Raw genomic sequence first — 72,089 nt, 5'->3', positions numbered from 1 at the left:
CCGAATGCCTACATATGCACACATAAATATCCAACAATTTTCATGACATCCGAGATATATATATACATACTCACTAATCACAAAGATTCGAAAAATTATATACTCATCAACATCTTGAAACAATGTTCATACATTCATCCATTTCATATAAAATCATATCTATATTTATACCAAATGCTTAGAATCACTTAATTCATCATATTCGGATCACCGGCACTTAGCCTGCTAGGCTTATAGCCTGATTCAGATCTCCGGCACTTAGCCTGCTAGGTTTATAACCTGATTCATATCACCGGCACTTAGCCTGCTAGGCTTATAGCCTGATTCAGATCACCGGCACTTAGCTTGCTAGGTTTATAACCTGATTCAATTCACGAATTCCAAACTTGAAAATTCAATGATTCAACCGAATACATTTATATATATATATATTTTTGAGTCTATCATATACATATATAATTACGTACTCATAATCAAAGCATGAATTTATATTTGTATACTCATACATATTCGAATCTAATAGATATACATCCATAATTTCATTCCCAAATCCATATAAGGTATCGTACATGTATATGCAAGCTTGTTCAATCCACATATATATATATTGCACACATATATATTCGCACATTATATAAACACAACCATAACATTTGAACTTTTAATTGAATCCAAAAATTTATACTTTTATATACATACCTATTCGAACATCACATGTATATGTATGAAATTCACACATCAACTAACATAAATTTTATACTTGTAATTATAACTCATTAGTTATAAAATAAATATACTTATATATATTGATTTGATAACATGAATTTTTGCTAACAGACTTACCTCGGACAGTGAAAAATTGAAATCGGATAATTAGTCGACGATTTTGGTTTTTCCCCGATCTAGCTCCGATTTCTTTGGTTCTTGATCTAAACATATTCAAAATGAGCTAGTTTAAATATTATAAACTTCAATTTAATCCAAAAACACATAAATGGAAAATTACAAATTTGCCCCTAACATTTTACATTTTTCACAATTTAGTCCGAATTACACAAAACACAAAACATTCAAATTTTGACTATACTATGGTTAGGCCGAAACTTCATTATACTCATACAAGTCCATGCATTTCATTTATTTCGTATTTTAGTCCCTCAAAAATTTATTTTCACAATTTAGCCCTAAATACTCAAATTCATCAAAATCCCAAGACAAAACATGTTAATCTAACACATATATTTCATATTTCATCAACTAACATCATAAAACTCAAACATCCATCAATGGCAAATTTCAAAATCATCATCAATTCACAAAATTTAAGCATGGGTTTTGAAGAACACAAAACAACGATATCAAAAACGTAAAAATTATCAAAAACCGAACAAAGAACTAACCTTAATTAAAATTTAAAATGGCCGAATGTAGCTAGGTTCTTCTTTCTTTTTCTTTTGTTTAGTTTCGGTCATAAAGATGAAGAAGAAATAGAATAAAATGATGATGGCTTATAATATTTTTATTATAACATAATAATATAATATACATAATTATAACCTTTATAATTAATATTAATAATATAAAAACTATATGCTATCACTTAATGCCGTCCACTAGCATTTAAATGAATTAATTGCCACATAAGACCTCCATATTAAAAGAACATCCACTATTCAGCCCTTTTAAAAATGACCACAAAATTTTTATTTTACGCGATTTAATCCTTTTTTTTAATCGGACACTCAAACGACGAAATTAAATCATGAAATTTTCACACAAGTAAATTCACACATAAAAATTATAGAAAATAATATTAAAATATTTTTAGGACTCAGATTTGTGGTCCCGAAACCACTATTCCGATTAGGGTCAAAACTGAGTTGTTACAGAAATGGCTGAAAAAGAGAAGGTAAACGTCGAACTGTTAAAACAATGGGAGGATAGGTGTAAATGGTTGGAGGAAAAATTCAAAGCCCTGGAAAGCGCCGATAGTCATCGATGCTAAAGATCTGAGCTTGGTTCCAGACATAGTACTCCCTTACAAGTTCAAGATGCCTGAATTTGAGAAATATAGTGGGACCAGTTGCCCTGAAGCCCATATCACCATGTTCTGTAGGAGAATGACTGGGTATATTAACAATGATCAGCTATTAATACATTGTTTTCAGGATAGCCTCATTGGAGCAGCGTCGAAATGGTACAATCAGTTGAGTCGTACTGAGATTGGTTCATGGAGGGACCTAGCACAGGCATTTATGAAACAATACGGTCATGTAACGGATATGACCCCCGATAGAATCACCTTGCAAAATTTGGAAAAGAAATCGAATTAAAGCTTTAGACAGTATACACAGAGGTGGAGAGAGGTTGCAGTCCATGTCCAACTGCCACTCCTAGAGAAAGAAATGACAATGCTCTTTATCAACACGTTGAAAACTTCGTTCATCACGCACATGTTGGGAAGTGCTTCAAAGAGTTTCCCAGATATAATCATGAATGGTGAAATGATTGAAAACGCAATCAGAAATGGAAGAATAGAGGGTGGAGAGAGTAACAAAAAATCGGTCTCAAGGAGAAAAGAAGATGAGATGAATAACATAGTTTACTCAAGGTCAGTAAGTCATCCAGGTAAAGGGGTCGCTAGTCAACAAAGTTCATTGAGACAAGAATCTGGAGTGAAACCAAGTACTGAGAAGCTCCAGTTCACACCAATTCTGATGTCGTATAAGGAGCTATATCAACACTTATTCGATGCGTACATTATTGCCCCTTTCTACTCAAAACCCCTGCAGCCTTCGTACCCCAAATGGTATGATGCGAATGCACAGTGTGATTATCATGCGGGAATTGGGGGACATTTGATAGAAAATTGCATCGTCTTTAAAAAGCTTGTTGAAAGGCTCATTAACATGGGTGTTGTCAAGTTTAATGACTCCAGTGCAGAAAATCTGTTACCCAATCATAATTGATAATGGGGTGAATGCAATATATGAAGAAGAGTGGGAAATGTTCACATCGACGAAAAGCAATTGAAGAAGGGACCTTGTTAGATATCCGCCATTATAACCTTGGGAGTGTTCTAAGTAATTAGACTGCGGAAGAAATCCCTATAGTTTTTAGAGCTTATTTAGAGTAATGTTCAGAACATTTTGTTGTTTTTAGCCTAAAAATGATAGAAATTCCTTTGTGAAATAGGCCCATGTCTGAACGTTATTATTTTAATGAAATACATCTTTGCAATTATTGTTGAGCTAATATTTTCATTCTTCCAGATTCTTTCATTTTCTTCCAAATTATTACTCATTCATTCATAATCATATGGTACAAATAATTATTCATGAATTTATACATTCTTTTGTATATTCTTCGGTACTAATTAAGGGTCCCCAGATATCAATTACGTGAATGACTCTGCTATAGACCCAAATTTTCCGTTTGAGCAAGGCATGTGTTTAGAAGGATCTCATGACTTTGAAAATGACATGAATTGTAACCTATCTTCTGACTTGTTGAGGATGGTAGAGAGTAAATTTTACCCTACAGGGAGATAATAGAGATGATGACCTCAAAGAAACGTGCATAGTCGGAGAAACAAAGTAGGACCCTGTTGAGTTCCTCTAGATTTCAAAGATGTCTTTGTATGATCATACCAGGATATGCCTGGGTTAAACGCTAATAAAGAAATCTGCACAATAGCACGATGTCAAAATTTGTAGTATGAACGATGCAATTCTTTGCCGGGGCAATGCCTCTCTCGTTGACTCAGCATAGCTTTGCCCATTTGAAGTCGAGTTTCCATCCCTTCAAGATGTTGTTGGATTTTACTTTGATTAAAGAGGAAGATCCAAAGTTTTCTGTCGTAGTTACCCCCCAAAAGGCTCTATGAAAGAAATCTTATACCAAAGAAGGTTTTTCACATACAAGATGAAAGTGGAAGATCTTATTTCGGAGACTTTATCAAGAAAGATATTGGTTCTGGTCAAAAGGGATAACAAGGACTTGCCTAATCCTATGAGTTTAGATCCAATTCAGAAAAAAAAATCAAAATCAAAATCAAAAACAAAAAGAAGAAAAGAAAAGAAAAATCAAAATCAAAGTCAAAATGAAAATGAAAATGAAAATGAAAAAAGAGAGAAGAAAAAGGAAAAAGTAAAAATGGAGAGGCTAAGGGGAAAACCTGCAAAGGGCACCTTAGGCCAAAGGGGATTTGAGTTGAAAACTCGAAAAGGGCGGCTCAAATATTGATCAGAATAGGGCATAAAGAGATTAGAGCAACTCGAATCTTCGGGCATATGGTAATCTTGTTATACCTGAATCAACAGGAAAGGGTAGGCGACATCTTGGGGCATCGACAAAGCACTGTAGATCTCCTAAATACATGTCAAACTCAAAATGGTCTTCTGAAAGTTTGTACAAAGAAGTTCAAGCTGAGATATCTAGGGCACCCAATTCTCATACTATTTATTTTGAATTTTTTTCTTGGAATACTTCATTCTTTTCCAGAACACACATTCCCAATCAATTTCATTGTTATTCTTCTTTACTATTTTTGATAATTTGTTTCTTCGAGCTATGCTCAGAACCAACTTTATTCTTATCCATTGTTATGACCCTTTTTGCAATCATGTTACATTAGAATAATGATTAATGGACTAATAAAACTTGCACAAATGAAGTTTTGCATATTACTATGAAAAGTTTCTAAATAATACAAGAACCTGAAACAGGACTATTGTTTAGAACACACCAAATTTAAAGGTTGGAAATTTGAGAAGGAAGAGTCTAAATTTAGATTTTCTCTTTGGATTTTGTTGTCAAATGCACTGATTGACAAGATGCCATAAACAAGCAAGCAATGATCACCAAGCAATAGGAAGAGGTTGCCTCGGAGAAGAGAGCCTCCATTTACGCATGAGTCTTTGGTACGACACCCTAGAAATGGTGTAAGGGGACAAGAAAGATTAATATCCTATATTCTTGAATTGTGATAAAAAAGCATTGAGGAAAAGTCATATTTCTACCATTCGATTATAGTGGAGAATGATAGTACAAATTTTGTGCCCCAGTGGATATAACTTTGAGGTTTACAGTGGGGGGCAACCTGGCTAAATGTTTCTTCTGAAAACGCCAGTCGAGAAGGAAGGTGTTATGGCACTTTAGTGACAAAGACTTAATAAACTTCGAGTAATGACAACCTAAGCGAGATCATTCTCGAAAAAATAAAACTCTGCATTCATGCAAACATTATTCACATGTCTAGTTAGGAGCATTGGATTCATTTTGATCATGCCATCTTAATCATTCGGCATAATTAGGTTCATTATACAGGTCATGTTCCCCAGAGAACAGATCAGTGAAGATAGCGGATCTTGTCTTCCTGCATCGACAACGAAGCAGATCGAAAATACAAATTTTACTTCCCAGGCAGTGTAGTGGAACAGATTAAAGCCACATTGGTGAATCTTGCTTCCTCGACATTGCAGTTAAAAAGATTAAAGCTACCACAGCGAATCTTACTTCTCAAGCGGTGCAGTGGAACAGATTAATGCCACAATGGCGAACCTTGCTTCCTCGACATTGCAGTTAAAAAGATTAAAGCTACAACAGTGAATCTTACTTCTCAAGTGGTGCAGTGGAACAGATTAACGCCACAACAGTGAATCTTGCTTTCCCGACATTGCAGTTAAAAAGATTAAAGCTACAACAGCGAATCTTACTCCCCAGGCGATGCAGTGGAACAGATTAAAGCCACATCGGTGAATTCTTCTTCCCCGACATTGCAGTTAAAAAGATTAAAGCTACAACAGTGAATCTTACTCCCTAGGCGGTGCAGTGGAACAGATTAAAGCCACATCGGTGAATCTTGCTTCCCCGATATTGCAGTTAAAAATATTAAAGCTACAACAGCGAATCTTACTCCCCAGGCGATGCATTGGACTAGATTAAAGCCACATCGGTGAATCTTGCTTCCTCGATATTGCAGTCAAAAAGATTAAAGCTACAACAGCGAATCTTACTTCCCTGGCGGTGCAATGGAATAGATTAAAGCCACATTGGTGAATCTTGCTTCCCCGACATTAAAGCTACAACAGCGAATCTTACTTCTCAAGCGATGCAGTGTAACAGATTAACGCCACAACTGCGAACCTTGCTTCCCCGACATTGCAATTAAAAAGATTAAAGCTACCACAGCGAATTTTACTTTTCAAGCGGTGCAATGGAACAGATTAACGCCACAACGGCGAACCTTGCTTCGCCGACATTGCAGTTAAAAAGATTAAAGCTACCACAGCGAATCTTACTTCTCAAGCAGTGTAGTGGAACAGATTAACGCCACAACGACGAACCTTGCTTCCCCGACATTGCAGTCAAAAAGATTAAAGCTACAACAGCGAATCTTACTTCTCAAGCGGTGTAGTGGAACAGATTAATGCCACAACGGCGAATCTTGCTTCCCCGAAATTGCAGTTATAAAGATTAAAGCTACAACAGCGAATCTTACTTCCCAGGCGGTGTAGTGGAACAAATTGAAGCTACAACAGCAAATCTTGCTTCCTCGACATCATAGTTAAACAGATTAAAGTTACGAGTAACAAATCCTATCTCCCCGACGTCGCGGTGGAGCGGATCGAGGCACCAATTCCTATACCTCTGAAGATGCAGTAGGATGGAATGAGGCTACTTGAAGAAGAAGTGCACCGAGGTCCAACACGACCGGGCAAAATTAGCCATTACTAAAGTCTTTGCTTCATTCCCGTTACACGACAATGAGCAAAGAGGGGCAGCTGTAATAACCCAAATTTGCCCGGCCCAAATCAGAAATAAATAAACAAAAATATAAAAAAATAAAATAAACCAAACCAAAGTTTAAAAGTCTACAGTCCAAATACATGGGCCCAACGTGGCCCAAATCATTTTAACCTAAATTACCCAAACACTAGCCTAGCCTAAAACCTAAACCAAACCCATTAAACCCAGCCCCAAATTTTGAGCCCGATAACCCAAAACAAAAAAAATTAGCAGCAGGGAACCCTAGAACCTCCAGCGCCGCAGCCACTAGGGCTTTCCCTCGGCCTCACGCGAGCCTCACATACACCACCATCACGCGCCTCCGTACACTCTAGCTGGCCTCCGTACCTGCAATAAACAGAGGCAGACAAAACAACAACAGAGAATAACAAGAAAATATAGGAAATAATAGGGGATTTTCTATTTTATTTTTTTTCGTACATGGAGATATAAAAAGAAACAAACAACCAATGTAAAGTTTACGCAGAGATATTGAATACAAAAAAAGATATTTAGAGAAATCAAAAAGTTTGGAAAGGTGATCGGAGCTTTTCTTTTGACTGTTTTTTTTTCATTTTTTTACGTTTTGGTTACTATTTTAAAAAAGGGGAAAACCATTTGGAAAAAAGAAGGAATAAAAATATCGCAGTGAGTTTTTAAGGTTTTTTTTTCTTCTTTCGATTTCACTGTTTCCTTTTTATTACTTTATCGTTTATTGGTTAAAAAAGGGGATTAGAAAACAGAAATTACCTGAGGGGTTGAATCTGTGTCTGCTCCGTAACGATCGAAGCCTGGGCGAGGTTCGAGAAGCCTCAAAACGGCATGAGTTCCAAAGCGACGGAGAGAAAAAAGGCCTAGGGCTTTATTTTTTATTTCTTAGTTATTTTCTGAAAGGTGGCGAAATTTTTTATTAGGGTTTATTTTGGGGGATTTTATAAGGTAATAAAAACGACGCCGTTTAGGGCCTGCTTCAGCGGCCCCAAAACGACGTCGTATAATACCACATATGTCTCTTGACCCGTGCGGTGACCCGACCCGAGGGAAGGATCCACGTGTTTCACTTCTATGGCCTATTTGCGCAATTGGTCCCTCTGACCTTACAGGTTTTTTAAATCGATCTTTTTTTAATTTTTGCCCTTGCATTTTGATATTGTCTCATTTCGGTCCGCGTCACTGCGCTGTGTTTTGGGGAGGGATTAATTTCCCTTATGGCCCCTCATGGTTATCCGCGTGTTCAATGGGGTCCGCACCCTTGTATTATTTTCGAATTGGTTCTCAAATTTCAGTCTTGATTGCAAATTAGTCCTTCTGAATGTTTTATTATTATTATTATTATTACCGCTTTGTATTATTAATATTATTATATTTGATTATATTTCTATTTTCCTATTTACATATATATTACTTTATTATTCACTATTATCTTTAAACTAGTTTTATTATACATATATGTATGTACGTAATGTACATATATTATTTAATTTTAAACATTATATATGTTTTTATGTACCTATTGCTATATAGATGCTTTACTTCCTTCAAATATCCACATATATTTAGTTTGTTTCACTTTTTTGCACATTAATATATATTATTACTTACATGAAGTTTTTCACTCCCTACATATTACTTATTTTAAATTAATATATGTATATTATTTTATGTAATTGATTTTCTTCTTATATGATATTTATTTTAAAATTTATTTTGATACTATTATTTTATGTAGTATTTATTTTTAACCATATTTTTAATTTATTTCAAATTTTCATATATATATTATTTATTTTAAATTCATTAATTATACTTTCCCATCTTCCATATTTCTTAAAGTTATTTTAAAAATTTGTACAAATTCATATGTGTTAATTTGTTTGGTGCTTTGATTGACCTTTAATTCATTAGCCTTTGAATGCAAGCATGATATATGATGTGAGATTATTGCTCTTATGTGCATTGTATCAATTATTTATATTGATTGATTATTTGTGTCCATTAATGTATATTTCGACTTACAAATTATCACTTCACATTGTGCATTGTTATCCCATCGCGCTTTATACGCATTAAAGATTACGTTCAATATCGTTCACGTATCGAGAGCATTCTTATTCAAAAGGTTTTTCAAGATAACGCAATACTCGAAATTTGGAATCCTCGAGAGAATCGAGCCCTAACGTATTCGGTTCCAATTTTCCTCGTTGAATCTAAATAATCGAAAATTTTCTTTAATCAAAACACATAAATAAAAAGCTCACTCTCGGGAATTCGATACGTTATGTCCTAACGCATTGAATATGACATGTTGTTTTCTCGAGACGAGGATTTTTCTAAATAATGAATAAAAATAAAGGCAATATTCGATATTTAGGAATTTTGTGAAATTCAACCCTAACTTACTGGGTTTTGATTTTCTCATTTAACCCAAATAATCGGAAATCCTTCTTAAAATGCATAGGTTTTAAAAGCCAAGAGATAAATTTAATTTTGAGAATTTAAAACGTTGTACTCTAACTTACTTAGTGTGACGATTTATTTCTTTGAAATAAGTGAGTCTCATCGTCCAATTCATTTTACACAAATTTTCTTTTCAAAGGATCGTATCTTAAAATCTTTACAAAATTTCGACATTAAGACATTAAACAATCGATTCGGTACCAATTTTGGGCGTTACGAGGGTGCTAACCCTTCCTCATGCGTAACCGACTCCCGAACTTATTTTCTTAAATCTCGTAGGCCAAAATTGTTTTAATGTGTACCGATCACACCTCAATAAAGGATCGGTGGCGACTCCAATTTTTGTTTTATAAGTCGACAACTAAATTTTTGTTTTTTTCAAAAAGTGGTTTCGACAGTTATAATTTTTTTTTTTAAATCAAGTGATATAACTCTTTATATTTAAGAGACTTAACTTATTATTATGAATAGTCATAACTCTTGATTAATAACCAAAAGTTATAACTTTTGATTAATTACACCCTTTCATTTATAGTTATTAGAACACCATAAATATTTGAAAATGTTCCAACAATCTCCTCCGTGTTCAAAATGCTTTCATTTTCTTCTTTATACATATTTGATTAATTACGTCATTTCATTTTCTTCTCTATACAATGCTTTCAAAACTTATTTTTGACAAACAGAAACTCCAATTGGTTAAAAAAATTCTAATTTTTTAAAATTTCAATGTTTGAAAAACTCATCAATACTATAAAATTTTTAATTTTTTAATTAAATTTCTTTAATTTATATTACTTTTATAAACACTTTAATTTAAAAAATAATTAATTTTATAATTCAAATTTTCTAGCTCTGTCCCTATTTTCGATGGACATGATGATTTTGTTTAAGCAAGTTGGAAGCGGGTGATATCATACAGAGGATTAAAAATTATCATATTTCAAAGGGAAAGAGACAATAAAATGGTCTTACAATAAAATATGTAGAGACAGAAGATATGATTAAGATCGTTACCATATTTGGTTGTTTATAAGTTATAAGTGAAACGCACCAAAACAGAATTTATAGCCTTTAAATTAAATATAAATTTTTCGAAAACAAAATGAATATATTTTCACATATTACGGCCACAAGCCGCCTTTGGCCGCATGGCTGCTAACGTTGCTAAAATCTTTCTGTATGTTTCATATTTTTGTTCAATTTTATTGAAATTGTAGTGTAAAGATATATATATATATATATATATATATAAGCATGAACTCTAAAGCAAAAGAAAAAAATTTATTTTTTTAAAAATTTAAAAATTTAAAAATAACAAAGTTATTTAGTTAAATGTGTCAATAATAGGAACTACATGAAAACTGATTTTTCTCATAACTTGAATAAATATTTTATATTTTAATTTAGCTTTTAGTCAAAGATTAGGAAGAAATTAGATTGGGATAGGATTTTAGTTTTTTAAGAGTTTTACTTGAAACAATATTAGTAAGTCACTCGTATCTCTTAATTATATGAATGGGTGAAATTGTTGGAACATTTTTAATATATATAGTGTTTTAATAGTTGCAAATGAAAAGTTATAAGTAATCAAAAAAATTTATGTCACTTACTTATTAACTAAGAGTTGTCACTATTTATAGTGATAAGTTATGTTTATTGTTACCAAAAGTCGTGTCACTTAATCAATAATAAATAGTTATACTTATTTAAGTAGATATCTATTAAATAATTATCTTTATTACTAAAGAGGTTGTAATAGCCCAATTTTACCCGGGCCCATTGTCAAAACCAAAACAAAACCAAAAATAAAAATTGAGTCCAAAATATAAAGAGTCCATTTACAATAAATAAGCCCAAATTATTTAAAAACCACTACCCAAACTTTACAAGCCCAAACAACCCATAACAAAAACCCTAGCCCCTTCGCGCCGCCGCACACCAGCCACTGCCTCGCATGTGTCTGACACCTCTGCCACCGCTACCTGCAAGGAAAGATGAACATGCACAAAAAATGCGCCAAGCAAAAGAAACAACATAGAAACAAACAAAAAAATAGAAGCTAACAGTTTGTAATCCAGTTATAAAAGCCTCAAACAGTTTCTTTGTATTTTTTCGGACACAAAAATATCAATCAAAAAATAGAATAACAATTTATAAAGGTAATTTTTTTCTCTTTCTTTTTATTTTCGAAAATAAGAATAATAAAATAAAAATACTACATGCTTCTTGGTATCGCGTCACCATCGGAGGTTTCCTCCGTTTGCCAAAGCCACGGAAGCCCTTTAGGGTTTCACTCGGGCTTCAAAAACGGGTGGCCGGATTCTTTTTTCTTTTTTTTCTCTTTTCTTTTTAGGCTTTTGCCTTTAGATCTAGGTTTAGGTTTAAAAAATAGTAAAAAGGGGATCTTTTGGCATTTTTCAGCCACCGAGAACGGCGACGCCATCGCCGGTGACCGGTGGCCGCCATGGTGGCCGATGGCCGGAGCCATGGCTGGAGAGGGAGAGAGTTGAGAGAGTTTTTTTAGGTTTTTTTTTTGAAAGAGATAATAGAATGAAATATGAAAAAAAAACTTAGTGTTTATAGGCTATGTAAACAACGTTGTTTAGGGCTAATTTCAGTAGCCTCAAAACGGCGCCGTTTTGGCCTCCGACCCAAAACCCGACCCACTCCAACCTCAGGATCCGCGTGTTTTTCTGGAAGGGTCTAATTTCCCTTTTAGCTCTTCCGCTTTTTAATTAGTTTGCAATCTAGTATTTTTTATTTTTTTATTTTACCCCGTAATTTTAATTTTATTTCATTTTAGTCCTTTGATTAAACGCTGTGCATAAGGACCAGGGATATTTTTCTCTTTTAGTCCGCATTGTTTTTAGCGCATTATTTTTTAGTCCTGAAATCATTTTTTAAATTATTTTAATTTAATATAATTTATGCCTTCAATTCTTTTTAAATTTCAATTCAGTCCTTTAATTAATTTTGTTACTTATGCTCATTTTTCATATTTTTTTATTATTTATTATTCTTTTAAATACATGGGTTTAATATTGTTTATATTTTTTTCTTTAGAAAAATAAAATTGTTTATAATCTTTTATTATATGTAAAATTTTATTATTATAATTATTATTTTATTTTTTTCTTGTTACTTATTTATTTCTTTTTTTGATATTTTCATGTTTGTCTTTTATCATGCGTATTCTACCTTTTTTGCTTCACATTATTATTTAGTTAATATTAGATTTAATTGATTATGGTCATTGCTTATTTGTTGTTTTATTACTATAGATATATCGTCATTTCGATTATTTTCGCGTAATCATTCTATTATTATTTCAATCACGTCATGAGCCATGTCCAAACATTCTTTCTTTGCACTATAATCCAAATAAAATAAATATGAATAGTTTTAAACATTATGTGTGTATTTATTCAAAAAAAACTTTTGGAAATAAAGGCAATATTCCGTGTTTAGAACTTCGAGAAATTGTACCCTAACTCACAGGGTTTCGATTCTCTCGTTGAACTCAAATAACCAAATATCTTTTTAAAAATCAAAATAATAAGATTTAAAATAAAAAATAAAGGCAAGTTCATTCTCAAAGGTTAAAAGTGTTGTGTCCTAACTTACAGGATGAAACATTTTGTTACCATAAGATGAGAGAGTCTTTAACATTTGTTCCGATTTATTCAAGTAAATTTTTTAAAACTAAAATAACATTAATAAAAAGGGATCGTATTTTTAGTTCTTTTCAAATTTTTAATTTTGGACATTAAGGTATTAATTAATCACTTAGGTATCAATTTTGGGCATTACGAGGGTGTTAATCCTTCCTCGTGTAATATCCCGAAAATTGCTACTGCAATACCCCGTAAATTACTACAGTAAGAAAGTAGGTATCATTGATAGTAAAATAAGGAAATAAAATGACAAAAAGGGAAATTTTGAGTTATGGCAACATTGGAAATTATATTATGACATATTAATTCAAGAAAGGATTAAATCGCAAAAGTGAGAAAAGTTTTATTGCCCAAGAGTAAATACTCAAAATTTGAAGGACCAGTAGTGTAAATATTTTAAGAGTGGAATAATCTAGAAACTAAATAAAATGGATGAATTAGAACCAAATTGAAAAGGGTGAAGAAGTTTGAGGGACTAAATTGTAATTTTACCAAATTAAGTGATGACTCAAGGATGGAATTTCAAAAGATTATAAAGGGAAAAATGGTCAAATAAAGAGAGAGAGAGAATTCTAGAAGGTAATGATGATGTTTGTGATATTTTTAATTAATTAATTAGATAATTGTTATTTAATTAATATTTTATTAAGATTTTTAGTATTATTTTATTATTAAATGATTAGTATAAAAGGGAGGAAAGATGATGAAAAAAATCATCATCTTTCCATGCACCCAACGTTAGAAGAGAAGAGAAGAAAGAAAGTTTTGCTTTCTTTACAATTTGGTCCTTTCACCAAAAATTCACTATTTTTACCTAGAAATCAAAAGAATTTCCATAGCTTCCACGAGAGAAAAATAATAAGGAGACAATGGGGAGCTAGAATGTCAAGTTAGATTCAAGAAATAGAAGCTGGAGGAGAGAGAAAATCAAGTTAAAGATTGAAATCAATAGCACAAGGTAATAACATCAAGATTTCAATATATTTTTAAGTTTGTTATTATTGAAAAAGCATGAAAATGATGTTATAGTAGAGTTTTCTTAAATAAAGTCTTATGTTCTTGATATATTAGTGAAGGGAAATAAGTGAAAATGATGAGAAATATTATAGAGAAAGGGAATTAGGGAGTTATAAACTTAGTAATCAACATCTTGCACTAAAACAGTTTTGGACAGCAGCAGTAGGTTAAATTTGAAACATCACCATAAATTTTGAAAATTGAATTAGAGGATGAAAAAAATATGGAATTAAATCTTATTAAGTCTAGTTTCTAGTAGAAGAAACGGTGTAAGTAATGGAATTCTAAATCATGAGATATAATAAATTTTATGAGACAAGGTTAGAATGGATTTGGGTTCCCCTGTTCTGACATTAGAAAATCATAAAAAAATTAATAAAAATAATTAGAGGCTTAAATTTATATGTTTAAAATCCTGAATGAGTCTATTTTTAAGAGAAACAAACGATAACATCATCCGAATCCTGTACGAAGAGATAATTAATTTTTAGTGAAGAAGGGTCGGAACTGTTAGACAGTAGAACAGGGATGACTTTAAAGAATAAACTGTACTTATTGGCTAAACCAAAAATTCTAAAAATCTTATGGTAAAAATATATGTGAGTATATTTTCATAAGAATTTAGCGGATCTTAATTTGGACTTATGTAACTCAAGATATAAATAATTTAGTGACTATTGCTCAAGTGGACAGCTTTGAATGAACAAATAAATAAATAGTAAAATTATAGATAATGTTACATATAAGCATGTTATATACATTAAGGATGTGGAATGGAGAGGGGGAGGAGGAAAATAAATGATTATTCAACTAGCATGAATGCTTATTAAAAATGGTCAATTTGCATGTTTTAGGTTTAAGGACTAAATTGAATAAAAGTAATATTTTAAGGGTAAATTGGTAAAGATGTCAAAAAGTGACCAAATTGCATGAAATTAATTTTTTTATTATTTAAATTAATAAATTGAATGAAATATTAATTTATATCAAGATTGGGTGGAAATTCAAGAAAAATAAAAAATTACCAAAATGTCCCTGAATTTTGGTATTTCTGCAATTTAGCCTGGTAAGTTTGTGTAACTTGAATTATATTCTTAGATGCTTGAAATATATATATTGGATTGAGAAATTGATTTGAATTGTGAACATGAGAAATTGTGAATTGAATGAAATGGAAATGGAGCTTTGAATTACATGAGTAAATATTGGGTCTCGTATGCCCTATTTGTTATGAATATAATATTTCGAGGATATGTTGTAAAGAATTATAAAAGTACGTTAATAATTTGAAAGTTTTAATTCAGATGAAATTTTGTAACTTGGTTTAATACGTATGCAAATGTATGTCTTCTAGTAATGTCCCGTACCCTATTCTGGCGTCGAATACAGGTAAGGGGTGTTACAATGTCACATCGCCAGATTAGGTCATAACGTTTAGACTAGGTTTGAGGTGTTACACCTCGTACGTAACTGACTCTCGAACCTGTTTTTTTGAATTTCATAGACCAAAATTGTTGTTTTAATAAATTAAACCGTTACAAGTTGACCCAATCACACCTCATAAAAATGATCAGTGGCGACTCCCTTTTCCATTTTTAAGTAAAAAGTCGACCCCATTTTCAAAAAAATGGTTTCAACAGCTTGAAGACTCTGTTGGGGACCCAAAATAAGAGAGTCAAGCATGAGTTGATTACTTTTTGTCTTTTTGTCAAAAATTGAAAACTTAGTTTAAATGTACGATCCTTTCGTTGACTTTCATCCATCTTTATTATGATCTTCATCATTGTGGCTTAATTGCTATGTTGGTTTAAGTTTTGGTATCTTTCTACACATTGCATCGCATGAACGGTCGATCTTACCCTTTTAAGAGGGAATGAGAAACTATTCCTTCGTGAGGTCTTCACCTTCGTACCTATGTCTTCGTGAGATTTTCATCTCCGTGCAGCCATAGGGAAATGTATTCCCTTGAACTAAACTCGGTCCATATGAGCCTATAATGGGTGAGGATCGAGGAATCTGTCGGTTTGGGTACCTTTACTTTAGAATCGAACCCCATATAGCGAGCTTTAAGAGCCCACCCTAGGTAGAACCACTCCAAACCCCTAGTGGTCATCCAAATAGGTGTTTTTTTGTTATTTATGTTTTTGTACTGACGTGCTTTCCTTTGTTTTGGTTATGATTGCATTGCATTTTCATCATAGAAAAGAGGTGTTGATTCACGTTCAGTTGATAAATAGAGAGCTTGTCATGGAAAATGAATTTCTTGATAAAGTGGAAGACAATGCAGTTGTCCGAATATGGTCTGAGAAAACGTAACAAGGGAAGGGTGACAGTCTGATGAATGAGTACATGACCTTGCTCTGTTGCCTGAAGATTCAAGCCGACAAAACTTATTCGAAAGCCGTCAACGTCCCAACTTTCTTAAAAAAGCTAACGAGTGTCACGAGGATAAGTGAGCAATGGGTCGCAACCTGGATCGAGCAAAAAGAAGCTAGTAGAGGCATCCATTGGAAAGTTCGAGAGATTTGATCTTAACATCCAGATATGAAGAAAGGGATCGATGTCTTCGCCTGGAGTATGAGGGCAAGGCCATATAAATATCCGTTTTATGTAAAAAGATTTCTTTTTTAGAAAAGTTGTTCTAATAAAATTGAATTAGAATCAATGCCTCTTTTTTTTGCATTCATTGCATTCATTACATTCATGCATTAGCATTGTATTGCATCATATGCATTAAATCTCACAAAATGACCCTAAAATCTTGGCAGTTATCCTGGAATATCGATACACGAGGAAAAACTAAAGAAATAGACCAAAGTTTGGAGAGATTATAGCAAATGCAAGTACATATGTAAGAGTAATAGGCCAAAATTCAATAAGATATGAGGGATCAGATGCTAGAATTCCAAAGAAATGTGATGAGCCAGTTAACCCAGTTGCTGGCTAGAGGGTTAGAAAAAGGAAAGAGCCCTATGCTTAATTCCAGAAATGATAACGAGGACCCTACTTATCCTCCAGGATTTACCCCAACAAACACCCAGGCATACCCAAACGCGTATCCACAAGGGGTGTCTGTTAACATCAGACCCCAATACCAAACCGATACCTCGACACCGGCAAACTTCTTGATAGATTCAGGTTCTAACCAGGAGGATAATCTAACTACTCCTGTTGTCCTTGATTTGGATGATCTAGCGAAAAGAAAATAGGCGTGAGTAGAGCTCCCAAAACAATTTGAAGATCGATACAAATGTAAAAGGTGAGAGTGGAGCTCCCAAATCAAAACTTTAAAGGCCCCGAGGAAGAGAGAAAATGAGGTGAATAATGCGAGTATGTATAACAAGGGCTATTCAAAGTCGATTACCGTAAGCTAGCCATGGATGACAACTACTAGCCATCAGATCCCTCCATGGCAAGAACCCAATCCAAGATCGAACTCAGAAAAACTCCAGTTCACGCTCATCCCAATCATGTATAGGAAGTTGTACCAAAGTTTGTTTGATGCACATATAGTGCCCCCTTTCTACTTAAACCTATACAGCCCCATACTCCAAATGGTACGACACGAACGCCCAATGTGAGTACCACGCGAGAATCATAGGACACTCTATCAAGAACTGTACCGCTTTCAAAAAGATAATCAAAATACTCATCAAAATGGGTATTGTGAAACTTGATGATCCATCTAGTGTAGAAAATCTGTTACCCAACCATTCTGACAAAGGGGTAAACGCGATAATCGATAGTGCAAGGAGGAGAATCAAGACAGATGTAGCAGAAGTGAAAACCCCGTTGAGGGAGATTTGGAAGAAAATGGTAGAAGAAGGATTAATCACACAGGATTTAGGGGAGAAACCCAGAGAAGCAAGGAAGTACTGTGAGTTCTATGATGAAGAGGGTCACGAGATTCAAAAGCGTAATGAATTTAGAGCCTTGGTACAAGGCCTGATGGATAATAAGGAACTAGAATTCTTTAAATATACTGATGGACCGAAAGGAATGTTCAGAAATTGGAGCATCAATGCTATATCCGAAGAAGGAATTGGAAGAGAAAATTTATCAGGCTTTTGCCCTTATGAGCCTAGAAGTGTTCTGAACAATTGGATTGCGGAAGAGATTCTTGTAGTTTTTAGAGTTGATTCATAGTAATGTTTAAAACATGCTTGTTGCTTTAAGCCTAGAAGCAATAAGAATTCTTTTGTGAAATAGGCTCATGTCCAATATCTTTATTTCAGTAAAAAATGCATTTTTGTGTTTCATTTTAAGCAAATATTCTTTTATTCCTTCATTTCATTCATATTCATACCATATAAATAATTGTTCTTAGATTCATTTATTCTTTGGCTATTCCTTCATGCTTACAACAGGTCTCTAGATATCAATGATATGAGTGACACTGCTATTGACTGAAAACCTCCTTTTGAGTAAGATATGTGTCCAGAGGAACCTCTAGACTTTGAAGATGACCAATACTGTAACTTATCTCCTGATTTGTTAATGATGATAGAACACGATAAGAAACAGATCCTACCTTACAAAGAATCAATGGAATCCATGGCTTTTCTCTATATGGGGCATGGATGTCATTGGGCCAATCTCGCCAAAAGTCTAACGAACATCGATTCATCTTTGTGGTAATCGATTACTTCACCAAGTGGGTAGAGGCTGTTTCATATGCCAATGTCACCAAGTCAGCAATCAGCAAGTTCTTAAAGAAGGAGATCATATGCCGGTATGGAATGCTAAAAAAGGATCATATCGGATAATGCACTAAATTTGAACAACAGCATGGTATCAGAAGTTTGCAGTCTGTTCAAGATTAACACCATATCGCCTCAAAGTGAACGGTGCAGTGAATAAAAAACCTCTACCGGGGCAACTCCTTTCTCATTGGTCAATGAAATGGAGACGGTTTTACCCATCAAAGTTGAGATTCCTTCCCTTCTAGTCTTGTCAGAGCTGAAGTTGGATGAAGTAGAATGGATCCATGCTCGATATGATCAGTTAAATTTAATTGAAGACAAAAGGTTGAAAGTTATCCGTCATGGTCAAATGTACCAAAAACGAATGATACGAGCTTACAACAAAAAGATTCACCCTAGAGAATTCTATGAGGGGGACTTGGTATTGAAGAAGATCCTTCCCATACAAAAATATTTTATACAAAAATGGATGCCAAACTGGGAAGGACCTTATGTGGTAAAGAAGGCCTTTTCTAGAGGAGCGTTGATATTAACTGAGATAGACGGCAAGAGCCTGCCTAATCTAGTAAATTCAGATTCAGTCAAGAAAGACTTCACTTGAAAAAAAAGAAAAAGAAAAAAGAAAACCCGCAAAGGGCGCTTTGAGACCAAAGGGGTTTTGAATTGAAAACCTAGAAAAGGGTAATTCAAAATTTGATCGAAGGTGGGGCATGCGGTAGTCTTACTATGTCTGAGTTAACAATGAGGGGGGATGCTACGTCTTAGGGCATCAACAAAGTACTCTAGATCTCCTAAACACATGTTGAGCTCAAATTGGTCCTCAAGAAGTTCATACAGAGAAGCTCAGGCTGCGATATCTGAGGCATATATTTTTCCTCTCACCTATTTTATATTCCAGCAGTGTTTGCTTTCTTTGATTAATCCATTCTTTTCAGATTTTGTTCCTGATAAATTTCAGTTTTTTCCATCATTATAATATTTTTCAAGCATTTTGCATTGAAATAACGATTAATGAACTAATAATACTTTCATAAAATGAGTTTTGCATATTACTCTAGAAGCTTCTAAATAGTACAATAACCTAAAACATAACTATTATTTTAAACTAACAAGACTTAAGGGTTGGAAACATTGGGGAAATAATAGCCCAAATTGTGATTATTTCTTCAAATTTTCTGTAAAAAAATACCAGCTGAACAAGAAGGTAGGGTAATGTGTCAGTGATAGAACCTCGATGAACAACGAGTAATGTTAACCTAAGCATTAAAAGAGGATCATTCTCAAAAAATGACAATCTACATTCATGCAAATATCATTCATACACATCTAGTTAAGAGCATTTGATTCATTCTGATCATGACATCCTAATCACTAAGCATAAATAGGTTCATGAAATGAATTCTACAGGTCATGCTCCCCAAAGAACAGATCAGTGAAACTACAAATCTTATATCATTGAAGTTGCAGTAGGATGGATTAAAGTCATCCTGGCGAATCTTATTTCCCTGGCGTTGCAATGAAACAGATTAAAGCTACAAATTATGGCAGATCTTATCTTCCTGAAGTTGCAGTGGAGCAGATTGAAGCCACCAGCCTTATCTCCCTGAAGTTACAGCGGAGCAAACTGAAGACAACGAATCTTATTTCCCTAGCATTGCAGTGGAACAGATTAAAGCTAAAAATTATGGCGGATCTTATCTTCCTGAAGTTACAATGGAGTAGAATGAAGCCACCAGCCTTATCTCCCTAAAGTTGCAGCGGAGCAAACTGAAGATAGCGAATCTTATTTCCCTGGCGTTGCAGTGGAACAGATTAAAGCTACAAATTATGGTGGATCTTATCTTTCTGAAGTTACAGTGGAGAAGATTGAAGCCACTAGCCTTATCTCCCTGAAGTTGCAGCAGAGTAGAGTGAAGACAGCAAATCTTATTTCCCTAGCGTTGCAGTGGAACAGATTAAAACTACAAATTATGGCAGATTGCAGTGGAGCATATTGAAGCCACCAATCCTATCTCCCTAAAGTTGCAGTGGAGCGAATTAAAACGAAAAATCCTATACCTTTGAAGTTGTAGTAGGTCGAATCAGATTTACCAAAGCTAAGTCTTATCTCCCTGAAGTTGCAGTGGAGCAAATTGATGTCAAGTCTTATCTCCCTGAAGTTGCAGTGGAGTGGATTGAAATTACAATTCCTATACCACTGAAGATGCAGTAGGATGGAATAAGACTCCTTCAAGAGAAGAAGCACCAAAAAGACAAGACTCAGTAAGACTGGACAAAATTGGCCCTTTTAAAGTCTTTGCTCCATTCTCATTACAAGACAATGAGCAAAGAAGGGCAGCTATAATAGCCCAATTTTACCTGGGCCCAGTTCCATAACCAAAACAAAACCAAAAATAAAAATTGAGTCTAAAATATAAAGAGTCCATTTACAATAAATAAGCCCAAATTACTTAAAAACCACTACCCAAACTTTACAAGCCCAAACAGCCCATAACCGAAACTAGAAACAGAAACCCTAGCCCCCACACTAGCCCCTTCACGCCACCGCACGCCAGCCACTGCCTTGCACGCGTCTAACGCCTCTGCCACCACTACCTGCAAGGAAAGATGAACACGCAACAGTAAAATGAGCCAAGCAGAAGAAACAACATAGAAACAGACAAAAAAATAGAAGCTAACAGTTTGTAATCTGGCTATAAAGGCCACAAACAGTTTCTTTTTATATTTTCAGACACAAAAATATCAATAAAAAACAGAAAAGCAATTTATAAAGGTGATTTTTTTCTCTTTTTTTTTATTTTTGAAAATAAGAATAATAAAATAAAATTATTACCTGCTTCTTGGTATCGTGTCACCATCGGAGGTTTCCTCCGTTCGCCAAAGCCACGGAAGCCCTTTAGGGTTTCATTCGGGCTTCAAAACAGGGTAGCCGGATTCTTTTTTCTTTTTTTTCTTTTTCTTCCTCTTTTCTTTTTAGGCTTTCGCCTTTAGATCTAGGTTTAACATAAAAATTGTAAAATGGGGATTTCTCGGTATTTTTTGGGCACCGAGAACGGCGGCGCCGTCGTCGGTGACCGGCGACGACCACTATGGCCGAAGGCCGGAGCCATGGCTGGAGAGGGAGAGAGTTGAGAGAGTTTTTTTAGGTTTTTCTTGAAAGAGAGAATAGAATGAAATATGAAAAAAAAACTTAGTATTTATAGGCTATGTAAACGACATCGTTTAGGGCGAATTTCAGTAGCCTCAAAACGGCGCCATTTTGGCCTCCGACCCGAAACCTGACCCGCTCCAACCTCAGGATCCGCGTGTTTTTGTGGAGGGGTCTAATTTCCCTTTTAGACCTTCCGCTTTTTAACTAGTTTGCGGTCCAGTATTTTTCATTTTTTTATTTTACTCCGTAATTTTATTTTTGTCTCATTTTAGTCCTCTGATGAAACGCTGCGCATAGGGACTAGGGATATTTTCTCTTTTAGTCCCAATTGTTTTTAACGCATTATTTTTTAATCCCGGAATCCTTTTTTAAATTATTTTAATTTATTATAATTTACGCCTTCAATTCTATTTAAATTTCAATTCAATCATTTAATTAATTTTATTATTTATGTTCATTTTGCATATTTGTTTATTATTTACTATTCTTTTAAATACCTTGGGTTTAATATTGTTTATATTTTTTGCTTTAAAAAATACAATTGTTTATAATCTTTTATTTACGTAAAATTTTATTATTATCATAATTATTTTATTTTTTTTCTTATTACTTATTTATTTCTTTTTTTGATATTTTCATGTTTGTCTTTTATCATGCGTATTCTACCTTTTTTGCTTCACATTATTATTTAGTTAATATTAGATTTAATTGATTATGGCCATTGCTTATTTGTTGTTTTATTATTATAGATATATCGTCATTTCGCTTATTTTCGCGTAATCATTCTATTATTATTTCAATCATGTCGCGAGCCGTGTCCAAATATTCTTTCTTTGCACTATAATCCAAATAAAATAAATATGCATAGTTTTAAACATTACGTGAGTATTTATTCAAAAAAAACTTTTGAAAATCAAGGCAATATTCCGTGTTTAGAGCTTCGAGAAATTGTACCCTTTCCGTGTTTAGAGCTTCGAGAAATTGTACCCTAACTCACGGGGTTTCGATTCTCTTTCTTGAACTCAAATAACCAAATATCCTTTTAAAAATCAAAATAATAAGATTCAAAATAAAAAATAAAGGTAAGTTCATTCTCAAAGGTTAAAGGTGTTGTGTCCTAACTTACGGGATCCAAATTTTTGTTACCGCAAGATGATAGAGTCTTTAACATTTGTTTCGATTTATTCAAGCAAATCTTTTTAAAATAAAATAACATTAATAAATAGGGATCGTATTTTAAATTCTTTTCGAATTTTCAATTTTGGACATTAAGACATTAATTAATCACTTAGGTACCAATTTTGGGTGTTACGAGGGTGCTAATCCTTCGTCGTAATTAACCGACTCCTGAACTCGTTTTCCTGAATTTCGTAGACAAAAATTGTTATTTTAATAAATTAAATCGTTATGAGGTGACCCGATCACACCTCATAAAAATAATGGGTGGCGACTCCCTTTTTCATTTTTAAATAAAAAGTCGACCTTGTTTTCAAAAAAAAAAGATTTCGATAGAGGTTACTATCCATTTGGGTAATTATGTCCCTATGAAGAGACACGAGTGAGATTTCATTTGTATGAAACACCCAAAAACATAAAAACAAAGTTTCTTTCTATTTGTTTCACAATCTTTTATATTCCTAAATTATTCTATAATAAATTACTGCAGAAATTATTTATAGAAATTAATATCTTTGTTATGCTCCGCTCAGTATACTATTTCCATCAGTACAAAATGTAAACAATCATTTGGCTTCATTGTATCATTGAGGTTCATTTGTCAGTAACTCTTTTGCACTCCATTATATACGTGGGGGCTAATAAAACCTTAAAGAAAATAATATTGATACACACCATAAAACCTTAATTAATTTCTCATAAATTTATTTCATTCCCACACACCAACACAAACACATAGTTTTATTTATTTTAGAATTTCCTACATCTTTTACCTAAAAGTACATAATTTGGTCAACCTTTGTAATTCAGATTTTTGCTTAATTAACAAATTTTTTTTTTTTGAATAATTTGACTAGATTTTTTTAATCAAAAACAAATAGCAAAATGAAAACAGATTCTTGGAAACACTAGACTGAAACCTAAGAAAAGGGAACGAATAAAATGCAAATGCAGGCCCAAAAAAGAAATAAAACGGCCTAAAAGTAACGAAAGTAAGAAACAAAATTAAAAAATGAGAAACCTAATCCAATCACTGTCAATAGCTGGTCTCCATTAGAGGTGCTCATGGGCCGGGCGGCCTGGCCTAGCCCGACGGCCCACCCGAAATATGGGAGGGTTTGAGTAAAAATATAAGCCCGAAATATGGGCTTGAGCAAAAAAATGAGGCCCATTTAGAAAACGGGCCCGGCCCGAATATAATAAATATATATATTTTTATTTTTTAAATTTTAAAATATTTTTATTTTTTAAATTTTAAAATATTTTTAAAATACTTTTTTAAAATTTTTTTATTTTTAAATTAAATTTTTAGTGTTTTATTTAAAAAATGGGCCGGCTCGGGCTTAGGAATATTTTCCTGGGCCAGGCCTAGACAAAATCTCAGGCCCATATTTTGGGCCGGGCCAGGCCCGAGCCTAGGATACGGGCTGAAATTTTTTTGTGGGCCCGGCCCAAGCCCGACCCATGAGCACCTCTAGTCTCCATCAATTGTTGTCTTTTCAGATCTCTATACTAGCCCTTTAATCGATAGCTAGTTTCAAAAAAATCTTCCATTTATACTATCTTTTTTTTGTTGTAGACCTTTTATGGAAATCTCTTCAATCTAGGTGTCTCGGCCATCTTTCCTCTTGTTCTCATTGATTGTGGACAATAGCTGCTCCCTCCAAGTACTGTTCTTCTCTTTTTCTTAATGCTTCTTTCCCTAGTTCGTGGGCATGACCAATTCCTGATCTTTGAACAAACTGGAAATTGATTTCTTGAAAATGTTTTTTTTTCTACTTTGAATGTCTCGAATAATCTCCCCAATAATTGATTTGTCTAACATTGTTGATTTACATTTCTTAATGACTATTCTTGAATCCCCTATAATGTCTACTGAGTTAAAACCCATTGAGATCCCTAATTTCACGGCTTGTAAACCTGCATGTGCCTCTGTCATGAACGGATACGAGATTATAGAATGTAGGACTGTCTTTGAGGCTAAAATCTTGCCCATCACTCCCCAAACCACCAGACCCGAAGTCGATCTGGAAGATCTTCCATCGAAAGTTGCGTCGAATAAATAGCTATTCTCATGTTCCTTTTGTGTTGTGTATGTCTTCTACCACCATTTGAGGTAAGCGGTCTTTCTTCCAGCCCATCTATCTCTGCCATGTAACTTTGAATTCGTTTCGATAAATCCCTTCCTCACGTGGTTTAAAATCTGCCATACCTCTATTGTTGTAGGGCATTGCCGAAAAAATGATTGTTATCCTCTTCAGCATTTCGACACCGAAGACAAGAAACATTTGTAGCCACTCTATTGGATCTGAGATTTGTTAGAGTAGGGATAAAGTTCCAGGAAATACACCATATGGTGATTGTAATTTTTGAAGGAAGAAGTAAATTCCATAGCTTTCTGTAAAAGTTTTTAATTTCGACCTGTACTAAATTAGCACTAGGATCCAAGTTAGCCTCTTGTAATAGTTTGTAAGCGCTTCTGACTAAAAATTCGCCGGACTGTTCTCCTCATCAGACTTGAAAATCATCGTGTTCAGCTTCCGCCGAAGGGATCTACAAAACCTTCTGTGCAATGTCCGCTTGAAAGGTATTGACTATTAAATATGTCTTCAATTTCTAATTGAAGCATCAATTAAGTCCGAAACTAACTTGATTTCTGCATTGTTGGATCTAATATTGATTCTATCTGTATCAACTCTTGGTACCCACAGATCATTCCAAACAGAGATTTGATCCCCCTACCGACTCTCCAGCATAGACCGTTTTTTAGTAACCCTTTTGCTGCCCAAACGCTCCTCCAGGTAAGCGAAGGTAAATTCCCTATCTGTGCATTAATAAAGTCTGAATTCGGGTAGTATTTAGCTTTTAAAACCCTTGCTAACAAAGAATTCAGAAAATTAATGAGTCGCCAACCTTGCTTGGCTAATAAAGCAATATTAAATTGCCCAAGATTTTGAAATCCCAAACCACCATTTTCTTTTACGGTACAAATATCCCTCCAAGCACACCAATGAATGTCCATTTTGCCACAATCCTTTTGCCACCAAAATCTCACAATAATGCTATCTAGATCCGCACACAAGGATTTAGCTAGTAAAAAATAGGCCATTGTATACGTCGGTATTGCTTGAAGAATAGCCTTAATGAAAACTTCTTTCCCAGCTTGAGAGAGATACCGAATACTCCAGTTGTCAATCTGCTGTTTAAGCCTGTCCTTTAAGTTTTGAAATGACTCTTTTTTCCTTCTGCCCACCATATTAGGCAATTCAAGATAACGTTTTAGGTCATTTGAACTACGAACACCGAGTATGCGAGTAACCAATTGTCTTTCTTCCTCCTGTGTGTTATTTCTAAAGAAAACGATTGAGTTGTCGAAATTGACACACTGACCCGAAAAGGTTCCATGCTCGCATAAAATTGCTTTCAGTAAAAGAGCTCCTCTTTCAGTTGACTCTCCAAACAAAATACAATCATCTTTAAATAACAAATGCGATACTTGTGGGCCCCTTCTGCTAGCCTTAACCCCTTACAATTGTCCTTCTCTTAGTGTCAGTCTCATAAGGCAAGATAAGCCCTCTCCACATATCAAAAATAAAAATAGGCTCAAGGGATCACCTTGTCTTAGTCCTCTCGTTGGTCGAAAGTTCTCTCCAATGTGACCATTAAAGACGACTGAATAAGATGTTGTGGATACACATGTCATAATAGATTCAATCCAGCTAGGGTCAAAACCCATTCGCACCATCATTTCCTGTACAAAATTCCATTCAACTCTATCCTACGTCTTACTCATTTCAAGTTTTATCGCTATAAACCCCTTTTTTCCTAATTTCTTCTGTTTTAGAGTGTGTAAAATTTCATATGCCAACAAAACATTATCTGAAATTAACCTTCCTGGCTCAAAAGCACCCTGTGCACCATCAATGTACTTTTCCAAAACTTCCTTAAATTGATTAGCAATAACCTTTGCCATTAGTTTATAAAGAACATTGCATAAACTAATGGGTTGAAAATGAGTAACATTGGTAGATTAGCTCTTTTAGGAAGAAGCACAATATGAGTAGTGTTAATTGAACTAACCTCTACACCTCCGTTCAAATGTTGTAAACAAAAGCATGTGACCTCTTTCCTAATGATATGCAAACACTTTTAATAAAATAAAACTGGAAATTCGTCTCCACCAAGTGCTTTTGTGAGCCCCATTCCAGTAAGCGCCTCCCAAATCTCTTCCTTTGTATATTGCACCGTGAGTCTTTAATTATCCTCCTCGCAAACACAACGGTCAATATCAATGTCCCTTTTCCCCAGTCAAAAATAAATTTTAAAAATAAGATCTAGCAATTTCTTCCATGTCTTGTGTATTTTACGTTTCCCTTCTAGCCGTATTCTGCAATTTCCGAATACAAGTTTTTCGTCGTCGTTGTGTTGCTTGATAATGAAAAATGGTTGTATTCCTATCCCCAAATTTCAGCCAATTAACTCGAGCTCTTTGCACCCAGTAACGTTCATACTTCTCAATCTCAAAATTCAATTGAAGCTTCGCATCAATCAGCTCTGCTAAATTATTATCATTCCTTTAAGCTTCCATCAACTGTGACAGTTTGGAGGATAAAAACTCCTTTTGTTTTCTAGATTGACATATGCGTGCAACCCATCTCTCCAAACCCTTTGTTAAACTTTCCAATTTCTGCAATAAATCTCCTATTTCCATTTCCCATCCGAATTTAATTTCACCATCTAATGACTCCTCCAAAACCCACCAAGCCTCAAATTTAAATATTTTCCTACTCCTCCAGTTGTCGTCTCTTTTTGTGGTAACTAAAAGAGGACAATAGTTAGAGAAAGAATGCACTAGATGATGAATTGTAGCTTCAGAAAACATAGACATCCAATTCTCGTTAGCCACACCTCTATCCAAATGCTCTTGGATATTTGTTTCTGACAAATTTCCTCTCTCCCAAGTGAAGCAATTACCAGAATAACCCACATCCATCATGTGACAATCTTCCAGAACATTTCGAAATTCCATTATTCTTTCATCCCTAGGCAACCCATTTTCTTTTCAAAACCATACATGGTTTCATTGAAATCTCTGCAAACTAACCAAGGGAGTTCCTCATTGCTACAAAGACTTTTCAAAAGATTCCATGATTCATCCTTATCCTGTGCATAAGGAGAGCCATAAAAGCCTTTATATCTCTATTTTTTCCCGTCATCAGGATCTTCAATTATCACGTCTATGTGCCTTTTTGAAAAATTCTGAAGCATGATAGTAGTATCACCTCTCCAAGCCAAACACAAACCTCCTCTAGATCTATTAGGGTCTACATCAATGCCATTAGCAAAACCACAACTTCTTTGCACTCTTTCCATCTGAATCTTCTTTATCTTTGTCTCCATAAAGAAGACCATCTGGGGATTATATTTCTTCAGCGTATGTCGAAGTCTCCAAACTGTCTGTGGATTCCCCAAACCACGAACATTCCAACTTAAAATTTTCATTGCGTTCAGTCCCTTTGCCTTTCGGCAGCCGCCAATGATAAAAAAATTATTGTCCTACATTCTCCTATTCCTTACCATTACAATATTGACCACTTCTCTCGTTATCGAATCTTCGATCTCCCCCTAGGTCTCTTTTTTCCTTCCTCTCCAATTAACACCCCTTCTTCCAAATTGTGCTCTATTGCAGAGTGGACCTGTTTGGCCAATAAATGTTTCCACCTTGTGAGGAAGAGGACAAATTCCCTTCCAAGTTGATCTCCAGGACAAGATCGATGGCAGTTCCATATCCCAAATTATTTCTCGTTCCCCATGGTCTGCATTTTGAAATGCGGTTACCATTAATACTTCCATCTGGATCACCTTCTCCATCTTCGCATAACCAAACACTGTTCATTGCCAAACTCTTTTGGACTGCGCTCACAAAGACAAATCCCAACCCATTACAACCACTTCTACCCCTAACGCCATTTTTACCTCACAAAATGAGTCATTGTGACCCAACCAACCATAATAGAAACAAAAAAGAGTCAATCTTTCATAATTAAACTTGACGTATGAACAATTCCCGAAGAACATAACCTGTTTTTTCCTCTTTAATGGGTGACGAACATCCAATTGAACTCTGATTCGCATGAAATTCCTATTTCCTTTCCCCAGATCTGAGCCATCATACTCCAGGAATTTTCCTAAGAAATCACCTAATTACCTTGCCAAATTTTCAGAAAAGAATCCCGTTGGAATATCATAAATTTGCACCCAGAAAGGTGTAAAAATTAAAGGGATTTTCAATGTGTAGAACCAGTAAGTGATTATTAAAAGTCCATGGTGAGCCCTTCAAAACTCTTTCTATGTCCATGACATGAAAAAATTGAAACAAAAATCGTTTTTCTCCTAAATCTCATATCTGAACGCCCGTAACAGGATGCCATAAATTCACCATGGTGTTTCTCATTGCTGGAAAGAGAATAACGCTGACTGTTAGAAAACATCCCACCAGTCGAAAAACTCTTTCTACCGTTTTCGTACTCAGCTTAATTTCTGCTTGTAAGACTGCATCTTCTTCTTCATTAAGCGTTAATTCAGCAAATTCATTTTCCATAATTGCAGGCCAGAGATTAAACCCCGTTGGACATACTATTCTGAAGGATTAAAGAAGTTTTGATAAGCGGCAGCCGCCTATACGAGTTGTGAACAAAAGAACCAGAAAACTTAAAAACATGCCAGAGAGACAGACAATTGCGTGCTAGGTGCTAGGGTAGCAGACTTTTACGTGTTATTATTGTGAATCGTAATTTTGAAATTTTAATAAATTAAATAAAATAAAGCTCTAAGAAAACGGAGACCATTAGATGGCCCTCGCTTAATTAACAAAGTTAAATGTGATGTTTTTAATTATTAAGGTTCAGAGATTTATTCTTATTTTAAGAACTATTTACTTATTAATTTATTTGAAAGTACTTTTCATCTAATTTTTAAGAAATGAGTTTTTTTAGAGAGTTAATAGAGAATCATCCGATGATTGTGATTGCTAACTATTTTATTCATCAAAAGGTTGAAGTAAAAATTAGTATTTTTTTATTGTGTTTGATAACCTTAAATTTAAAAAATTAAGTATTAAACTGAATTTATATTATAAAACTATTTGACACATTAATAAAAGTTAGTTGCACAAAAATAATTATTTTATTTGATAATAGTAAATGTTGATTTTATATTTATTATTTTATAAATTTAACCTTATTAATATGGTATTATTTATTTTATTGTGAATAATTTTGGATAAATTTTGTTGATACAATAGTTTTGAAATTTTTGAATGCATCCTTACTTAATTCCACAAGTTGGAATCAGATTCCAATCCCTTGAAACCGAATAATGTTTTCTTTGTTTCTTTTAATTTCGAATCGTAATTTTATACTTTATATTCATTTTCTTAAATTGAGCTTTTCAGATTTGGTTTGCAATTCCAATACGTAATCCATTCTTTTGGAAATAGAATTGTGTTTTACTCTAAGAATTGAGTCTTGAGTCTTGGTTTCTGCATCATTTATGTTAGAATATATGGTGTGAAGAGCTTAGCAAATATATATGGTGTGAAGGAAGGTGTGTCGTGTCTTGTGCCAACATAAGAACCACACTTGCTAACTACAAATTGATGTTTTAGCTGGTAATTCTCTATTATTGTATTTTCCACTTTCTTTCCGTATAAAAATTTTTCTTCTTATCTCTAGGTACAAGCAAATTGTTAAGGAATAAGCTTGTTGAGCTTAGGCTAGCAGTTAGGCAGTTAAAACAACTGGAATTAGTTTGTTAAGCAGTTAGTTGTTAGCTGTTAATCAAGTTAGGTAATTCTCTTATTCAATTAGAAAACCAGTTGAGTCAGCTAGGAGCCAGTGTTAGTGCTGAAAATCAGCTGCTTCACTAATTATTCTTGTATAAATAACAAAGACTCGGTCCTTATGGATTATTAGAGTCTATTTATTAAAACAAGTAGACCATTTTCTTTTTCTTGCTTCTTTCATTTTTGTTTTAGCTCTTTTCTTCTGTTGATCGAGTGCTTCTAACATGGCACCAATGCCAGTATTTTTTTGCTGTGTACAGTGGTAATTTGTTCATTAGAAGGTTCACTTTAAGGGGAAGTAGTTGTAGATTCAAGAAGTGGTCTTTATGACACCAGAGGTGGTTTCCGGGAATGAAGGCAGTGAACATCAGTCTTCCAATAATGATGAGCAGGTGCATTCTCTTCATATAGAACCAGGGTCATGTTCTTGTGTAGTCGGTAAGCGAATTCAGCAGTTTCCAGAACATGAAACTGTTTAATTGAGTGAAATCAAATAATGCTGATTCTTGAAGGTTATAATTTGCAAGGATATGTTCTTGGCTTTGTTAGTTGATAGGGATGGCAAGTAAGTAGATAATCCTAATTTTCTATCAAGATGAGTTCTTGGATTTGTTGGATCTGGTGCCGTGAATATAATATATTCATTTGTAAAATGGTAAAATTTTCGAATAGATTGAATAATAAAATAAATTCATGTATTACATTAATATAATTTGTATGATTGTCCTCGTATGGTTTTTGCACGCAAAGCAAAATGGAAGCAAATGTGCTCATTGGTTGTCTAACGTTTAAACAAATACTATGCAGTATTATGTGGCTGGATCCTAATATGAAAAGACAACTTGTATAAGTAGACGAACCTAAACATGTCCTCAGTCTAATCAGAAACAAGCAAACCGATTGAAATAATAATATGTCATCTATCAGGTCCAATTATGGAGATGCTTTGTCTTGGGCATCGGAGCGGGTGACTCTCAGAAGATAGAGACATGGATGTGACTGATTGGACTAACAATACATCGAATAGGACCCAAGAAGAATAGATCATGAATCCGTTTATGGATTTATTCCCTTGTGACGTTCATAGTGTGTCATACCTAAATCTTGAGTGGATGACGGGCTATGTATGCGTGACTCGTACACATTGATGTAAGTAAAAGTCTGAGTTCGAATAAATGAGGAACTGAAAGCTGGTGCGTTGGGTGTATGACTTCTGCAGTATGTAGCATCAATAACAACAGTGGAATTCATAGCCCGAGATGTGGGTAAATGATATCCTCTCATTGGCATTACATAGTTGATGAAAACTAAACGTGGCCACGGGTCATTCGTCTTTGTGATAAATGCTTGAATACTAATAACACTCTAGAATAACGTATTTTTATGTATTAATTATGTATTTATTCTGAGTATGATCCTGCTAATTTGAGGCAAAAGCAAAATTAAGAGCCAAAAACGTGAATTTAGAGATAAAATGGGTCAATGTGCGACACAAGGAAAACTTGCTGCCAAAAGTGCAAGCATGGAGGAAATAAGGGTTGAAATGCAAAAAGAAGAGATTTTATTCTATCATACTCTATTTTAATTAGGATAATTAATATTAAGATAATTATTAAGGATTATTTAATTTTAGGATTTTATTTTATTTATCTTTATTTATCTTCAATTAAATGTATTTATCTTTTGGGAGTTTAAGTAGGATTAGATTATCTCCCCTAGCACTATAAATAGGGGGTGAAGTGACTCAAAAGGATCCATATTTTTCTGAAAACACTCTCTCACCAAAAGTCTAAGCTTTTGTTCTTCTCATATTTTCTTTCAATAAAATCTCCATTTTTATTATATTTATTTTCTTTTCCACCACAACCATGAGCCACTAAACCCATCTAGCCAAAATTTGTCGATATTCCCCAAAAAGGGTTCTTGAGGCTTAGAGTCCGTACTTAGCCTCATCGTTGAGTATTCATCATTTTTCCGCATTACGGGGCTGACGCTTCTGTCTATGTCCCTTAAGAAGTAAGCTTTTCAACGTATACAAAGGCGGTCGCTTTGTATGTTTTGAGAAGGTTGTACAGTCAGTTCGTTAGCTTACTGCATCAGAGGTTGGCGAGCCTAAGAGACAAAATGGCATGGGATTCGCCATTGAGAAACGTTGATCTAGCATAATACGATCCCACCGAAACGATTGTTGGCTAGAGTCAGGTTTCACTAAATTGTAACTCTAAATCCTTGGAGCTGGTGGTCGTAGGCGTCCTCTTCCACTATAACTGGCTTATTCGGTTTTGGAAGGATCATCTAAAAGCCGTGGATTGAACCCAAGGCGAAACGAGGCAACTGGAGGCTGGAATCTCCCATAAGAATTTGCTTTCTCTCAACTCTATTTTTAATTTCTCGAATCTTTGATTCAATATTCTTAGTTCTGTTTTTATTTTATTTTTCATTTCTAGATCCAAACCTTTAATTCTGTTATTTTCTTATTTTTTCCAGGAACGTAGGTTTTCTTGGGCAAGATTCTGCCTGAGATTTCACAGAACAAGACATTGTGCAAATCCAGTCCCTGAGGATTTGACCTTACTTCCCTTTTACTATTTTTTTCATTATTTATTAGGGATAGGATATTTTTTGTGCTTTCAACGACCGCATCAAATACTATTTGATAGTATTTGACTTTTCATGAAGGAAGATATAATGGTTACCATGAGATAAAATAGGATAATATTTGGAGAACGGATATTATCCCAAAGAGAACAAGGGTATCCTATGAGGGTAACACACTTATGAAAATGTCAATGGATGAACACTAATCAAGTTGCTTTCGTAATGGTATGTCGTTGGGGAGAGCTCAGTCACGATACTATAGTGGAATGACTTCGTGACTAAATGAGTTTATAATTAGTTGCATATGTCCAATCGGTCCCTCCACTAATTAGTTTAAACCGAAAATGAATTACGTGTTGAATGAAAATGAACAAAAAGAATAAAAATGGAGAAATGGAAAACATTCAGGAAATTATTATGGTTTTCTCCAAAATAAAAATAAGAATGGAGAAAATAGAATCATTTGGAAATAAATTTGGTTTTCTCAAAATGGAAATGAAAATGAAAATGAAAATGAGAAATGAATTCATTTACAAATGAACAAGGATTTCTCAAAAATGATCGGAAGATTGAGTTTATATTTTTGAGTTATTTTAAAGCCCGAAAATGAAAATAAATCGTACGGTCAAAGTGAACAAGTTGATTGGTGAAATATTAAATATATTTTCTCAAAAATTTTATCAGGGGTAAAATCGTCATAATTTTATTGAGGGTAAAATTGTGATGAGAAAGTTATTTAATATAAATATTGAAGTTTATTTTAGAAAATAGAAAAACATATATCGGGTTGGATCAAATTATAAAGTATTGGATTAAAAGTCTAAGAAGTACTTGTAATTAGACTCGATATGGAAGAGGCCCAAAACTCTAGTATACTTAACTAGGGTTGTCGCCCCGTACATCTTAGTAGAAATCAGATTTCGTTTTTCTAGTTGAAATAAATTTATCTAGTTCAATAAGGATTCTACCTTCTCTCCATATAAATAGATGGCATCAGTAGGGCTCTTTATAGAACTTTCAAATATCATTATTCTGCCCAAACATAGAGATTTTTGTTCTCTAAGAATTAAATATATTTTCCAGGATAACAATTATATCAGTTTCTATTTTAGAAGAGAATTTTTTTTTCATCCCTAAAAAAAATTATTTCTAGTTTCTGTGTTTCATTCGATTTGATCAAGCCCAGACTCTAGGAAATTCATGGAATCAGAATAGCGAAGAATATCATTTAGTTGAAAGACAAAAACGGCAATGACCTGTCTATCCAAAACACATGTACAATTTTAGTCTAGGATTTATTGCTATAAATATAACAAATCGGGTCGATTTTCAAAATTTGTATTTTTTGATGTGCAAGAAAATCGTTTTCAAACTGAATTTTTTCCAACAGGTTTCACAAGCTCAACGAGTACCTTGTTGCTACAAGTTTTGTTTTGTCCAAGTCAGATGCTTCTCTTTTCATTAAAAGGTCAAATGATATGGTGTTTATGTTTTGGTCTATATAGATGACATATTTGTCACTGGAAATCAACAACCATGTGTGGATACATTTGTTCAATCTCTAGATGCACAATTTTCTCTCAAAGACTTGGGAAAACTCGATTACTTCTTAGGAATTGAGGTGACTTATACACCTAATGGATTGTTTCTTAGTCAAAGGAAGTACATGCTATAATTGTCGAGGAGAAGTCATATGGACCAGTTTAAGGATACTCCTACTCCTATGATCACCTCGTGTAACTTGTCTGCTCATGTTAGGAGTCCTATAGACAATGAATCATAACATAGGAGCATAGTAGGGGCCTTGCAGTACATAGTTATTACCAAGCCTAATATTGCCTTTTTTGTTAACAGGGTGTGTCAGTTCATGCACAAGCCTCTTGATCAGCATTTCAAAGTTGTCAAACGTACCCTAGGGCACTTTCAAGCCACCTTGGATTATGGGATATTTCTTACTGTAGCATATTGTTTGTCTCTTCTTGGTTACTCATATGTTAATTGGGGAACTAATCCATATGACAGGCGTTCCACATCAGGCTTCTGCATTTTTCTAACTGGCAATCCTGTTTCTTAGGGCTCTGAGAACAAATAGGTGGTTTCTCGGTCCACTATAGAGGTTGAATACAAGATTTTAGCTCATGCCACTACAGAAATCACTTGGCTAGAATCTTTGTTAGCTAAGTTACAAGTTCAAGTTGTAGATAAAGTAGTTGTATGGTCTGATAACTCAGGTGTTGTTGCAGTATCAACAAATCCATTCATACACTATAAGTTTAAACATGTAGAACTTGACTTATTTTTTGTTCGAGAGAGGTGGTAGCTGAGAAATTAATTATTGGTCATGTTCCAGCTCAGGACCAGGTAGCAGATGTGCTCACCAAGCCTTTCTCAGCTAGATTTTTCACCAAGTCCAGGACACAGGTTAAAGTTGTTAGCAGAGATGAGCAATTGCAGGGTAGTAGTTGATACGAGCAACTAGATAGGTGAATGTTAAGGAATCAGCTTGTTGAGCTTAGGCTAGTAGTTAGGCAGTTAGCAATTAAAGCAACTGCAGTTAGTTTGTTAAGTTTTTAGCTGTTAGTTAAGTTAGGTAATTCCGTTATTCAGTTAATGAATCAGTTAAGTTAGCTAGGATCAAGTGTTAGTGCTAAAAATTAGCTGTTTCACTAACTATTCTTGTATAAATAACAAAGACTCAGTTCTTATAAATTATTAGAGTCTATTCAATAAAACAAGTAGACCATTTTCTTTTTTCTTGCTTCTTTCATTTCTGTTTCTACTTTTTTCTTTTGTTAATCGAGTGCTTCTAACATAAATTTAAAGATTCTTCAAACATCCACACAAGAATAGTGGGTTTAGTGAATTTTTAAGTTTGTCAGGTTTTACGTAGAAAATCATCTCAACTTTTCTAGAAAATCCTAAATTTGTCATGTGTTCAATTTTTAGATTAGAATCTATGTTCTACTAATGTGAGTTCATGGATAACAAAGAATATCAATTAGTGTAAAGATCAAAGAGATCAAACTATGGTTTGAGTTTATCAAAAAGCTCAAGAACCTTCCTAGAAGACCTTCCATTTTGAGCATCTCACTGCAACTTCAATAGAGATGACCTTTTTTTGTCTAATTTATTGCACTAAAAATCATGACTCAAATGATATCCATTAAGTCCATGAACTAAAATAACATGATTTTCTTATGAGTATTATGTGAAAATAGTAAGTCGATATGACATTGCACATGTGATTATATGTTTGTCGGATAAGATTTGGGAATAGCAAAATTTAACTTAACAAAATTAATAACTAATATTTGATCACTATTAAAATTTAAAAATTTAAAAAGCATAAGACAAAATATAATCAAATTAAAGTATAAGAATAAATCTATTACTTATACATTGAAAAATAATTAATAACACCTTTTTAACTTCTTTTTAACAATTTCTTTTTTAAATTTAAAATATCGAATACACATAAAAATTACCCACCATAAATAAATAAATAAAACTGAACTAACTTGTTGTAAACTAATGCTGACAAGAAGTTGGACAAACCTATATAATACAAAATCAATGTACAAAACTATTGTTGGTTTCTCACATTAAGACAGGCGACTTTTGAGTGACAATATTTTTAATGTTGGCCTCATATAATAATTCATGTGCAAGAAGTTAAGATAATTCAATAGCCGCCTTATTAAAAAAAAACATCCCAATACTTAATTTCCAACTTGTCAAATTGAGAAGTCAAGCATATGATGTGATAAAAATCTCCATACGTTAGAGTAAGTTAGGAGTTTGAATCCTAATATTTATCTTTTTTCTTTCTTATCCATTCTATTTAAACTAATACGGTAAAGAGAAATACTAATAATCTATCATTCACCATCATACCAAAAATATAATATGTACATCCTTCCAATCATACTTCATCACACATTGACAAATTTGTATTGGAAATGAGCTTTCTTTAGGCCTTGTCAATTTTCCTTTTGTTCTTGTCTTATGTAATAATAGGATCGGCTGAGCAGTGTGGAAGGCAAGCAGGTGGGGCTCTTTGTCCCAGAGGTCTATGTTGTAGCCAATTTGGTTGGTGTGGCAACACTGCTGACTACTACACAGTTCCTGGTTGCCAAAGTTAGTGCAGCGTGGCCCTGCCCCTAGGCATGGTAGGCTAACCAATCTTATATCAAGAGAGACGTTTGATTAGATGCTTTTGCATGGGAACGATCGGGCTTGTCTTACCCGTGGCTTCTATACATATGATGCTTCCATTGCTGCTACAAGTTCTTTTCCTGCTTTTGCTACAACTGGTGACCAAGCTACTCGCAAGAGGGAAATAGCTACTTTCTTGGCCCAAACTGCCCATGAAACTACTGGTCGGAGAGGATGGGCTGCACTGGATGGTCCTTATGCATGGGGATATTACTACAATAAGGAATTGAATGTTGAATAAAAGTTAAATGAAAGGTCAAGAGTTATGTTTTTTAATAGGTTTAAATTAGCAGTTTTTTTAGGAGAATGAAAGGTCAAGAGTCATTAGTTTATGGCTATTATTAGATTTTAATATTTTCAGTTTTTGTTTTAAAATGCAGACTATAGTCTATAAATAGTTTGTAAGTATTTGATATATAAAATGAACAATTTTACAATTTGGTATCCGAGCTATGGAGAGTGTGACCAGTAATATGCCGCTACCTCGACTAACAAAGGTGAACTACGAGAATTGGAGCATCCAAATGAAAGCTCTTCTCGGGTCTCAAGATGGTTGGGAGGTGGTCCAAGAAGGTTTCGTAGAACTGACAACTACTGCGGGATATATGACGGCTCAAAACAAGGCATTGAAAGAAAAGCGATCAAAAGATAAAGCGACATTGTACATGTTATTCCGAGTTTTCGACAAGTCGAGCTTTGAGAAGATTGCAAGTGCGACAACTTCAAAAGAAGCATGGGACATTTTAGTGAAAGTGTACAAATGAGCCGACTGAGTTAAACAAGTCTGCCTTCAAACTCGTTACGGTGAGTTAGAAGGCATGAAGATGAAGGAATCGGAAGGTGTCTCCGACTACATCACGCGTGTTCAAATCGTGGTGAACCAACTCAACCGAAATGGAGAAGCGTTAACCAATACACGAGTTGTGGAAAATATTTTGAGGTCGTTAACTGGCAGTTTTGAGAATGTTATATGTGCCATAAAAGAGTCAAAGGATCTAGCAACGCTCATAGTGGATGAACTCGTCGGTTCTCTCGAGGCACATAAACAACGTAAGAAGAAGACGAAAGAGGAGACACTCGAGCAAGCATTTCAAACCAAGGCATCAATCAAAGATGAAAAGGTTCTCTATTCTCAAAGCTTTCGAGGTAGAGGACGTGGTTGTTGAGATCGAGGAAATGGTCATGGTGGAAAAGTCACGGTTAAGAAGGGCATTATGAGGAGAAGGAGCAATCAAACCAACAAAATTGGCGTGAAGAAGACGTGGTCGTGGAAGAGGCGGATGGTCGAATTATTCCAACATAGAGTGCTACAACTATGGCAAATATGGTCACTATGCCAAAGATTGTAACTCTGATAAGTGTTACAATTGTGGTAAGGCGGGGCATTTCATGAAATAATGTCGCGTCTCGAAAAAGGTGAAAGAGACAACCAATCTAACCACGAAAAATGAGGAGGCGAAAGAAGGTTTTCTCTTGATGACACACAATGAAGTCAACACCAACAACATGGTGTGGTACCTTGACACGGGTGCAAGCAACCATATGTGTGGGAATAAGCACCTATTCAAAGAGATGCGAAAGATTGAAACGGGACATGTGTCGTTTGGAGATGCGTCGAAGGTTAAGGTAAAAGGCCAAAGTACCATTTGTTATGTACAAAAGGATGGGTTAGTTGGGTCAATCCAAGATGTGTATTACGTACTAAACCTCAAGAGCAACATTTTGAGTATGGGCAACTCTTGGAAAAAGGTTATTCAGTACTTATGAAAGACCTAGTGTTAACTTGAAAGATAAGCAAGGGCGTTTGGTCGCTCGAGTTGAAATGGGGAGAAATCGCATGTACAAGTTAAATTTGAGAAGCGCTCGAGAAAAATGTTTGCGAGTCTACGTTGAAGACAAGGCATCGCTGTGGCATCTCCATTTTGGCCACCTACATTATGGTGGTCTAAACGATTTGGCGAAGAAGAACATGGTGCACGGGATACCAGACATAAACTACGAGGGAAAATTTTGTGAAAAATGTGTGCTCGGTAAGCATACGAGAAATTCATTTCAAAAGAAGGCAGAATATCGGGCTAAGCAACTTCTCGAATTAATTCATACCGACATATGTGGACCAATCACCCTTGAATCTTTTAGCGGTAAAAGGTATTTCATTTCTTTTATCGATGATTTCTCACGAAAAACTTGGGCTTATTTTTTGAAAGAAAAATTTGAGGCATTTGAGGTGTTCAAAAAGTTCAAAGTGATGGTGGAAAAAGTAACTAGTAGACACATCAAATCTGTACGATCCAATAGAGGTGACCAGTATACTTTGACGGCTTTCATGGAGTATTGTGAGCAGCAAGGCATAAGACGATTCCTAACCGCACCGTACTCTCCCCAACAAAACGGTGCGGCCAAGAGAAAGAACCGGACTGTTCTCGACATGGTTCGGTCAATGCTCAAAAGCAAGAAGATGCCAAAGGAATTTTGGGTAGAAGCCATGCAATGTGCCATCTATGTGTAAAATCGATGTCCACATACGAAGTTGGATGATTAAACACCACAAGAGGCATGGAGCGGACAAAAGCCAACAGTTTCTCATTTCAAAGCATCTAGTAGTGAGGCCTATGCACACGTTCCGGATCAACGAATAACGAAGCTCGAAGACAAAAGTAAAAGGTTTATTTTTATTGGGTATGATGAGAAAACAAAAGAATATAAGCTACTCCACCCGATAAGCAAGAAGGTTGTGGTAAGTTGTGATGTACAATTTAATGAAGCAAGCGAGTGGGATTGGAATAACTCAACGGAGGTTATCATAAAAAATGAAGTTTCATCAACCGCTACACCAACAATCATACCGACAAATCCTGAAACTACCGAAGATGAAGATGAACCGCAACAACCCAAAATACGAAGTTTGCAAGATTTGTATGATTCAACAAACGAGGTACATATTGTATGTCTTTTGGCAGATTCCGAGAATATGAGTTTTGAAGAGGCGGTGTGAGGCAAGAAGTGGCAAACTGCCATGGACGAGGAGATTAAAGCAATTGACCGCAACAACACATGGGAGTTAACGGAATTGTCGAAAGGAAGTCAGCCCATTGTTGTGAAGTGGGTGTTCAAAAGAAAGATGAATGCTCAAGGCGAGTTAGAACGGTACAAGGCGCGACTTGTTGCAAAAGGATACAAGCAAAAGGAGGGAATCGATTATGACAAGGTATTTGCTCCCGTTGCAAGAATGGAGACAATCCGATTGTTGTTTGCACAAGCAGCTCAATTTAAATGGCCGATATTTCAAATGGATGTCAAGTCGGCATTCTTGAATGGTGTGCTTGAAGAAGAAGTCTACACCGAACAACCACCAGAGTACATGAAAAATAGAGAAGAGAATAAGGTAATTGAAGAAGGCGCTTTACAGGTTGAAGCAAGCACCCGGGCATGGAATACTCGTATGGATACATACTTCAAGAAGAACAAGTTCAAACAATGTCCCTATGAACATGCCCTTTACGTGAAGGAGAATAGAGGAAATATGTTATTTGTTGCTCTTTATGTCGATGACCTCATTTTTATGGGGAAAATGGAGAGATGATACTAGATTTTAATAGCACAATGACACAGGAATTTGAGATGATAGATTTGGGTTTAATGAAGTTTTTCCTTGGTTTGGAGGTAAGATAAGAAGAGACAAGTATTTTTGTGTCATAGGAGGCATATGCAAAGGAAATTTTGAAAAAGTACAAGATGGCATATTGCAACCCGGTATCAACACCAATGGAACCAGGTGTAAAACTCTCAAAATTCGATGAAGGAGAACGAGTCGACGCGAGCAAATACCGAAGTTTGGTGGGAAGCCTTCACTATATCACTTGCACAAGGCCTGACATTTAGCTAAGTGTTGGCATTGTAAGTCGGTTCATGGAAGAGCCGGTTTATTCACATTGGAAGGCGTTGAAGCGAATCCTATAGTACATCCAAGGAACGGTGTCACTCGGGTTATTCTATTCAAATATGGAAGATTACAAGTTGATTGGGTACTCTGACAGTGATTGGTTCGGAGACTTAGATGATCGAAAAAGTACATCGGGATATGTGTTCTTTATGGGTAACACGACGTTTACTTGGCTTTCAAAGAAGCAACCAATTGTGACACTCTCGACATGTGAAGCTGAATATGTGGCAACATCTTGGTGTGTGTGTCATGTTATATGGCTCAGAAATTTGTTGGGCAAGTTGGAGCAACAATAACTCGGTGCAACTGAGATACGAGTTGACAATAAATCAGCGATTAAGTTGGAAAAGAACCCAGCGAATCATGAGAGAAGCAAACACATTGACATTCGCTTTCATTTCATCCGAGATCATGTAAAGGAAGTGTGAAATTAGTGCACGTGGCAAGTCGGGACCAAGTCGCGGATATCTTCACGAAACTGCTACCGATGGTACTTTTCGACAACTACAAGAAAATAATCGGCATGAAGGATGGCAAAAGCATTTAAGTTTACGGGGGAGTTTTGTTGAATAAACGTTAAATGAAAGGTCAAGAGTTATGTTTTTTAATGAGTTTAAATTAGCAGGTTTTTTTTAGGAGAATGAAAGATTAAGAGTCATTGGTTTATGGCTATCATTAGATTTTAATATTTTCATTTTTTGTTTTAAAGGGCAGACTATAGTCTATAAATAGTTTGTAAGTATTTGATACATAAAATGAACAATTTTACATTGAACCCTACTTCTTTTTGCGCTTCGGATCCAAACAATCCTTGTGCTCCTCGTAAACAATATTTTGGCCGGGGTCCCATACAACTTTCTTAGTAACTGCATTATCTTTCACCGTTCGTTTCTTCTCCTGAAATGCTATATTTATGGTCAGGTGTCGAAATTGTAATGATTAATCAACTTTGTATTTCAGGAACTTCAACTATGGACCGTGTGGAAGAGCCATAGGGGTTGACTTGTTAAACAACCCAGACCTGCTAACCAGTGATCCTACAATTTCCTTCAAGTCAGCGTTCTGGTTTTGGATGACTGCACAATCGCCAAAGCCATCTTGCCATAGCGTGATCATCGGAGCACGGTCACCCTCTAGTAGCGATCAGGCAGCAGGGCGGGTTCCAGGGTATGGTGTGACCACAAATATTAGCAATGGAGGCGTTGAATGTGGTAAGGGTAGGAATCCGGAGGTAGAGGACCGTATTGGGTTCTATAAGAGGTACTGTGACATGCTTGGAATCAGCTATGGTAACAATCTCGACTGCTACAACCAGAGGCCTTTTGGAAATGGCGTCTTGGTGAACTCAATGTAGTTTTTTGTCTCGAATGAAATTACTAAACCTGCAAATTAATATATTTAAGCTTCTTCTGTATGTATCACAACAGTGAACTGATCCAACTTTGTTGTATTTGCTATGACACTGTTCCTTTATTTAGTCTTTGAAAGAATAATAAAATGGGTGGTTTCTTTATCTATTCCATCATTTTTAAAATCCTGAGAGAACATTCTAGAAGATCAAATATGTTGATGCAAGGTTGTATAGAAAGGAGAGAAGGATCTGAGGAGAAGGTTACCGGAGAAGTTCACAATAAGTTATTGGGTGGAGAGCCTGAGAATGAGAGGAAGCAGAGTCCTTAGCATGTTAAGGACAGATGTCATGCTTTCGGTGCTCATGAAATGAATCCTGTGATCCTGTTGCCATATGTTAAGACTTAACTTCCAGGCAACATGTTATTTTACCGAAGCTTTTTAATCTTCATAATAATAAGTCAGACATGCTTTACGCATAGTGAGTAATGCGTGGCGAGGTTCCTGTCACTAGTGAGATGATAAGCCTTGTAGACATAGACTAATTGCTGTGTTAATCATCTTGTATCTATATTTCCCGAGTTTTTAACTATTTCCTACATCAAGATATTTCACCCAACCTTGGGAAGACTTGTAAGCTTACATCATCAGCAACGATCATATCTGATCCAAAACTATATTGCTAATGAGTTCAATTAATTTTGCCAATAAAAATCTTACCTACTCCAAAAAAGAAAACATTTTTTTTTGTTATGAATTTGTAAAAAGAATATGATATAAGAAATATGTAGATCAGTAAAACAGAATTTTGAAAAAATAATAATAATTCTAATAAAGAAAATTTTAGTAAGAATTATCTTGAGTTTCCAATCTAAGATTTTAGTAATGATTTATTGAATTCAAACACCTACTTCAATAATTAAATGAATAACACTCCTTTCATTTGAATTATTTTTTCTTAAATCTTTAAGGATAGATTGAAAATTTAAAGTTAATAATGGTATAAAAAATCCTTGTATTTCCAAAATATCCATTTTCACACATGTATTTTGTATCTTTAATCATTTTACCCTTATTATTTATTAACCTTTGACCAAATGGGTAAGGCATGTATGTCTTATTTTCTATAGAAACACTTTTTTCTCAAAATTAAAATTTTTAAAATATAAAAATTTTATAAATTCATTAAATTAAATAAAAATTTATATAGATATATTTTTTTTTATTTTCTGTTCACGTTTTCTTAATAAATAGTATATATTGTTAAATTATCTTTTCTTTTATAAAGAAGATCAAAACAAACTCAATTTTAATATATTATATTAACAGAATAATTGAACAAAAAAGAAAATGCAAAATTAAACCCGGGGAATTTAATCACGTGTAAGTCTTATCCATTTAAGAGCCAACACAATTGCATCTAAAATACAAAACAATAATTATCACTTACATATCAAATAATCCCTTCTTTGATTTAAGAACCATGTAACCCAGAAATTCTTGAATTTAAGAATCATGGAACTCCTAAATTTATTTATTGGCGGATGAGAAATCTATTATATCTTCATAAAAACCCAGAACAATTACATCTATATTTCAATTTCAAAATAACCAAAACAATGTTTCAAAAAAATTAAAAAAACAAAACCCGGAACAATAATATCCATTTTTAAAGAGGAAGTTTTGTGAAGAAGACATAGGAATAATCTAAAAACGCTTGTGTTAAGGGATAGAAATTGGCTGAAAAGTCTTTTATTTCTGTTATGGTTTTAATTGTTTGAGTGTTTGTTATGGTTAGTTGATAAAACGCAGTATTTAGGACATTAGTTTAATGAAACAGTGAGTATCGACTATAAAGGGGTGAATCGGGGCATTTTTGGAATAGAGTTAATATCAGTTTTAATGAAACACTGAATTTCATTATAACAGTTGGCTAAAACGGTTATTAAACAAATTCTCACTAGCTGACCTCTCCATCCATGCTTTTACCCGTAGAAGTTATGAATTATACAATTATTTTCTCTCTTTCTCTTCTTCGCTTCCCTTGAATTTCTTTGCTCTTTTATTTTCTGGAAATACTTTCTTAACAAAGGTATCAGAGCAAGGCAGTTCTCAAGGTCGGGGATGGTGTCTCTACTTGCTTACAAAAGGAGGTGACTCGTTTGTAGCAGGAGGTAGCCAAACTTCACTCTTTGTTTTTGATACTTATATATATTTAATGAAATAATCATAAAGATGATTCAAGGTGAGAAATGTAATTGAATTATAAGATATTATACGATTTGTATATCGAGTCTGGATGAACATAGGATATGATACAATTTGTATGTCAATAGGTTATATTGCGCACTATACAGGTCTGACTTGAGATGAGATGATGATTCCTAATTTATTCTTATCCACTGAATATACTGGAGTCTAGCATTTGTTGTAGACTATCGTGTTATATTTACAATGTTTTTGGCGTCTTATCGGGGGTGGATGTAAAGCCTTTGGGTTTGGCACTTGGTGCCGAGGTGTGTTCTCAGTTGGTTTGGCTCATTGGAGCATTTTGGTGTGTTTCGGTCGATAATCGCATATCCATATATGTTATATGTTCATCTGCAAATTTTAAATGGTTAAATGACTTGCGTATTGAATTGTATAAATGTTTGCTTGAATTTTCAATAGCATATCGTGACTTGATATTGATTGAACAGATTATACAACTTGTATATTTGTATAACTCGCCATTGATTGATTGTGGTTGACAGGACTAATGTCTATTAACATTGCTATTAAATGATTTATTATGTTTATTCGGTAAGTTTTATCGTTTTAACCTGTGAACTTACTAAGCTTATTAAAGCTTACTCGTGTTAATTTCCTGTTTCCTTGTAAATAACATTTTGCAGAATCGGGCAATTGGATCAACACAAATATCACACTATCCAAATAATTTTTGGTAGATTTTGAAAACGTTTAATTTCTAAGATATGTGGCATGTAATAGGAGTATCTCGTATATGTTTTAAGTACGTACTACAAGTGGTATGTTTTATACTTGTGTGATGAATGTATGTTTTTAGTTAATAATGTGTTTGTTCATGCTTTGGTATGAAAATCTAAATATGGTGTGGAACATGTCATGTAATAGGTGAATTGTAATTCTGTTGGTTACTTGTTACTTGTGAAGTTTGTTAAAATTTAATGATGTTTGTCTTTGAATGGATATTAGTAAATGTGAATATATTTTTGGTTTTGGTATGTATATGTTTTGGGAATTGTTTGATATATTTGGATTAAATTATATGGAAGTGTTTGAGTGTGGCAATTTGAATTATGTATTAAAGGGAATGGTGATTTTGGTGTAAGTTATTAAAGGTGTTTGAGAACTTTGAATGCAATTACTTTGGTTTGAAATGTGATTTTGGTTTGGTTATTGAATTGTGGTGTCAATGAGGGCACATTGGTTAAGCATTTAAGATGGATGCTTTAACATGTTTTGGGCTTGTTTAATTGTGTTTTGAGTAGGTTTAATTTATGGAAATTGGGTTGCTTGATGTCCAAGTATCCATGTTTTGGTAAACACGAATTGAAGGTAAAAATAGTAGCACACGGCCTGGGACACGAGCTGTCATACGGCCGAGTGCCATACACGGCCACCCCACACGTCCGTGTGTCATTGTTGTTTTAGGTGCAGGTTTCACACGGTCTGAGGCATAGTCTGCGACACAGTCGTGTGTCTCAAGTCACTATGAAACATGGTCTGGCACACGGCCTACGACATGGACGTATTACCCAATATTGAATGCACACACAGTTTGGTACACGATCTACGACACGACCATATAGCCTTATTTTGAATACCCATTCGGGGTAGGACACGATAGTGTGTCAATACTTCGAATACACACACAGTCTAGGCTATGTCACACGGTCGTGTGACCTCTGTTTTCTAATTTTTCCAAATTTTTATGTTTTGTTTCAAAATGACCTCTGATTGTTTCCAAATTATTTTTAGGGCCCCGTAGGCTTGATTTAGGGTCTATAAATGTATTTCTACCTTGATTTCTATGAGCTATTGAATGTTATTATTTAATTTACATAATCGTTTATGTTCGAAGTTAATTGATCTGAATTGTACTGTAATACTCTATAACCCTAATTCGACGACGGAAACAGGTTAGGGACGTTACACACCAGGTAGGGTCTTAGGAAAGAAAGGTGAGCCAAATTTGACCGCTAAAAAATCAAACATTTCCTAGCCAAAGCCAATCCTTGACATACACCTTCTCATTATCACACTTCTCATAGTAATCGAATAACCTAAAGAAGTAAATAGAACAATACAACACATGTATTTTCTCATTACCACACTTCTTATATTTTTAATCGATCAACTGTGGGCCATCTCATATATATATATCACAATTATAACATTACATAATATAAATATTATAAACAATTATAAAACAGATATATAAGGATATAAGAAATTAAAATAAAATTGTCAGTCAAGGTTTCCCTTGTTCTATTTTTAGAAAATAAATGGAAAAAAATTAAATTACATAGTTTTCTGCCACAAGGCATCACTTGGATTTTCAACCGTCATCACTCCTTCTTCTCCTCATCATGGACTTCTTTTGAAAAAATTACATTTAAGTCCTATTTCCAATTCCGACTTACAAGAATTCTATGAATTTAAAAAAAAAATAGCCTTACGTGGAGATGATAGTCCCCTGTCTATTTCCTAAAAACTACAACCTCGGCAATAAAAAATGATTATATAACAAATATATAATATCGCATATATTTTCATATATAATTCAAAATATGCATGAGATCTAAAGAATGTCAGTTTCTATGTAATCAAATTATTCAAGAAGAAGAGAATTTTATTTTGATTATCTGTTTATACTTATAGATAGATTACAACCTGACTCTGATACCAATTTTAGAAAATTCATGTTTGGAAACCGCAGCGAAAAATAAATTTAGGGAAAACAGAGTTTTAAATTTTTTTTCCAAAATAAGATCTTGGTTATGATATCTAAAGTAATAAACACTTAATCAAAATTATACATTTTTTATTTGTCTAGGATGAGCGTTTCGACCAAGTAATCTTCTCAGCTATCATCAAGCTTACGTCTGTCGAGTTTGGTCTCGCTTTGAATCAGAAAATTTTTCACAAATATTATCAGTGGGGTAATTTCAAATTTTCTCTAAACTTTTGGGTCAAGTTGTAAATAAAAAAATATCTCTAGAATTTATTTGAAATAGTCTCTTCAGGGAATTTTCTCTCTATAACTATTCATTGAATTCAAGTGTGTGAAAACTAATGACCGAAGGCTCTCTTTATATAAGGAGACTCTAGAGAGTTCAACTATGATTAAACTAAATATTAAATTAAATTTAATATTAAGATAATCACTTTAGTATTAAATTAATAATACTATTAAGATAAGTATTAAATTTAATTTAATATTAAACTATTAAAATACTATTATTTTTAGAATAGTTAATCTGAAATCAAATTCTCGGGTAGAGACCTAATAGGACTATAACTCTTCCACTGCTCAACCACCGAAGACCAACCTCCACCAGCCACCGGAACACTGTCGCAGCCGTCGGCACCACTGTGTCCGGTGATGTAGGTGCAACACCTTACGACACCCCAAGATGGTCCGACTACTGTCAATTCTGTCCAAGTCAACGATGACTAACTGATCTGGTCTAGCCACCGGTTGGACTGTCGGCCTAGTTTCACATACCGACCTGATTCAACCAACTTTTGGGTCTTGGTCTCAGTTTTGGGCTCCCCAGCCCAATTTACAATCTTAGGTCCAATTTTTAAGTTCATTGAGCCAATTGTCTGACTTGAAAATTAATTTCTAAAAATATCATATTATTTTTAATTAAATTGATTAATTTAAATTTACTTGATCAAAATTAATTTTCTAAAAATCACTTTGATTTTTCAAATTAATTTTTCAAGAAAATTCTTCAATCAAATTCTCTAGTTGAACAATTCTCACGAACACCTAATTTAATTCCACGTCAAATAAATCGACTCAATTAAATTATTTCCAAAGTCGTAGAATTTTCTTCTGATTCAAATGTCGCCCGATCGAGCTTTTGTTGAGTTAGCGGAAGGACCAATCGGACATATATAATTAGACTCTAATAATTGCAATTTTGTCCAAAAGCATCATTTCGATGGTTCTAAATTACTTAATCATGGAGTCAGTCCATAAGAAGTACCATGATTGGAAACTCCTTATTGTATACTCTTTATGAAAGTAATTCATCCAACTGTTTTGTCCAATGACCTCGTCATGTGTGTGTTACCCTCATATGATATCATTGATTCTTTTGAGTTAAATTCGTTCACTAAATACAATCTTATTTTATCTCATTGTCACTATTGTGTCTTCTTAATGATTAATATGACCACTATCAACAAATTACTGTGATAAATTGCTCGTTCGAGAACTAACAACCAGTGGCCACGTTCTATATTTATCAATCTACATAATGCCAATGAGAGGATATCATTAACTCTTTAATTGAGCTCTGAATTTTATTGTTGCTACTGAAGTCATGCCATACACAAGTCATGTACCTAACATACCGGCTATGGGCTCGATCATCTGTAGAGCATAAGCCTCGACTTATATCAAAAAACTCATGAGTTGCATACACATGATCAGTTACTAACTCAGGATTTAGGTAGATCACACCATGAATGTCACGTTGAATTAATTCACAAACGGATTCAGAATTAATTCATCTTGGGTCATGTCCAATATATCATTTTACCAATGAATACATCTATGTTTCTACCTGTGGAGTCATGATGGTCACTAAACTAACTATAAATACGACTAAGGCAAGCGCACCTATCGAACAATAGTATAGTTATGATGAGTAGGGAATATCGTATCCATAAGGACTAAAAGTACTAGTTATTACCGTTTTTCTATTATTTAGCCTATAATTTGAAGTGATTGTTTTTATTCTAAAATTACTAAACTAATTTAACTAAGAACACAACAGAGAATAAAATAGGAAAATAATCGAATGTACCAATAAGAGAGACAATGCCCAAGAAAGAATCCATCTAGACTCTACTTATTATTATGAATCTGAATTAAACAATTTATTCACTTGTGCCTTGATCCATAAAAATCCCTAAATTATGTTAATATTTCTTTCGAGAGTAAGAACAACTGACTCTAGGTTGATTAATTAAAATCCCTTTCTACTTGAAACCCCTATTGTCGCATTAACTCGATCTATGGATTCCCCTATTAGATTTGACTCTAATTCGATAGATTTATGTCGTCCTATTTCTAGGATTGCATGCAACTCCACTCAGTTATGCTAGATCTACTCTTAAACAAGGACTTTTGCTCCACTGATTAAGCACATTAAACATGAATTAATATCCTGAAAATACTAAAACATGAAATAAGCATACATAATTGAGAACAAGAATGAAGTATTTATCATATAACTCAGAAATCAAATAATAAGACTCATCATAAGTTTCATCTTCCCTAGGTATCTAGGGAATTTAGTTCATCATCCTAAATAGAAACATCTCAAAGTTAAGATAACAACAAGACATAAAGAAACTCAACAAAACTTCTAAAGAAATTAAATAGAGATCTTTAATCTTGAAGAAGATCCGCTTTCGAGATGATTCCGATGGCGTTCCTCGAGTTTTTTCTTCAGTCTTCTCTATATATCCCCTTAAGTCCTCTTCTAATTGATATTTATAGACTTTAGAATGCTTAGAAAGCCTAAAAATTGGGTTTTTCTGTGTAATTGGGAAGCAGGACATTATTGACACGGGCTGGCACATGGGCGTGTGGCCAACCCGTGTGGCTCACACTAGCATGTTGCCAGCTCGTGTGGAAGTGCTCAGATCCTGTGGAACTTGGAAACAGCTCTATTTATCCAGTTTTGGCTTGTTTTTCGCTCCTTTCACTCCCAAGTGCTCTCTTAAGTATATAAACATGAATTTAAAGGATTAAGAGTATCAAATTTACTAATTTACGCAATTAATCATCCAAAAACGCATTAATAATGGCATTAAAATATGTTACTTTTATAGCTTATCAAATATCCTCACACTTAAGCGTTTACTTGTCCTCAAGCAAAATCCTCAACTTACAATTAAAGTTAATCTTTCTCAATTTGTAATTCTCATCAATAATGTCTCAAAATAATCCATAAATAATCATGTATTGGCAATTCAACTAAAAGAACACTAAAGTCTTAAACAATCTAGGGTAAAAAATTTTAAGCACGAAAACATAGGTGTTTCTCCTTATCTAAATAGTTACCTTTAATTCAAAATCAACAAGAATCAACATCCTCACTAAATATTCACTTAAATCACTCAAAGTATTTAAGTTTCAAGAATAAACACTCAATAGTCAATCATAAAAAGTCATTAGCATAGGCTTGCATGAAAATCAAATCTCCACCACTATAAAATGATATCATACGCAAATCAAAAGGTCTTTAAAAAGTTGTAATGGGGATTAAGTTAAGGGTGTGGAGAAAGGTCGAAAAGATGGTTAAAATCGAGATTGACTTAATAAATTACCAAACTAGAAAAATAACAAATGCTAAATTAAAAACAAGTGCCAAAATTATGAACTATTCAATAATAAGAAAATGAGCTTCTTCTCAAAATATGAATTTAATTGTTCAAGTTCATAACTAAATAATAAACAATATGTAATTAAATAAATATATATAAATACACTTTTATTTTCTTTCTTTCTTTTTAACATAAATTAATAATTCAGCAAATTAAACAACAGAACATAGTTAGGTAACTAGCCAAATCAAATCTCGATAAAAAGGGAGTCAATAAAATGGGAAAAATTCTCAATGAATCAAAAAGAATGAGTTATGGGTTAATATTAATGGGTGATTTAAGAAATAGTGTGTTAGGTTCAACGGGGTTCACTAAAGGTTAATTATGTAGTTAGGCTTTTTATAGGATAAGTGGGTCAAACCTAAGTGCCTTTATCATCTCAGTATATCAAATCAAAAGGTGTGGTCTCGACATGTATAATCGATGCAAGTTCTAGAATAACAAATCATACTAACACACTCATAACCAATAATAAAAGTGAGCAAGAAAAATGTATGCTCTAAAGGCTCAAAATCTCATAAAAATTTATGGTTTTTGATGTCAACCTTGCAAATCTGAAATTTCAAGATAATACTTAAATTTAGAGAAACAACCTAAAAATTTTAATTTCTAAAACATAAACTATCATGCTTGATTCTCTCATGTCTTCAAGTTTAAATCAACTCATACACAATTATCTACAAATTAATCCAAAACACATCAATAAAAATCTCAAATCGATAAAAATTCATTCTAATAGAAATATGAGAAAATTACTTAAACACAAGACATAATTCAGGGATTTTCTGATAATTATATAAATAACCTCCCCATACTTACGATGTACAACAAACAGAAATAATCATAGTATAGACAGAATATCATAAGAGAGGGAGAAAACTGAAACTGCCTTGAATTTTGGATGAAATCCCCAGAATAGTGAAAAGCGAAATTGTAGACAAATCTAGATGTAGTGCATGATTCCCAGCAAACTAAGAAAAAAATAAACACATTAGTGAAAAAGATTAAGGGATTATAACTCGATTAGAAACAACCATAAAAATAAAAATATAGTTTAAAATATAAAAACGACATAAATAGAAAAAAATAAAAATAAAAATAAATAAAATAGACTCAATGGTCCCCACAATCAGAAGCGTCGTGAGTCGTTGATGCCGAGGAAAAGATATGGAAATGCTGACAGATCTGCTGTAATGTCACGTTGATACTGTCAAACCTCTGAAAGCACTGCTGCTCAAAGTGAGTGAAACACTCGGAGAGGTCCATCAAAGTGGCAATAGAAGAAACATGGAGGTGACTCGAATGTTGAGGATGAGGTGGACCCTCGTGATGCAGTGGGACATCATCAGTGAAGTCCTCTAGGTCATTCTGAGAGTTAGAATCAAGTAAATGGTACTGAGGAGAATCAACTCCACGAAGTCACTCTATCATCCTCATATGGATCATGGTCGAGATTCTCTGTGAGGACATCTAGCCGACTAGAGTAAGTGTAGAGGACTACTTCGGTATGTCCAGGAGGCCGAACTGTCGAGCGAGTCAAGTTACGTAAGGATCTAAACAGATAAGGCCCTTCCTGTGGCGATTTGTCTGATGGCAGAAGGCTAGGACGATGAAATAGGTCAAATCAAATATATGCCCGGTGACCATACTCTATAGATAATATGCATCGGTAGTACTGACGACTCCAGTGGTCTCTCTCCTACCGATTAAAGTATGAGCTAACAGGGTATGAATGTACCGCAAAGCCGGTGGGAGAGAAGTAGCCTTTTAGTGGCTCACGTCATAAGGAACCGTACTCGCCGTAAGATCTACCCAAGAGCAAGAGGGCGAGTAGTGGATGTGCCAATGTAAGTGGAGAAAGTCTCGGCACTCATAAACTCCTCAGTGTAAAGGCTCAAGGCAGCGCCAATCTTAGGTACACTCATATGGCACACTAGGCCACCAAGTCTGAAAGTGATAACACCCTACTCGTCATGCGATGTCATCGTATGATGAAGATTGAAAATCGAGCAAAACTCTAAAATCAGCTCCATGAAAGAGGGCTTGATGATAGCAAATAACCGGTCCTATGGGACTGTGGTAAGAAAAGCCCGAACAAGATCAGCAAAGTGGACCTACTCCAAAGCGGCCTAGTCAATACAGCGGCCCGAACCGAGTGGTCGGTCTCGAAAGAGCTGGAATAAGTCTTCTTGGGGGCTCACGAAAAATCAGAGATAAGAGTAACGGGCCTTGGCGAAAGCACTCTAGGAGGAGGTCGTGCCAGGGGTCTTCCGCTCTTTCAAAGCGAGGACAGGGACCTTGGACTTGTTACGCGTGTTTAGCATGGTGTGCCTGACATAATATAATGCTCTATCAGAAAATAAAATACGCATCACCAGAACAGAAACGAAATTGGATAATCGAACACTAAAAGTAATGAATCAGTAATAATAAAGACAATAATGAAATAAGAACAGATAATAATAAGAAAAAAATAGTAAATAGCATAACTCAATAAAGAAATAAATTTGAATAGAAAGAACAAGAGTAATAGAAACAGACAGAAAGGAATCCAAAATAATAAATAGGGATGAATTATAGAGAAATAAACTAACACAATGGCATGAAAAATAATAAACGGATGACAAGAAAAGGAATTAAAAATAATAATCATGTCAGGAAACAAGTAGAATCAGAAAAATAATAAAACTAAGAGTAAAAAAATTAATAGAGAATAAACAATGAATAAAAAATAAAGTAACTAATAATAATAATAATAATAATAAAGAAACAAACAAATAAAGAAGAAAGAAAATATGACAAACAGTGGTTGATCGACAGGGGAGTGGTGGTGGTGACCAGGAGGCACGGTGGTGGGTCGGGTTGTACGTGTGTGTATGAGGATTGCAGATGGAGGGGAAGGAAAAGGGAATCAAGAAAAGAGATGGAAAGAGAGAGGAGAGGGGAAGGGGAAAGGGGATGCGGCTTGGTGGTCGGGTGTGGGACTAGCGCGCGACGAGGGTAAGGGAGATTGGTTCGGTGAGAGGAGGGAGGGACGACGATGTTGGCCAGAGCGTGGAGGGCAAGAACGACAGCGGCGAGGGTTGAAGGGGTTGAAGAAAAAGATAGAAAAAATGAAAAGGGATTTAAGGATTTAAAGGGGTACACAATTGTGTACGTCACACGCCCGTGTGGGTCCATTTCAGCCAGTGTGCACTTTAAAAATAGAGGCCCAGTCCTCACACGACCTCGAACACTCCTGTGTTTATCCAAGCCATGTCTCTCACAGGGCTGTGTCGTACTACCGTGTGCTAGCTCATTCGCTTCTCCTACGCCCGTACGACCTTCCACACGCCCGTGTGCCTCACCCGTGTAACTCTCTAACTTGATTTTAAATTGAAAAATTAGCTCCAAGTTTCACACAGCCTTGGACATGCTCGTGTGACTAGGCCGTATGATCCACACGACCGTGTGGACTATTGTAGACCGTGTCCCTATCAAGTTTTGGAAAAGTTAAGTCCCAAGATTCACACGGCCAAGGACACGCTCGTATGTCCAGGCCATGTGGGTTACACGGCCATGTCGCTAGGCCGTGTAACTCACTGTTGATTTTCTTAAAATTTTAAAACTATGTCTTAGGATCGACACAGCCAAGGACACACCCGTTTGTCCAAGTCGTGTGGGTCACACGGCCATGTCGCCAGGCCATGTGACTCACTGTCGACCCCCTTTTAGTGCACACGGCCTGGGGTACGCCCGTTCATCCAGGCCATGTGGGTCAATAATCCTTATTTAACATAAATTAAAAAATAATAATTAGCAGTGTTAGCACTCGGGTTGCCTCCCGAAAAGTACTTATTTAAAGTCTAAACTCGACTTACCTCGTATTCGCACGATCACGTTGGTTTGAGGAGTCGAAACTCCTCTTTCTTACTATCAATTCTATCATTAGAATAAGGTTTAATTTGAGTACTATTTACCTTAAATGTGCCAAATTTAGAATGAGTTACCTCGACTTTACCGAATGGGAAGACTTTCAGTACCGTAAAGGAAATTGCTCCGTTTACATTGAGCTCCGAAGTGGCAACTCATGGATCCTTTTTATCTAGTAGTACCTTATCTCCAACCTTAATTTAGTTTGTTCCATCCATATGCTCATCATGGTGCCGCTTTGGTTCTTCATCATGTATTCTCGGTTTCTTCTTAACATGTGTTCGACATTCATCTAGTTCATCAATTTGCAGCATTCGTTCATCATGAGTCATTCTGTTTTTGTCGCATGGAGTGGACGGTGGCTCAATCACATTCTTTCCATGGGTTTTCTGCAAAGAAGTTTGAGCCACAATGTTATTCATATTAGCAGAACTTGTATAATCATCTCGATCACTAGATATATTAGCAGAATCACGAGCTTAGAGAGTAATCGTGTCATCACCTATACGAAGTATTAGTTCACCTGTACCAACATCAATAATAGTTCTAGTAGTTGCTAAAAAGGTTCGTCCTAAAATTAAAGGTACGACACTATCCTCATCCATGTCGAAAACAACAAAATCAACTGGGAATATGAATTTATCAATTTTCACAAGTACATATTCAATAATACCCCTAGGAAATCTAATGGTTCTATCTGCTAATTGAATACTCATGCAGTTTGTTCGGGTTTCCCAAGACCTAATTGTTTAAACATTTTATAGGGCATGACATTAATACTAGCCCTTAAACCAGCTAAAGCACTATTCATATTTAAACTACCAATTAAACAAGGAATAGTAAAACTCCCTAAATCTTTCAATTTGTTAGGTAGTTTATTTGCAAAATAACTGAGCAAACTGCGTTTAGCTTTATGTGTGACAAATCATCTAACTTTCATTTGTTTGCTAAAAGCTCCTTTAAGAATTTCACAGAATTGGGCATCTGCGAAAGAGCTTCAATAAACAACATGTTAATATGTAACTTTTTAAGAAGTTTAAGAAATTTACCAAATTGTTCGTTAGTGCGGTCTTTCTTTGTCACGTTAGGATATGGCACTCGAGGTTTATATTCCTTACCGTTCAGATTTTTTTCATTCTGGCTCACTTTAACTTTACCTTTACTTACCACACTTTCTTGTCTCGGTTCTGGTTCAGATTCAACTAACCCTTCTTCATCTCTCACAGTAATTGTATGAAGCTGCTCTTTAGGGTTAGGTTCGATATTGTTAGGCAAGCTACCTTGTGGTATTTCTGAGATTAGGTTAGCAAGCTGACCTATTTGGTTCTCGAGCCCTTAAATTGATGCTTGCTGATTTTTAAGTGCCACCTCAGTGTTTTAAAAATAGGTTTCTAACACCGAGATAAACTTCGTTAACATCTCCTTAAGGTTCAACTTCTTCTCTTGCTAGTAAGGTGGTTGCTGGAAGCTTGGAGCGGGTTGTGCTCTTTGATTTCCTTAGCCACCCCAAGAGAAGTTGGGATGGTTCCTCCAACCTGCATTATAAGTGTTACTGTAAGGATTATTTTGAGGCCTAGAATTATTACCCATATAATTGATTTATTTGTTCTTTGTGTTAGGTCCGTAGGGTAGATATTCTGGATTGTTCATTCCTCCCCCATTCGTATCGCACTACATCACCTGATGTACCTGCGTAGAAACACATAAACCATCAATATTTTTTATTCAAAAGTTCTACTTGGTTCGATAACATAGTGATGGCATCTAAATTGAAAACACTAGCTGCTTTCATCGACATTGTCCTCATGACTTGCCACTAATAATTATTCAGTGTCATCTCCTCTATAAACTCATAAACCGCTTCAGGTATTTTATTGTTCAACGTACCACTAGCTACTGCATCGATTAATTGCCTAGTTGAGGGATTCAAACTGTTATAGAAAGTTTGAACCTGTAGCCATAAAGATAACCCATAATGAGGGCACCGTCTCAATAAGTCTTTATACCTCTCCCATGCATCATATAGGGTCTCTAAGTCGATCTGTACGAAAGAAGAGATATCATTCCTCAACTTAGCTGTCTTAGCTGGTGGGAAATATTTCAGTAAAAACTTCTCGGTCATTTGCTCCCATGTAGTGATAAATCCTCGTGGTAAGGAATTCAACCATTGTTTAGCTTTGTTCCTCAACAAGAACGAAAACAACCATAGGCGAATGACATCATCAGAAACGCCATTAATCTTGAAAATATTACAAACTTCCATAAAATTGGCCAAATGAGTATTTGGATCTTCGTCTTGTAAACCATCGAACTGAACAAACTGTTGAATCATCTGAATGGTGTTTGCTTTAGTTCGAAATTATTCGCAGCAATGGTGGGTCGCACAATACTCGATTCAGCCCCAATTAGATTTGCAGGATTCGCAGCAACCACAGGAGGTAGCTGATTATTCTGATTATCAACCATCTCCTCAGTAACAATAATAACGTCATCTTGCTCTTCCACTATATTCTGTTGACTCTGCCTTACTTCTCTACAGTTTCTGCAAGCTGTACTTTCAATTTCTCTATTTCCCGACGGATTTCTTCTAGTCATAAACTAAAGGAACATTTTAGAAACAAATAAAAGAAAAATAGAAAACAAAAATTAAGCTAAAAGCAAAAATAAAATGCAATAAAAATAAAAAAATGGCTAAATTAATAAAAATCGAGTGTTCCTAATATTTTTTCCCCGGCAACGGCGCCAAAAACTTGATGGTCACTAAACTAACTATAAATACGACTAAGGTAAGCGCACCTATCGAACAATAGTATAGTTATGGTGAGTAAGGATTATCGCATTCATAAGGACTAAAAGTACTATTTATTACCGTTTTTTTATTATTTAGCCTATAATTTGAAGTGATTGTTTTTATTCTAAAATTACTAAACTAATTTAACTAAGAACGCAACAGAGAATAAAATAGGAAAATAATCGAATGTACCAATGAGAGAGAAAATACCCAGGAAAGAAGCCACCTAGACTCCACTTATTATTATGAATCTAAATTAAATAATTTATTCACTTGTGCCTTGATCCGTAAAAATCCCTAAATTATGTTAATATTTCTTTCAAGAGTAAGAACAACTGACTCTAGGTTGATTAATTAAAATCCCTTTCTAGTTAAAACCCCTATTGTCGCATTAACTCGATCTATGGATTCCCCTATTAGATTTGACTCTAATTCGATAGATTTATGTCGTCCTATTTCTAGGATTGCATGCAACTCCACTCAGTTATGCTAGATCTACTCTTAAACAAGGACTTTTGCTCCACTGATTAAGCACATTAAACATGAATTAATATCCTGAAAATACTAAAACATGAAATAAGCATACATAATTGAGAACAAGAATGACGTATTTATCATATAACTCAGAAATCAAATAATAAGATTCATCATAGGTTTCATCTTCCCTAGGTATCTAGGGAATTTAGTTCATCATCCTAAATAGAAACATCTCAAAGTTAAGATAACAACAAGGCATAAAGAAACTCAACAAAACTTCTAAAGAAATTAAATGGAGATCTTCAATCTTGAAGGAGATCCGCTTTCAAGATGATTCCGATGGCGTTCTTCGAGTCTTTTCTTCAGTCTTATCTGTATATCCCCTTAAGTCTTCTTCTAATTGATATTTATAGACTTTAGAATGCTCAGAAAGCTTAAAAATTGAGTTTTTTGCGTAATTGGGAAGCAAGGCTTTATCGACACGGGCTGGCACATGGGCATGTGGAACTTGGAAGCAGCTCTATTTTATCCGGTTTTGGCTTGTTTTTCGCTCCGTTCACTCCCAAGTGCTCTCATAAGTATAGAAACATGAATTTAAAGGATTAGGATCATCAAATTCACTAATTTACACAATTAATCATCCAAAAACGTATTAAGAATGAGATTAAAATATGTTACTTTTATAGCTTATCAAGTCAACTGTGCCGATAACCAAGACTTGCTATCTCCCCAATTGGAATTGTAGACGACATAATAATAATTCTTAGTATTTGAATAAAATGTTCACTTTGATTCTTTTACGGGATTATGGACTCATTTAGATTATCTATTAAAGTAAGTTGTCTTTCTCGCAGCGTAAACGTTCTTACAGTGCAACTTATCTTCAATTTGAACTTGTACAATCAATGAGCTAATATTTGTTTGTCACAATTTTGCTATGCATGCAAAATATGAAAGACAAAAAATACAAAAGACATAATAGTGAAATGTGAAATTAAATTTATTTATTTATTCATTTATCATTCAATTAAATAGAAAATAGTATAACCAAAAGAAATATTTAGAAAATTAGTTCATGCTTAAAAATAAAAACACCTAAGACATAGTATAACCAAAAGAAATAAAAAAAAAACTCATGACCATCTCCTAATAAATCAACTGAGAATCTTCAATCTTGACGAAAATCTGCTTCAGAATCTGCTTCAATGGTGTTTTTCGAGTTGTTTTCTTGAATATTCTCTGGCGGCTCACTTATATCTTCTTATTTTTGTCATATATACGTCTTTAAATGCCCCAAAAACCTAAAAATCATGATTTTTCGAAGTTCGGTATGGAATCCCACGAAATCGGCATAGTCTACCACACGGCTGTGTGAGTCACACGACTAAATGTTTATTATTAATTATTTATACTCGATCAATTATCAATAGAGGATAAAAATGGCTATATGTTTAATGTTATAGAGAAATTAACTCTACAAATATGAAATTTAGAGTAATTAAATAGAATTGCTTGTGATGTTTATTTTTCTTTTTAATTTTTATTAGTAATTGTATTGTCGAATACTGTTTTTTGAATTAACATATTAATATAATAGTTTAATTTTAGGTTCCATTACTTTTTTGAAAAAAAATTAGAATTTAAAATTATGTTGTGTAATTAGTATTTATACAATTAAAAGTGACATAAAAAATATTATATAATTACACTATATTAATCGAACGCATCTAAAAAATTAGAATTACTACCCTAATGAATTCCCATATAGATAGAAAAATCTGATTATTTTAGTAGTAAGCTTAATTATCTTATATGATACAGCATAATGTTTTTAAGCAATGAGTTCGAGTCTTACGGATGGGGTTTGGACTTTATTGGCGTTTGTCAAAATTTAGTTTGCAACCACGCCTTTCTTTCTTTCTTTTTTTTTCTTACTAAGTATTTAATATATTTTATTTTTAAAAATGAACTTTTTATATTTTTTTACAATTTCAATAAAATTTAAAGTTTTTCGAAAATTTGTTAATGTTTTTTTTTATAATTTTTTTATTTTTTATAGTTTGTAATGTTTTCCTATTTTTTATTTTTTTACAAAATTATAATTAAGTTATTGTTTTTTTTTATATTTTTGAATTTTCATAATACTTTAGGATTATTTAAAATAGTATTCCAAGAAAATACGTAAAAACAAGATCATGTTTGATGTAGTTATTCTATTTACGGTCTTTTTAGATGGACAATGCATTTACGTACAATTAATATAAAATTAACTTTGGTGGTGAGATTAACTATGATAGCGTGAAACAAAAAGAAAGGTAAATATACTACATTGAAAGTAAACACCCATCCAAAAGAGTCCTTAATCGGATGAAAGTTTCTCTCGAACTTTTAACACTCTTTTGAAAAGGTAAACAGTAAAGTGAATTAGTGATGTTAAAAGAGGAAGATAAATGGTTACATATACAAAATGTGTTTAATATAAATCCGTTTACTCTGCATGAATTCAATCCTTTGAATTGTTAAATATATAATATATGTTTAATGTCTTCCTGTTTAAACAATGGTAAAGGAGTCTTCTTGATTTGTTTACAAGATGCTGTTAATTAAGTGAAAGGCACCAAAACCAAATTTATAGCCTTTAAATTGAGTACATTTTGTATATACGGTCAAAAGCCGCCTCACGGTTCCATGGCTGCTAATATTTGCCCAAAATAAAATCTCCTTTAGGACTTAGCTTCGTGTACGCTAGCCAATTCGATATCTTATGTAGGTAACTATGTTTCGTAATTCATAGAATTGTTGAACTTTCTTTTAATTATTTATCTTAGGTTACATTTTAGTCATTTATGTTTAAAATGTTACATTTTAGTCACTTACGTAATCGTGTTGTAACATTTTAGTCACTGAGCCGTTAATTGTCGTTAACAGTGTAACAGAAAGCTGACATGGCACGTTAAATCATTGTTTCAAATTAAAATTTTAGGTTAAATTATACAATTGGTCCCTATTTTTTTCTTTATTTTTCATTATCTTCTGCTTCTCCTTATATTTTACTCTCTTCTTCATTTCTTTTAACGTAGTTTTTCTATATTTTCCATTTCTTAAAACTAGTCCACAAGCTCGCCTCACTCGAAAAAATTAAATTGTTAAAAAATAAAATATAGGGACTAGTTTTAACAAATACGCTAAAAGAAATGGATAATGGAGAAAAACGGAGGGAGAAGCAGAAGAGGATGAAAAAAAAAAGAAAAAAAGTTAAAAGAACATAAAAGAAAAAAATAAATTGCTCCAAAAGAAAAAATATGGAGACAGATTGTATAAATTAATCTAAAATTTTTGTTTAAAATGATAATTTAAGTATCATGTCAGCTTACCATTAAACGCAACAATTAACGTTTCAGTAACTAAAATGTTATAATGCGGAACATAAGTAACTAAAATATAACATTTCAAACATAAATGACTAAAATATAACTTGAGGTAAACAAAAGTGACTATTAAAATTTAATGTTTTTGTTTGTGGTATATCAATTTTATGCCTATCAAAACATTTCAAAATTCACGAATAGAAAAGCGACAACATTAATAATGTTGACCCCATATAAGAAGAATTCATGTGCAAGAAGTTAAAATGGGTCAACAGCCGCCTACATGCCAACCCTTAATTTCCAACTTTTAGTTGTTGAGGATAAGATGAGACTAAAATCCGACACTGCATATTGAAAGGTCAAGCATAATCAGATAAAAATCTCGGTTCATTCATTGAGTATCAAGTAAGTCACCCTTTTTTAATCAAAACTACAACAGTGAAGGAAACTACGAATAATTTATCATTCACCATCACTTTCTCCCACGATATATATGTACACCCTTCCAATCTTCCTACACTCCCACATCGATAAATAAAAAATGAGCTTTCTTCAGGCCTTGTCAGTTTTCCTTTTGTTTTTGTCGTATGTAGTCGTAGGATCAGCTGAGCAGTGTGGAAGGCAAGCAGGTGGTGCTCTTTGCCCCGGTGGTCTATGTTGTAGCCAATTTGGCTGGTGTGGCAGTACTGCTGACTACTGCACAGTTCCTGGTTGCCAAAGTCAGTGCAGCGGTAGTGGCCCTGCCCCTGGGCCTGGTGGGCTAACCAATCTTATATCAAGAGAGACGTTTAATCGGATGCTTTTGCATAGGAACGATGGGGCTTGTCCTGCCCGTGGCTTCTATACATATGATGCTTTCATTGCTGCTGCCCGTTCCTTTCCTGCATTTGCTACAACTGGTGACCAAGCTACTCGCAAGAGGGAAATAGCTGCCTTCTTAGCCCAAACTTCCCATGAAACTACTGGTTAGTCCATTTCGAAACTAGATACAGAATGTTTATCATCATTTCAACATGACTTTTGCAAACAATCTTAGAAAACATTATCGTTTTAACAATTAAATTTCATGATCGATGCATTGCTGCAGGTGGGGCAGGGTGGGCTGCACCGGATGGTCCTTATGCATGGGGATACTGCTACAATAGGGAATTGAATCCCCCTTCATCTTACTGCGCTTCCGGTCCAAATTACCCTTGTTCTCCTGGTAAACAATATTTTGGCCGGGGTCCCATGCAACTTTCTTGGTAACAGCATGATCTTTCACCATTCGTTTCTTCTCTTGAAATGACATATTTATGGTAAGATGTTGACTTTCTAATATAATTAATCAACTTTGGTGTTTCAGGAACTACAACTACGGGCCGTGTGGAAGGGCCATAGGGGTGGACTTGTTAAACAACCCAGACCTGCTATCAAGTGATCCCACAGTTTCCTTCAAGTCTGCGTTTTGGTTTTGGATGACTCCACAATCACCGAAGCCATCTTGCCACAATGTGATCATCGGAGCATGGTCACCCTCTAGTAGCGATCGCGCAGCAGGTCGGGCTACAGGGTATGGTGTGATCACAAATATTATCAATGGAGGCCTTGAATGTGGTAAGGGTTGGAATGCACAGGTAGAAGACCGCATTGGGTTCTATAAGAGGTATTGTGACATTCTTGGAGTTAGCTATGGTAACAATCTTGACTGCTACAACCAGAGGCCTTTCGGGAATGGAGTCTCGGTGGACTCAATGTAGCTTTTTGGCTCAAATGAAAGTAAACGTGCAAATAAAGATGTTTGACTTTCTTCTGTATGCATCACAACAGTGAACTGACCTAACTTTGTTGGGTTTGTTATGACACTGTTTCTTTACTTAGTCCTTGATGATTTGTGAAAGAATAATAAAATGAGTGGTTTTCTTTCATTTTTCCTTTTTTTCTTCTAATATATTTCGCAATGGTTATATTTCCTAGAGAATATGTTAGTACAAATCTCCGGTGAAGAAAATCTCAAACACACAATGAAACTCGAACAGAAAAAGAAGAAATAGGACAAGGCTCCAAGGCGGTGTATCAAGTCACTATCTTTAAGGTTATATTCACCCCAACCTATTTTCGGTGTGCAAATGAGTTTCAAGCAAATTAACCTCGAGGATACAATGAAGCCAATACACACTGAGCAATGTATGATAAGAAACTCAATTTCTATAAATGATTTTTGCAGTAATGCTTTAGAAAAATAATCTAATAATATTAGAAAATGAAGGAATGAAAGAAAGAATATTAGAATTTGTTGGTGTGTTTTCCAAATGAAATCTCATTCCTATTTATATATAGGAATTTTCATGTCTCTTCACAGAGACATCTTTCATCAATAGGTGTCTTTCTGAATAATAATGTCTTTAAAATAAAAACATAATTATTCATTTAATATTATAACTATTCAAATAATATTATTTAAATAGTTATAATTATTTTTCAAAAAATCAAATAATATAACTTTTGATTAATTACACCCATTCATTTATAGTTATTGGAACACTATAAATATTTAAAAATGTTCCAACAATCTCTCCCCATTTTCAAAATATTTTGGATTTTGATATTCTTGGAAATCAATTTGCATAAATGAAGGTATTTTACGATTAAACCTTCACTTAGTGAAAACATGTTAAAGTTAATCGAAATTGCATGGTAGACTAAGCTTTGAACCAAATTTTCCATTTGATTAATCGAACACATCTCACACAATGATTTCAACATCGGTCAATGCATAGTATTTAGGGACACTATTATGGCAATGTGTCTATGTCCTCTTTTCATGAGTGCTGTCAGAGCCAAGCCCTTGAGCTCCTAGAAGCGGCCACACTTCCACTCGCATAGGTAGATCCCATCAAGAGTGTTTTCGTAATTATAACACTCTAACATATTTATGTTATGGGTTTATTAAGAGCATATTACTCATCCTTCCCTTATCATTACGGGTACCTAGCACTTTAATCTTAGGATGGATTTATTTATAGTGCTAACAGTCACATACTAATGATGTACTTTGTCTCATTGAACTCAAGACTTGATGTTATACTAAGCGTTGAGTCGAGTTTCCATCATGGGTGACTCTAATTAATGGGCTTGAGTCCCATCTCTTTTAAGGTCTTTTTTACTGCATCTCTAGCAAGACTTTTTGTTAAAAGATCCGTCAAATTTTCACTTGACCTCACATAATTAATAGTGATCATTCCATCCGAGATTAATTATCGGACATAACTATGTCTTAATCCAATGTGTTTAGACTTTTCATTAAATACTTAGCTATATGCCTTTGCTAGAGTAGCCTCACTATCACAACGGATAGAAATAAGTGAAATTGGCTTAGGCGATAAAGATACATCATAAAGCAAATTTCTTAACCATTTTGCTTTTTTAGATGCAGCGGCTAATGCAATAAATTCTGCTGCCATGGTGGAATCAGTAACACATGTTTGTTTCTTGGAACCCCAAGAAATGGCTCTTCCATCAAGAATGAAGATCCATCCACCAGTAGATGCATGATCTTTCAAACTTGTAATCCAACTAGCATCCAAATACCCTTCTAAAACTGGAGGATATCCATTATAACACAATCCATAGTTAATAGTTTTCTTTAAGTACCTAAGTGCTCTATTCAAAGCTTGCCAATGCAAACTACTTGGATTACTTGTGTACCTACTTAATTTCCCAACAGTATATGCAATATATGGTTTTGTTCAAGTCATTATGTACATAAGACAACAAATTAGAATTGCACATTTTAATTGATCAATTTTCCTACCAACATTATATACTAATTTTATTTGAGGATCCATGGGTGTAGATGTTGGTATACAATTGAAAAGATCAAACTTTTTAAGCACCTTTTCAATGTAATGTGATTGTGATAAAGCTATAGTGTTTTCATCTCAGGTTATTTTAATCCCAAGAATAACATCTGCTACACCCATATCCTTCATAGCGAAGTTGTTTGACAAGAATTTCTTTGTGTTTTCTATTTGTTCCAAATCCGTGCAAAAAATGAGCATGTCATCTACATAAAAGCAAATCATGTCACCTTTTCCATTTTCAAATTTGCTATATATGCACTTATCAGATTCATTTATTTTATAGCCATTAGCTAAAACAACCTTGTCAAACTTTTGGTGCCATTGTTTTGGTGCTTGTTTAAGTCCAAATAAAGATTTAACAAGCTTACATACCTTATGCTCTTGTCCTGGAACAACAAATCCTTCCGGTTGCTCCATGTACACTTCCTCTTCTAATTCACCATTTAAAAATGCAGTTTTAACATCTATTTGGTGAACAACCAAATTATATATAGAGGTAAGTGATGTTAAGAGTCTAATTGTAGCAATTCTTGCTACTAGAGCATAGGTATCAAAGTAATAAATACATTATTTTTCTGTAAAACCTTTGGCTACCAACCTTGCTTTAAATTTATCAATGGTTCCATTGACCTTCATTTTCTTTTTGAAGATCCATTTACAACCTATTGGTTTGGAACCTGGTGGAAGATCAACTAAGATCCAAGTTTGATTTCCCATTATTGAATCCATCTCATCATTTATTGCTTCTTTCCAAAAAACAGAGTCTTGAGATTTCATTGCCTCTTCAAATGTAATAGGATCAGATTTCGTATTATAACAATAAGGTATCTTATTGCATATACTTTCACCTTTTTCTTCTACAAGAAAATAATAAAATCTGGTCCAAAATCTTTAACCTTTTTAATCCTCTTACTTCTTCTTAATTCTTGACAAGATTCATCATTATTATTAATTTGTTCCAATGGAATCTCATTCACATTTGAAGAATGAATCAATTGTTGTGGTTGTAATTGTCTTGATATAGAATTAAATCTATTTTCACCAAAAATAGCATCTCTTGATTCAATAACAGTATTAATTGAAATTGAATCATTTGGTTAAATTACCATAAACCTATATGCCTTTCTATTATGTGCATAACCTATAAATATGCATTCAATTCCTCTTTCACCTAACTTTTTACGTTTAGGTGTTGGAATTTTGACAATAGCTCTACAACCCCAAGCCTTCAAATAATTAAGGTTTGGTTTCTTTTTCTTCCATTGTTCATAGGGGTTATTTTAGTTTCCTTATTAGGAACTCTATTCAATATATGACAAGTTGTTAGAACAGCTTCTACCCACAAACCTTGTCCAAGACCTGAATATGATAACATTGAATTTACCATTTCAGTCAAGACTATATTTTTCCTTTAAGCTACACCCTTTTGTTGTGCTATGTACGGGCCTGAACCTTGATGGACAATTCTAGTGGATTCAAAATAACTTGGATTATAGTATTCTCCACCTCTATCCGATCTTAAGTGATAACACTCTAGAATAACGTATTTTTATGTATTAATTATGTATTTATTCTGAGTATGATCCTGCTAATTTGAGCTATTTATGATCTTTTATCTCATAGGGACTAAATTTGAGGCAAAAGCAAAATTAAAGGCCAAAAGCGTGAATTTAGAGATAAAATGGGCCAATGTGAGACACAAGGAAAAGTTGGTGCCAAAAGTGCAAGCATGGAGAACACAAGGGTTGAAATGCAAAAAGAAGAGATTTTATTCTATTAAACTCTATTTTAATTATATTAGGATAATTAACATTGAGATAATTATTAAGAATTATTTTTAGGAATTTATTTTATTTATCTTTATTTATCTTTTAGGAATTTAAGTAGGATTAGACTATCTACCCTGGCACTATAAATAGGGGGTGAAGTGACTCAAAAGAGAGGAATCCATCTTTTTCTGTAAACACTCTCTCCCCAAAAGTCTAGGCTTTTATTCTTCTCATATTTCATTTCAATAAAATCTCTATTTTTATTATATTTATTTTATTTCCACCACAACCATGAGCCACTAAACCGATCTAGCCGAAGGTTGTTGATATTCCCCAAAAAGGGTTCTCGAGGCTTAGAATCCATACTTAGCCTTCTCAACGAGTATTCGTCATTTCTCCACACTACGGGGCTGACGCTTCCGTCTATGTCCCTTAAGAAGTAAACTTTTCAACGTATGCAAAGGCGGCCGCTTTGTATGTTTTGGGAAGGTTGCACAGTCGGTTCGTTAGCTTACTGCGTCAGAGGTTTGCGAGCCCAAGAGACAAAATGGCGTGAGATTCGCCATTGAGAAGCGTTGATCTAGCATAAGACGATCCCACAGAAGCGATTGTTGGCTACAGTTAGGTTCCACCAAATCGTAAGTCTAAATCCTTGGAGCTGGTGGTCATAGGCGTCCTCTTCCACTATAACTGGCTTATTCGGTTTGAGAAGGATCATCTAAAAGCTAAGGATTGAACCCAAGGCGGAACGAGACAACTAGAGGCTGGAATCTCCTATAAGAATTTTCTTTCTCTCAACTTTATTTTTAATTTCTCGAATTTTTTATTCAATATTCTTAATTCTATTTTTATTTTATTTTTCGTTTTCAGATCCAAATCTTTAATTCTATTATTTTCTTATTTTTTTCCAGGAACACAGGTTTTCTAGGGCAAGATTCTGCCTGGAATTTCACGGAACAAGATATTGTGCAAATCTAGTCCCTGAGGATTTGACCCTACTTCCCTTTTACTATTCTTTTTCATTATTTATTAGGAATAGGATATTTTTGGTGCTTTCAACGACCGCATCATTAAGCATTTGATAAATGATTCACACTGAAGTTCAACTTTAGATTTATAAACTTTAAATTTATCAAGCGTTTCATCCTTTGAATGTAATAAATATACATAACAATATCTAGAACAATCATCAATAAAAGTAACAAAATATTCCTTTCCACCTAATGTAGGAATTTTATGCATGTCACATAAATCACTATGTATCAAATCAAGCAATTTTGTTTTCATTTTAACCTTAGGGAAAAGTTTTCTTGTAATTTTAGTCAACATACATGCCTTGCATTTTTCAATATTATTATTAAAAACAAGAATTAAATCTAACTTATACATGTCATTCAATTTTCTATAATTCAAATGACCTAATCTATAATGCAACAAACAAAAAGATTCAACCATATAAGCAGAAATAATATTTTTATTCTTATTAATAATATTGAGTTTGAACATACTCTCATACATATAGCCTTTCCCCACAAAAATTCATCCCTTAGACAAAATAAACTTATCTACCTCAAAAACAAGTTTGAAACCAAACTTATTCAACAGACTTCCAGACACTAAATTCTTCTTAACTTCTGGTACATAATATACATCATTTAAGGTTAAAACCTTTCTAGAAGTGAATTGTAGTTCAACAGACCCTTTGCCTTTGATTGATGTGATAGAAGAATTTCCCATGTACAAGACATTGTCATTTTCACATTGTGTGAACTTTGTGAACATGTTTTTGTCTTTGCACACATGTTTAGTTGCTCTGGTATCAATCCACCATGTATTATCATCTTGTGCCGTATTAATTTCTGATATCATTGCAACGAACTTTTTTTTATTATCAGCCTTAGAAGATGATTTATTCTTTAAAAGTCGACATTCATTCTTAAAATATCCCAGCTTTCCACAATAATAGCATGAGCCCTTTTGTTTCTTTTTGAACTTAAGTGCTCTATCAATCTGTTTGAATTTTCTCTTGAATGGTTTAGTAGTCTGTTTGAACTTTGGCATTTTCAGAATTTAGGTTCTGATCTTGTTTTCGATATTCTTCTTCAATACGAAGATGATTTGCCAAAGCCTCAAGAGATATTTCCTCTTTCTTATATTTTAGACTTCTTTTAAAGTCTTTTCAAGATGGAAGAAGTTTGTCTATTATGGAGGATATAACAATCATTTCATCCATTTTCATATCATATTTCTTGAATTGATTCAACATCTTTTCAATATCACAGAATTGTTCCATAACAGAACAACCATAAACCATTTGATAATTATTGAAATGACTGATAAGAAATTTCTTACTTGTAACATCTTCGGTTATGTATCTTGTCTCCAATTTGTCTCATAATTCTTTAGCGGTGACCTCGTTTTGGTAGGTGTCAAACAAACCATTAGATAAACCATTCAATATGTGGCCCATGCACATGTAATCAACATTGTCCCATTTTTGTCTTTCTCGGGTTGCAGCAACAGATTCGTTATCATTCTCTTTAGGTCTTGGAGTATTCAAAACATAAGCAATCTTCAAAGTTGATAATAAGAAGTGCATCTTTTTCTGCCATCGTCGAAAATTGCCACCATCAATCGATCAAGTTTGACCAAGTTGGAAGCCAACTTCCTTAGTGTTCCACTTTCATGTGTTGTGGTAGTCATCATGAATTATATAACCTTAAAATTGTTAGTACAAATCTCCGGTGAAGAAAATCTTGAACACATGAACGAAACTCAAATAGAAAAAAAAAAAGAAATAGGACAAGGCTCCAAGGCGTGTATCAAGTCACTATCTTTAAGGTTATATTTGCCCCCACCTATTTTCGGTGTGCAAATGAGTTTAAAGCAAATTAACCTCGAGGATACAATGAAGCCAATGACTATTTGTGTTTTGCACTAACGAGAATAGCCTACTACACACTGAGCAATGTATGACAAGAAACTCAATTTTTATAAAGGATTTCTGCGGTAATACTTTATAAAATAATCTAATAATTTAGAAAATGAAGGAATGAAAGAAAGAATATTAGAATTTGTTGGTGTGTTTTCCAAATGAAATCACATTCTTATTTATAAGAATTTTCATGTCTCTTCATAGAGACATATTTCATCAATACGTGTCTTTCTGAATAATAATGTCTTTAAAATAAAACATAATTATTCATTTAATATTATAACTATTCAAATAATATTATTTAAATAGTTATAATTCTTTTTTAGAAAATCAAATAATATAACTTTTGATTAATTACACTCATTCATTTATAGTTATTGAAACACTATAAATATTTGAAAATGTTCCGACGGGATAAAATTCTATGATTATGTTATACGACACCAGCAAAGGGTTCCAAAGCTTGAAGCTGTAAAAATGTTGGATTCTCTTCCTAGGGCTAGTCAGTTGAAAACTGTTGACGTGAATGCCATTATTTTGCTAACATATACTTACTAATCTCTTTGTTTACTTTTTCAGTATCGTTCCTTACATAATCATTGGGATCTCTTGAACAGTATAATTTGGAGGTTGGCATACGAATATTATTAAAAATTCTATTTCTTAACTCATTGTTATATAATATTGTATTTAACATTATAACTCAATATTATACAATATTGCATTTAACATGGCATATAAAGTTGTAAATAATAAAGACACAAAGTGACATTTTCATACATAAAACATAAATTTATGCATCATACAACCATTCAAAAGCATCGCAGGAGTTATAAAATGCTCGAAAAACTCATCAGGCGTGCGAAAAGCAAAATCTGAGCTAATGCTATGGCCCACCGTGGCTTTGGGGCGAATTTGCGTACTTATATAGAAGGTTGCGGCATGGCCACTAAATTTGCTACTGCCTTAGAAGGTGGCGGCCTTGCGCCATGGTTTGGCCACTGTAACTGAAAATCTTCTTTTCTAGGACGAATTTTTACAATTTTTTTGATTATCCAATGCCAGCTGAAAATACATAATAATGTTAAAAATTCATCAAATATCATATCAATCGTTAAAAAATCAACCTAAAATATAATATTATGCATAAGATCAAGATAAATATTCCCTAGTAAAAAGTACAAAGAACCCTAAGCATATTTTTATTTCAATAATAAAATTACATTATTTGCAATTCGTTGGAAATTAAACAACATGCACTTTGATACTAAATGTAAGATCCAAATAAAAATAATAATTATAAATTCCGAAACAATATAAAAGTTGAAAATCAAACACTAATATCTCAACAATATTTCCAAAATCAAAAAAAATCATATGCGGAGATGATAAAATAACAATGATTTAACGTCTAACCATAA

At 34.2% G+C, this 72,089-nt stretch overlaps 1 protein-coding gene, 1 long non-coding RNA gene, 1 other non-coding gene and 1 pseudogene across 4 annotated transcripts; all 4 read left to right on the top strand.

Moving 5' to 3' along the window:
* The first annotated feature begins 24,485 nt into the window (after nucleotides 1-24,485).
* LOC107921330 (uncharacterized) lies at nucleotides 24,486-29,915 on the top strand. 2 transcript variants are annotated; one of them, XR_001691020.2, is made up of 4 exons: nucleotides 24,486-25,086; nucleotides 25,197-25,557; nucleotides 25,682-25,771; nucleotides 29,580-29,915. It is a non-coding gene; the product is annotated as an uncharacterized lncRNA (long non-coding RNA). The 2 variants fall into 2 exon arrangements; XR_001691019.2 differs by having other exon boundaries at nucleotides 24,495-25,086; nucleotides 25,682-25,781.
* A 1,224-nt stretch (nucleotides 29,916-31,139) lies between these two features.
* Nucleotides 31,140-43,086, top strand: LOC107921548 (endochitinase 2-like; annotated as a pseudogene).
* Nucleotides 43,087-57,453: 14,367 nt separating this feature from the next.
* Nucleotides 57,454-57,560, top strand: LOC121214101 (small nucleolar RNA R71). Its single transcript, XR_005909688.1, has one exon. It is a non-coding gene; the product is annotated as a small nucleolar RNA R71 (small nucleolar RNA).
* A 5,082-nt stretch (nucleotides 57,561-62,642) lies between these two features.
* LOC107921085 (endochitinase 2-like) lies at nucleotides 62,643-64,028 on the top strand. The gene is made up of 3 exons (NM_001405297.1): nucleotides 62,643-63,087; nucleotides 63,210-63,366; nucleotides 63,468-64,028. Exons 1-3 carry the CDS (start codon nucleotides 62,664-62,666, stop codon nucleotides 63,859-63,861), a joined length of 975 nt encoding a protein of 324 aa, NP_001392226.1. The 5' UTR covers nucleotides 62,643-62,663; the 3' UTR covers nucleotides 63,862-64,028.
* The last annotated feature ends 8,061 nt before the right edge of the window (nucleotides 64,029-72,089 follow it).

This window comes from Gossypium hirsutum, chromosome D01 (genome assembly GCF_007990345.1).
Source record: "Gossypium hirsutum isolate 1008001.06 chromosome D01, Gossypium_hirsutum_v2.1, whole genome shotgun sequence".
Taxonomy (NCBI): Eukaryota; Viridiplantae; Streptophyta; class Magnoliopsida; order Malvales; family Malvaceae; genus Gossypium; species Gossypium hirsutum.
The sequence above is the reverse complement of the archived record's forward strand: the minus strand, read 5'-3'. Positions and strand labels throughout refer to the sequence as shown.

Bases quoted from the DNA above. Each gene is read 5' to 3' on its own strand.
- LOC107921085 (NM_001405297.1), top strand. From the start codon at position 62,664: ATGAGCTTTCTTCAGGCCTTGTCAGTTTTCCTTTTGTTTTTGTCGTAT. The intron at 63,088-63,209 runs GTTAGTCCATTT...GCATTGCTGCAG, and splicing joins AACTTCCCATGAAACTACTG to GTGGGGCAGGGTGGGCTGCA. The intron at 63,367-63,467 runs GTAACAGCATGA...TTGGTGTTTCAG, and splicing joins GGTCCCATGCAACTTTCTTG to GAACTACAACTACGGGCCGT.